Genomic DNA, 72,089 nt, shown 5'->3' on the forward strand with positions numbered 1-72,089 from the left:
TCTATGTACATAAATTAGAAAATGTGGAGGAAATGGACAAATTCATAGAAACACATAGCCTCCCTAGGCTCAATCAGGAAGAAAGAGAATCCCTGAACAGATCAATATCTATCCAGTACTGAAATTGAATCATCAATAAAAAGCCTTCCTAAAAAGAAAAGTCCTGGACCAGATGGTTTCACAACCAAATTCCACCAGACCTACAAAGAAGAACTGGTGCCTATTCTGTAGAAATTATTCTACAACATCAAGAAATAAGGAATCCTCCCCAATACATGTTTTATGAAGCCAATATCACCCTGATACCAAAGCCAGGAAAGGAGTCAACAAAAAAAGAAAATTACAGACCAATATCCCTTATAGAGATAGATACAAAAATTCTCAATAAAATCTTAGCAAATCAAAATCAGCTGCTCATCAAAAAAATAATCCATCACTACCAAGCAGGCTTCATCCCAGAGATGCAGGGACAGTTCAACATACACAAATCTATAAATGTAACTCACCACATAAACATAAGTAACAACAAAGACCATATGATCTTCTCAATAGATGCAGAAAAAGCATTTGACAAAATTCAGCACCCTTTTATGATGAGAACTCTTAATAAAATAGGCATAGACGGGACTTAACTCACAATGATAAAAGCTATACACGACAAACCTACAGCCAACATCATACTGAATGGAGAAAAATTGAAAGCCTTCCCAATTTGAACTGGAATCATACAAGGTTGCCCTCTATCACTGCTTTTATTCAACATAGTGCTCCTAGCCAGAACAATCAAACAACAGAAGGAAATCAATGGCATCCAAATGGGGGCAGAAGAGGTCAAACTACCACTCTTTGCTGACTATATGATCTGATATCTAGAAAACTTCAATGATTCTACCAAGAGACTACTGGAATTGATAAATAAGTTCAGCAAAGTCTCAGGTTACAAAATCAATGTACACAAATCAGTAGCATTCGTATATGCCAACAACAGTCAGAGAACCAAATCAAAGACTCAATACCTTTCACAATAGCAACAAAGAAAATAAAACACCTAGGAATATATTTAACTAAGGAGGTGGAAGACCTTTATAGGGAGAACTATGAAAGACTGAGGAATGAAACAACAGAGGATGTAAACAAATGGAGAATCATACCATGCTCATGGATTGGCAGAATCAACATTGTTAAAATGTCTATACTACCCAAAATGATCTATAGATTCAATGCAACCCCTATTAAAATACTAACATTATTTCTCGCAGATCTAGAAAAGTAATTCTACACTTTGTATGGAACCAGAAAAGACCCTATATAGCTGAAACAACCCTACACAAAAAGAACAAATTGAAAGGCATCAAATTACCAGACTTCAAGCTGTACTACAAGGATATAGTAACCAAAACAACATGGTACTAGCACAAGAACAGAGACATAGACCAATGGAACAGGACTGAGAACCCAGATATAAAACCATCCTCATATAGCCATCTAATCTTTGACAAAGCAAACAAAAACATACACTGGGGGAAAGAATCCTTATTCAATAAATGGTCCTGGGAAAACTCGATAGCCACATGTACAAGACTGACACAAGATCGGCACTTGTCACCTCTCAGAAAAATCAACTCACAATGGATAACAGACTTAAACCTAATGCATGAAACCATAAGAATTCTGCAAGAAAACATTAGAAAAAGTCTTAGAGACATCAGCCTAGAGAAAGAATTTATGAAGAAGCCCCCAAAAGCAATCCCAGCATCAACAACAATAAATAATTAGGACCTGATCAAATTAAAAAGCTTTTGCACAGCCAAAGAAACTATCTGTAGAGTGCACAGACAACCAGAATGGGAGAAAATATTTGCATGCTACACATCTGATAAAGGACTGATGACTACTAGGATCTATACAGAAGTCAGGAAAATCAGTAAGAAAAAAGTAAACAACCCCATTAAAAAGTGGGCAAAGGACATGAACAGAAACTTTTCAAAAAAAGAAAGACTAATGGCCAAGAAGCATGGAAAAATGCTCAACATTGCTAATCATCAGGAAAATTCAAATCAAAACCACAATGAAATATTACTTAACTCCAATGAGAATGCCTTTTGTCAAAAAGTCCCCAAACAACAAATGTTGGTGTAGATGTAGAGAGATAGGAACATTCCTACACTGCTGGTGGGACTGCAAACTAGCAAAACCTCTATGGAAAGTAGTATGGAGATACCTCAAAGAAGTAAAAGTAGAAGTACCATTTGATCTAGTAATCCCGTTACTGAGTATCTACCCAAAGGAAAAAAAGACATTCTATAAAAAAGACATCCGCACTCAAATGTTTATAGCAGCACAATTCACAATTACAAAAATGTGGAAATAACCCAAGTGTCCATCAATACATGAGTGCATTAATAAAATGTGGCATATGTATACCATGGAGTACTACTCAGTCATAAATAATAATGACGAACTGCCTATTGTATTATCCTGGATGGAGCTGGAGCCCACTCTACTAAGGGAAGTATCACAAGAATTGAAAAACAAGCACAACATGAATTCACCATTAAAAATTGGTACCAATTGATCGACACCAATGTGCAAATATGGGAAGTAACATTCATAGGGTGTCGGGGAGATGGGCGGGGGGGGAGGGAACAGGTAAATCCACACCTAATGGAGGCATGTTGTCTGAGGGATGGGCATGCTTCTTAGGTGGTGCAAGGGCAATTTATGTAACCAAAGTGTTTGTACCCCTGTAATACTCTAAAATTAAAGAAAAAAGAAAAAGAAAATCATTCCTTAGCATACCTAGCACTATTCAAATAAATTTGTACATTAAAAACTAGACTATGTTGAAAATTCTTGAAACTTAATAGATACAATATAAAACTAAATTTTCCCCTAAAATATTCTTTACATTTGTCAGTGTGATCACGACATAGGTGGTAATATCAGTAGCAAGCAAAAACCTACTATCTGAGATACGAACTACATAATTATTTTAAATTTAGAAAAATTATTCTCAAACTCTTAAAGATATTCAGATAAGTTTTTACAAATTAAAATATCAATGTTTAGATCACTCTCTTTGCTTACGTCAATAAATCATTCATATAATCTTGTTTTATTTTTTAAAAGGGCAATTTGTTTTGGTGAGGTTTTGATTATAGTAGATGAGAGTAGGTAAAATGAATGCCAAAGCAAAAAATTTCCATACCAAACTAATATGTATCCAAAAAAAAAGAGAGAAATACTAATCTTGAAAGTATAATTTTTTCTCCAAGCCTCTTCAGTTTTCTTTATAAACAATATTTTTCCAAATAAACATTTTCATCCTTAGTCCCTTATTTACTAAGATCTGTATTTCAATCCTCAGCTGTGCTATGTGAACCATGGAGTGCCTATTTAATGATAAGTTTGCTTTATAATCTAACCCTGAATGTTTTTAATACCAATTTTTAAATAATTACAGATAAATAGCATCTATCTTAAGAAATTCACCAAGATCATAAAAATTTGATTCCCAGCATATAGCACAGCAGCATCTTAGTGAAAAGCAGATTGATCATTTGTTAGCTTTGGATAACAAAAATTCTGTCTATGCAATACACAAGAATTTGCTATCGTGTTTAACAATGTCTCTCAAAAGTCTGATGAAGAGTATTGCCTCCGGAATTGGATGGTTTGAGTTCAGGTTATTTTACTTGTATGAAGACTTAGTTTTCTCACCTTTAAAACTGGCCTAATAGTTCCTACTTCATGGATATGGTGTGAGATTTCAAATGATATGTTTCATATACAGGGCAGCATACAGAGTAAAGTAAATGCTCAAATGTGTATGTTGACTGCTTCTTAAAAGCACGTATTCATATACATATATAAAAACAAAAATTAAGGCCAGGTGCAGCGGCTCATGCCTGTAATACTAGCACTCTGGGAGGCCGAGGCGGGCAGATCATTTGAGCTTAGGAGTTCGAGACCAGCCTGAGCAAGAATGAGGCCCTGTCTCTACTAAAAATAGAAAGAAATTAATTGGCCAACTAAAAATATATATAGAAAAAATTAGCCATGCAAGGTGGCACATTCCTGTAGTCCCAGCTACTCCAGAGGCTGAGGCAGGAGGATTGCTTGAGCCCAGGAGTTTGAGGTTGCTGTGAGCTAAGCTGACACCACAGCACTCTAGCCTGGGCAACAGAGCCAGACTCTGCCTCAAAAAAAAAAAAAAAAAAAAAAAAAAATTAAATTTTTAATTCAGAAAAAAAAACAAAGTAAAGTATAAAAATTTACAATGGAAAAAAGGATTACATCCAGTCAAGGGAAGCTTTCATGGAGGAAGGGGCCTGTGAAAAAATATTTTCAATTTACATTTATATCAAAATCAAAGAACTAATACTCCTTATATATAAGGAACTTGTAAAAAAAATGAGAGTAAAAAAATCAACAATCCAAAAGAAAATGGCAAAAGATATGAACTGTTTATAAATGAAGAAATGGAAACAGCCCTTAAACATAAAAAAGATGCTTACCCTGGCTCTTGATAAGGTAAGTGGAAGTCAAAATTACACTGAGATACTATTTCTTATAAATCAGATTGACAAAAATCCTTACGCTCGACAGTTCAGCATATTGTTTACAAGACTCTGAGGACATAGTTACTCTCATACATTGCTGGAGGGAATGCACAACAGTACAACCCCCATGGAAAGGAATTTAGCAACATCTATGGTGTGCATTATATTTCTATTGCACAGTACGGCTCTAGATCTAATCACCAGTTTACAGAAAACTGGGGGGACAGGGGACATGTTGAAGACACCCAAGGATTCAATCAGCCAGATCCAGCATGAGGAAAATTCCAACACACAAACGATTGATATTCCAAGATAGGTAGCATAAACAGGGAACTTGAACACAGACAAATTACTTAAGGATTCAAAGGAATTATCATTATCTCGTAGGTGTGCTAACACCATCTGGGATTTTTATTAAGTGTCTACGTGTTAGAGACACATACTGAATTATTTGTAGTTCAAATGACATGCAGTCTGAGATATGTTTTAATCCCCTTAAAAATAAAGTGTGGGGAGATAGATAAAATTAGAACAGCAAAATGTTGACCATTATTGAAACTAGGTGATTGGTAAACAGGGATTCATTATACTACTTTTTCTATTTCTATATATGTTTGAAATTTTTTACAACTAAGAGTGTTTTGAAAGAGCAATTACTTGAGATATAAAAGTATCATCTGGGGAGTGCCATGTCTCTGATGCTAAAAAAAACAGTGGGAGAGGAGGATTGAACATCATCCTCCAATAACACAGGAAGATCTAGGAAAAAGAACCATACTACAGAACAATCCAAGAAGAACCTCTGGGCTCATCAATTTTGAAGATAATTATCAGATAATTTAGTTTGAGTAAAAGCAATGAGTACAAAAGCAAAAGTCTGGAAGAAGTGATCAAGGGTAAAATGGAAAGATAGGTGGTAGATTCTCATGAGGCTTTCAGCCATCAAAAAAAAGAGAGAAACTTGATTTAGAATACAACTAAGTGTCATAATGATTAATAATTAACTACTATAGTAACTATCACTAAGTCAAATATTCTTTAAAGTCACTAAATCTTCAAAAATATATTAATATGAAAATGGCAGTAGTTTAGGAATCAGAAGATCCAAATTCTAATTGCAAACATTATCTGAGTTTAAAATTAGAACATATCTATTTTCTTCCTTTGGTAATGGGGGGGAAAAGTGGTTTTGGACATGCAAAATTACAGGAATATGACTTTGGATCATACTTCCCCCCAGGTACCTAAAAAGTAAAGAGCATCTGCATGAGAAAAGAGTCTGAAGAGTGCCGTGCAACACCCTGTTCCACCACTAGGCTCAGGACCTAGCAGTCATTTCTGTGTAGTTAGTGAGCACAGGGTCGAAGGGATCCCTCAAACCAGAAACAGAAACGTGCAAGCAGCCGCACACTGGAGAGTCCGTCTGCCTCTGCTTATGGCAAGGAAGCAATTTATTATCGTGGAGCTCCAAGGGAAGCTGGCATTGACTTGGTCCACATGTCTCCCGTTGTGAACTCTCTCCAGATGTCGGCTGGAACTGCTGAGCGTCAGCACAAAGTTAATCAAGCCTGAAACGTTCAGTGAATAAGCTTGAGGCAAGTTTCAGGGAAAAGGGCAAGGTGAGGACAGGGATTCCTGGGGTCCACACTCTAAACTGTAAGCTCTTCCATCTGACTCCAAATACCTTGAGAATAGGAAATATATCTTCACTGCATTTATTCAAGGAATATTTATTGAGACCCTAGTATGTGCTAGACTCCATGCGGGATGTGAGAAAGGTAAGAGTGAATGGTATTCCCCATAATAGCACCAACACTGGGAAGGGCATAAATTAAAAACAGTTTTGAATGGAAGAGGGCTTTACTTTCAGTTGAGGAGGACCAGCTGGGGTTGAGGAAAAGAGTCTCTATCAGTCAGCATGAAAATGCCTTTCTGACTAAGAAGCACATGATCTATTTGTCCACACCTTGGGAAAACCTAGGAAGCAGTTTCTAATAGAAAGCATTTACAGACAACCCAATTACAACTTATAAAGTAATAATGGAGAAAAGAAAAATTTAATAGAAAACTGAGAGAATGATGGACACATAAACACAAAGGAAAACTACTCGGCACAAAAGGATAATTGACTTTATCAAAACTTCCCATTATGAGTAGAAAACAACTTACACCGGGCTTGTCGAGAGATCTTGGGTAGGATATAGACTCTAGACGTAATTAAAACACAAATCTACTTCAGGCCAAAAGGAGAATTGCCAAATCTGATCTGCAACTAGACAGAATAAAGCATGGGTTGGAAAAATACAAATGCACTCCATTCTATGCTCTTGAAAATTTTAGGATGTTTCTTTGGCTTTTTAGGAAAATATGGTTTTTGAAAATTACAACTTTATTTTGGCTAAACTGTGAGAATAAATTGTTCTCACCTTGATCAAAAGAGCAAAAGCAACAGATGACGAGAGAGGCCTATGTCTTCTCCAAAGCAAAGCCCTGGAAGAGGACTAGCTCAGAATCTGCAAGAGTGGCAGAGCTTAGTTAAGCAGGTAGAAAATGGAAACCCAAAAGCTATAAAATAGGACTCTGCTTCCAAAGAATTTTATTTTCTTAGAAACTCACCCTATGATTATCTTGGGCAAGACACTCTTTCCGCTCCTGGATCTCCTGATTGATTCCACGGAGTGACTCCATCACAGGTACATAATTGCTTCCCGCTTCCCTAAGTTTTCACCTTATTTGGTGTGCTTGGCCTGACAACCAATACCGCAGCTGGACAGAAGAGGGCAGTGTGGAGCTTTTGGCTTGCACACTTTCAACCCCCGTTCAGTGTTAACAATTCTAAATATAAACATACAAGCGTGTATTCTCTCATCAAGAAATACAAAAGTAGAAAGAAGGTTGGCATTTAAAGAAGAGAATGATGGAGAGCAGCACTGCTGTGAAAAAAAAGAATTAAAACATTTGAAAGGAGTATAAATTTGGGGACGGTAGAGTTAAGTGACCAGTTCCCACAGTGTTCTGTCTCAATTAAACACGAGCTCATGCGCTTCTTTCCTGGACTTATGTCGATTTCATTTGTCCATCCTTTGTTTATTTCACGTCATGAGCTCCTTGTCATTTAATTAATGCTTTGAAATGAAACATGAAGCTTCCTTATCAATTCGTTTTGAAAAGATATTCTGACTTGCTAATCTCTCTCTTCCTTAACAGAAGATTTCTATAGCTTATATTACAAGGAATGACAGGGGCAATTATCATTAAAAACTGAGCAGAACAAAGCTATGGTAATGAGGAGTACTACAGTTCATTCGCCAAGACTCTCCTCGATAAAAGGATAAAATAAACGTAACTTTCTCTTTCTGATAAAAAGCAATTACAATTTGTAATGTGAAGAAAATAATAATTTAATAGAAAACTGAGCAAATGGTAGGCACAGAGAAATAGAAAGAAAAATAACTGCACAAAAGATAATTCACTTTATCAAAACTTCCCATTGTGAGTAGAAAACAACTTGCCAAAAATGTCAGGATGCACAGCAATATTTTTCCCAGAAAACATAATTTTCTCTCATTCGTATTCAGAAGGTGGCTAGCAGAATGATACAATGAAAAAGCTTTTCTTTAAAAGTGGCAAGCAAGGATAGTGTGAGAATACACACACACATACACAAACACAAACATACTCAGGTTTAGAGACTAGAATTTTAAGAAAAAGATTCATAATCCATAGGTTTACAGCTCTTCACTGTGTCAGTTCATTCCTGTGCTGTGGAGGCTTTGGAAAGGCGTGCAAAGTGTTTATAGGATGCATAAATGTGACCTTAAGTTTAATATTAGGTTTGAAGCGAGGGTTAAGAAGAAGTGTGCTTGTAAGAGAGCATAAAAAAGCAAGAATGAGAAAGGAAGAAAGGGAAGAGGAGTGCAGAGCTGAAGAAATAGAGAGGGAGAGGCAATCTGCCGTAAGAAACAGAACAATTACTTGGACATTCAGCTTTTGTTCTCCATTGCTAAAGGAGGAACACCTTTACAGGATTAACATTCTGAACGAGCAACCCATATCTGAGTGAGAGCAGCTTCATAATCTTCAAAGAGATCTGAGGGGACTCCAGCTGGCAGGACAGCGTCACAGTTCCAACACGATGCCAGGCACACTGGGACCGGCAGAAAGCACCTCTGTGGACTAGCGCCAGTTCAAGAATCTTTGGTAAAAAGTGCTCATCAAGGAAATTAAGCAAAAAACTGACAGCCTGGGCATTTAAGCTCCTGTTTGTAGCCCTGAGGCTCACTCTCAGAGTCTTAAATCACTCAGGGTGTTTCATCTTGAAATTGGGAAGGCACCGCCTACCTGCCAGGGACGCCAGGAAGACCCGGTGAGGATCACAAAGTGCTCTGGAGCTAAGCACCGGCATCCCGAGGTACCCAGGCTAGAGTCTGGTCTGCATGGCTGCCGCGGGCTCCACACTGCTCCCCCACAAAGCAGGCCTCTCTCAGGTGTCACTGACCGCATGAGAAAGCCTAGATATCAGGCTTTGTCTCCCATATTTAGGAGAAACTGCATCTTCTGACCATTGCCATGAAAATGCTGCCCAAATGAATACAAAGGTGTTCCTCCTTTAGCAATGGAGAACAAAAGCTGAATGTTGGGGTAATGGTTCTGTTTCTTACGTGCAGATTGCCTCTCCCTCTCTATTTCTTCAGCTCTCCACTCCTCTTCCCTTTCTTCCTTTCTCATTCTTGCTTTTTTATGTTCTCTTGCAAGCACACTTCTTCTTAACCCTCGCTTCTCAAACCTAATATTAAACTTAAGGTCACATTTATGCATTCTATAAACACATTGCACGTCTTTCCAAAGCCTCCACAGCACAGGAATGAACTGACACAGTGAAGAGCTGTAAACCTATGGATTATGAATATGCAATCATTTAGTTCAATCCATCACCAGATGTTTGAATCTCCTCTGTAACATGCTCAGCTGCCTCCAATGATGATACACCCACACTCCTAGCAGCCTGTTCCATTTTCAAAGTTTTCATTTGAAAGTTATTTTGTATAATGAACTAAAGCTGCCTCCCAATAGCTTTCATCCCTTATTTTAGTTCTGCACTTTGCAGTCACACAAATATCTAATCCTTCGCCTTCATTTCAGCTCTTTAAATATCTGATAGCAATTATCTGCCCCACCAAAACTCTACAAAGACTGAATTCTTCAAAGTGTTCTTGTTACCAGCATAAAGTTTATGTGGGCTCTTCAAAGCATGGCCCAGCTTTGACTGCTTTAGGAATGTTTTTAAAGGAATCAGGATCTTATTTCAGTATTAAGATATTCATCTAATTGTTTATTGGGGCACATTCAGATAGGAGAGGATAAGAGAAGTGCGCAGAAGTTTCTAGGCGAGCCCAGACAGTGGACAGGCAGAGACACGGATGTGCATCTCAGATACGAGACCAGCGGATTTGCTTGGCTTGAGCAGGCAGCGTACTCTGCTGGGTAATAAAATGCAGATTGGTGGGTAGAATTGGAATAGATGTCAAGGAGCATATAAAGCTCAAGAATGGTTTGAATCTAGTGAAATGAGCAAGAGAAGTTACAAACGTCAAATGTATGCAGTTTCCAATTACTTTAAAAGGAGTTTGGATACCATGAAAAGTTTGGCGGTTGTTTGTTTGGGCAAGTATTTAAGGAGTGTTTATGAAGCACCTACCATCTTGCATGCACTGTTGGGCACTGAAACCTCAGTGGTGAAGAAGACAGACAAGCTCCATTCCCCCATATAGCTTATATTTTAATGAAAGAGGCAGACAGGATCTGAAATGGGGTGAATGCGAACCTGGGGTGACACTCCACCGGACAACACAGAGAGCCAAAGGAGGGCAGCCCGGCTGCGGGGGAGCGGCAGCGCGCACGCCCGCCACGCCACCTGTTAGAGACTAAGACCCTCAACACCCCAACAACTTGTCCTACGCAAGGGCCTCGCCCTGGAAAATTCCCAGGACGAAAATAAGCACCCAACCCTCCAGCTATAGCTCCGAGAAGAATACATTCCTTGACGTGCTTGCTCCAGGGTGTGCTACCTGCACTTGTTTGCTCCAGGGTGTGCTACCTGCAATTGTTCCCGACCCCCCCCCCTTGAGGTTGAGTGATCAGTTACAAACAGCTTCGATGCCGATGCCGATAAGATGCTAATTGGGGCTGATTGACCCAAACCTGAGCCTCATCATCCCCCCACTCTATTTTTCTGTTCATACATCCTTGTTTCTGTATGATTATAAAACCAGCAGAAAATCTAAGTAAAGTAGACCTTGACAACTCTTTGCTTGGTCTCGTTTCTTTCTCTCGCCCATCTCTTTCAGGCACGGTCGCCCTTGACCCCCGCGAGTAACAGAAGGTCCCGAGGGCCGGGACAGCCACCTGCCCGGGCGGCGACCGCCCAGCCTCCTGCCCAGCGGCCGCAGGGCCCGGATGGCCGGGGATGGCCGGGGATGGCCGGGGACGGCCGGGGACTGCCGGGGACTGCCGGGGACTGACGGGGACTGCCGGGGATGGCCGGGGACTGCCCGGGATGGCCGGGGACGGCGGGGGACTGCCCGGGATAGCCGGGGACTGCCCGGGACGGCCGGGGACTGCCCGGGACGGCCGGGGACGGCCGGGGACGGCCGGGGATGGCCGGGGACTGACGGGGACTGCCCGGGATGGCCGGGGACTGACGGGGACTGCCCGGGATGGCCGGGGACTGCCGGGGACTGCCCGGGATGGCCGGGGACTGCCGGGGACTGCCGGGGACTGCCCGGGACGGCCCGCCCGCGTGCCCGGCCGCTGGGGTGCCGCCGAGCGGACACCGCGGAGACGGCCGTTCCACAGGCTGCGTGCGCCCGCCCTCTGCGGGCCGGTGCCCCGCGCAGGGCCAAGTGCGCCGTGCAGGGACCTTTCTTTTTTCCAGAAGGAGAGTTCCCGGTTCCGACCTCCGCGGTTCCTGCAGGCACGTGCCCCCCGCAGGCACGCGCCCCGTCCGCCCTCCGCACTGCGGATGGCCTGACCGCGGGTCTGCGTCAGTGCTGGGACCAGCACTGGGGACCATGAAGAGCAAGGAAAAGCACTGAAGAAACGCTGTGCTGTGCGTCGTGTGCTGGGAAACTTCCCTTCTGCACAGCTGAGGAACAAATCTGTGAACTCTTTAGCAAAAGCAGTGATATAAAGACAATTATTATGGGTCTGGATAAAAATGAAGAACACAGCAAGTGGATTCTGTTTCGTGGAATACGATTCAAAAGCAGATGCAGAAATGCCACGCGGTACACAGGTGGACCTCGTCTGGGTGATCGTTCGCAAAGACGGGGGGCGCTGCAAGAACCGCAGGCCGTAGGGACATGGCCATGGGGGCAGGAGCCAGGCGGGGGCCCGCTGCAAGGACCGCAGGCCGTAGGGACATGGCCATGCAGGCAGGAGCCAGGTGGGGATGTCCCTGCAAGGACCACGGGCCGTAGGGACATGGCCATCCGGGCAGGAGCCAGGCGGGGCCCGCTGCAAGGACCGCAGGCCTTAGGGACATGGCCATGGGGGCAGGAGCTAGGCGGGGGCGCCCCTGCAAGGACCACAGACCTTAGGGACATGGCCATGGGGGCAGGAGCCAGGTGGGGATGTCCCTGCAAGGACCGCAGGCCTAGGGACATGGCCATGGGGGCAGGAGCCAGGTGGGGATGTCCCTGCAAGGACCGCAGGCCTAGGGACATGGCCATGGGGGCAGGAGCCAGGCGGGGGCGCCCCTGCAAGGACCACAGACCTTAGGGACATGGCCATGGGGGCAGGAGCCAGGTGGGGACGTCCCTGCAAGGACCGCAGGCCGTAGGGACATGGCCATGGGGGCAGGAGCCAGGTGGGGATGTCCCTGCAAGGACCGCAGGCCATGGGGACATGGCCATGGGGGCAGGAGCCAGGTGGGGACGTCCCTGCAAGGACCGCAGGTCTAGGGACATGGCCATGGGGCGGCGCCAGGTGAGTTGGGCGAGCCCTGTATGCCGGAGAGCAGGCTACAGGGGACCCGCGCAGAGCCAGTGAGCCTAGAGCTCGTCAGCGAAAGCCCGCTCCCGTGGCCTGTTGAATTTGCTGAAGAACATTACCCAAGGCCTTCAAACCACTTTACCAGGCCTTGACCAGTATCTCTGCTGAGCTGGAAGCTTCTTCATGGTTTTCCTCTGGAAATTATTAAAGGACAGAATCCAAAAGAATGCCTTTAATTCTAGTCTTAGAATCTTGGCCATGTGTCAGGTCACCAGAATAATTTTCTGTTACCACGTCAAAAACTGTGTTCCTTGGCAACAGATTTGATCTATAATGTTGATTAAAACACTGCATTTCTTTTAGGAAGACTGGAAAAAATTAAAAATTTGTTTTACCATGTTTGAGTCTAAGTAGATTCATGATCTATATTGGGGCCTGGAATTATTTTTTTTTTTTAAGTTTACATGAGATAAAGTTTAATGAATGGAGTTTTGCTATGTTGTATAGCTTTGCTCTAAATTAGGACCAGGTGTTTCACAACTGAATTTGATTTCTATGGATTCTCATCTCTAAAGGAACACTTAGAAGTCAAGGAACTTTCCTATATATTAATAGTTGGTGCAACAGTAAGCCTTAGACAATCTCAGGGGCCCCCACGCTTCCATGCTTCCCATATCAGGAAAGTAGGTATAGGACATGAAGAATATTTACTAAACACATTTTTTCAAAAAACGTAAATGTTATACCTAAAGCTTTAAAGAAAAGTAAGGAGATATGGAGAACCTCATATATACTCTAAGAGTTGGGGGAGACATTGTCAATAGAAAATGGGACAAAATATCAGAGACACAAGTTAAAACACTGCATTGACATGGTGAAGGCTGCTGTCAGCACCACCTGATTTATTCTTCTCATTTCCCAAGTGATCTTGGGAATGGAGTGGGTTTTAAAGAGCTTGAAGATTGAGAGAATGCTTAGTAAAACATCACAGAACTTTCTCCAGGAGGTGTCTATTCTAGCCTATTCTCATATTGAAATCTGCTTTCTTTCCCAAATTGTGTTTACTGAGGTTCAAGCCTTAATAGTGAGCTGATAATCTCTACAGAGTGGGGAGTCTAGAGAATTTATTTGTAAGGCGAAAGGTGATTCACTCTAATGTTTTAAGCTATTGTTCATTTAAAGCTGTTAAGTGTAGTATAATTTTCCCTGATGTTCACAAATGTGAATCTTTTTTATTTAGCAGCAAAGTATCTTCTAACTTCCAGTAATTTGTGAAAGTTGGGACTGAAGTATCTCAGTGTGAACAAGTTTCATGTAATAGCAAATGTAAGTTTTCTCATTAAATTCAAGGTGGTTATCTGAATTTTTAAAAGAGCTATAACTAGTTGTAAGTGCTTAGAAAAAAATTATTTGCAAACATTTAATGAGGATACATTGTTCATTTTTAAAATTGCTTTTTACACTGCAGTTTGAACTAATGTGTTTTATATTCTTTTGTAGCAAAACAGAACCCAGATTTCCACATGCCACCTCAGCAGATAAAATAGACTTTAAATCAATAATTGTTTTAAAAAAAAGACAAAGATGGTCATTATATAATGATAAAGGGTGCAATTCAGGAAGAAGATATAACAACCATAAGTATACATGTACATAACACAGGAACTCCCAGATTCATAATACAAACTCTATTAGATCCAAGCAAAGAAATAAACAGCAGCATCATAATAACTAGGAACTCCAACACTCCACTGATCAAATGGGACACATAATTGAGGCAGAAAATCAACAGAGAAATACTAGACTGAAGTGGGACTCTACAATACATGGGACTGACATTTACAGAACATTCTACCCCAAAATTAAAAAATACAAATTCTTGTCATCAGTACATGGAATGTGTTCCAAGATAGATCATATGTGTGGCCACAAAACATGTCTCAGCAAATTCAGAAAAAAATTTAAATAATACCATGTATCTTCTCAGATCACAGTAGAATAAAACTAGAAATAATTCGAAGAAGAACTCTCAAATGTACATAAAGTCAAGGAAATTAAACAACCTGCTGCTGAATGATCCTTAGGTTAATATCATAAATAACTTTACAATTATCTATAAGGAAGAATCAAATCGTCCTGATGAGTGAAGCCTAGAATACTGCATGACTTACAAGTACTATACATCTTGCCGGAGCGCCAACATCACCACGTAGGGGCTCATAAAAGTATCTCAGCTAAACTGAGAAATAAAAGCAACCTTTCACATTAATTCTTTGTAGCATTCATGCCTAGGTCAGAAATCATTAAGATATCCCAGAATCTCTAATCTAGTGTTTTACTATGTTGTGCTCAAGAACGTACTCTCAGATGGACATGGATGGAAAGAAAATTAAGGGATTTTTTTTCTTCTTCCATAAATGTGTGAAGCATTTCATTTGTTCTATTTAAATGATAAACCTACTTATAGAAAAGGAAATCAATGTGACAGTGCAGTGGTAATGAACGACGAGAGTCCTGTGTGTCCTCAGTATGAGTCAACGGGGAGAGAAGGCTAGTTCACAATTATCACTATTGACACATTTTCCCTGTGTCATCTCAATACCTCCTTTTTTTTTTTACTAGTCTCAAAAAACAGCTCAAGAAGTGGCTATTTCGCTAAAAGATGCATTTTCTTCTTCTTGCCAAGAGTGTTAAAATAAACCCTATACTTTTAGCAGATAAATAATCATTCTAAGAGACAGAAAATACTCTTGACATTTTTACAATAACAGGCTATTAATATAATTCACTGTAGCTGAAGCATGCAGAATACATTCAGAATGCAGGCTGAATAAAGGTTACATGTATTTTGTGTTTCATTCTGTGTCAAACATAAGTATCTGTCGTGTCAAACCCTAGACCAGACTTAAGAACTCTCTTGGATATCTCTGATTGTCAGAGAAAGTGAGCAACTGGGAAAAGTTCCTCTTCTCCAGATAATTCCACATCAAGTCGACCTAGAAGTCAACACTGAAAGAAGAAAAAAATTACCATCATTCTCCAGGGAAATGTTTGCAAAGTGTCACCCTGTAGGCCCAGGCAACACAATTCCACAACATGAGAATAGCGTGGTAGAAGTGCTATCACATCAGCTCCCTGAGAACACGAGCCAAGAAGAGGAAGCCTCCTCTTTCTACAAAGACTTCATTGTTTTCCTGAGCAGCTGCTCACAGAAGAACATGAAGAAAGGGAAGAGCATATCTCTAAAAATACAGACCCTGTGCCATTCTTCTCAAACTCCCTCCTTAGAATTCTCAAGAAGTTGTGATCTCCAATTAAAATGAAACCAGATATTGTTTATATTAAAGAGCTTTCTAAAAATAAAAAGTATGAAGCAGAGATGGGGCTTTCCTACTAAAATATTTACAGATCAAAGAACTTGAAGGGAACCTGCTTTTGTTTTCAAAGGACCTCCTTTGCAGATTATCAAATCCTAAGTCCCGTTTATATGAATATACCTGTTTCTCAGTATAGTTGCACCCTCACTCCCTTCCTCTAAAGGATTTACAAAACATATTCATTTTCCAAAAAAAAATCTATACTTTACAAAAGGACGCACCATAGGTTTCTTTTAAAAACAAACTCCCTGAATAAGAGTTTATGCAAGGAAGGAGGAAAAATGGCGGAGTAAAGGTAACCCCCGGACTCCTGCTCCCAGAGGAGACACAGATCCTGGTCTCCTACACGCCAGTGGATCTCCCCACTACAAGGCCAGCATGGAGGATCCGCAGAGGTTCAGCGCGGGACTCTCTCAAAAAAGGAAAAACAAGGTGATAAGATCGCGTTCTCTGGAGACTGCAAAGCAAACAATAGGGCGTGTGGGAGGGCGCCAGGGTGGAGAGGGATCAGACCCACAGGAGAACTCCTTGCTTCCCCATTGACCTCCACACCCACCCAGCCAGGGACCTGTCTGAAGCTGGTGCGGCAGGAGAAGAGGGCGCTGGAGGGAGCCGTCCTTGCTGGAAAGCACCGTGAACTCCCCGGAGCCCCGCGCAGGAGGGCTCCAAGACGGGAGGAAACTGAACTGAGCTGACAGGGGAGGCAGTTAGATGTCTGGCCTCTGGTAACGAGCGGGGCCAGCCCTACAGAGCTGTTCACTAAGTCGGGGACTCTAAGCTGGAACTGCCTCGGGCGAATGAGACTGCACAGGGCGGGTCGGCAAGAGCGAGGGCTGTGGCTGAACAGGTGGGCAGGTGGCATAGAGGAGGCTACGGGGCGTCCTGATGACCCGGACCCCCAACCCAGCACCTGCTGCAACCTAGACAGTCGCCCCCAGTGCTGGTGCCCTGCGAGTGGGCGAGCGGTCGCCATTGAGGGGGTCCACAGCCCAGCCATCATGCAGTGTGGCAGGCAAGCCCACCTCCCCCGCCCAGCCTAGAGACTCTCCTGGAAAATTCCACCACTACACAATCTGCGATTGGCTCACCAGGCCTGGCTCGATCAACGAACTGCTGAGAGAACTAGCGCCAACCAGAGCCACAGCCACTGGGACACCTGGGCAGACTGGGGAGCTACTTCCTCCCCCTAGCCCGAATCTCTCCTGCCAAAAGTGGTAGGCTCCACCCCTGGAGTTGGGGTGACACAAGAAAACCCACTCTCCCCAAGATCTAGGGAGAACCCGCTAGGCCTGTGTAGTGCGTAAGCATGCAGTATAAAAGACTCTGCTTCCCAGAACAGCTTAGGTCACCCAGTTGAACAAAAAACTGGGGCTGGCTCTCCTCCCCGGTCAGGGGTAGGCTACACAAGCAACCCTTCCCATCAGAGGAAACTTCCAAGTGTGGTGGAAGAGCTCCCGCCCGCCCCCTGGCTGAGCAAGAAACTACAGAAGTCAGGACTCCTGAGCAAAATCAATTGATCCAGATGGGGATTTTACCCCAGGGTAAAATTTCTGGAAATTCAAAAATTCAAACCAAAAACACTCCCCCTAGGAGATACACCAGCTCCAAGAAATGGAGACTGAACAAACCCAAAACACTAAAATAACAGAAGAAGAATTCCAAAATTGGATTGTAAGAAAGCTCAGTGATATGCAAGAAAAAATGGATAACCAACACAAGGAAACTACAAAGAAAACACAGGAATTGGAACAAAGAGTCACTAAGGAAATTGAGATCTTGAAGAAGAATCAATCCTATACCCTGGAAATGAAGAATCTATTCAGGGAAATACAAACCACAGTGGAAAGATTCAAAAATAGGGTGGACCAAACAGAAGAAAGAATCTCATAGATTGAAGACAACACCTTCAGATCAAATAAGTTAATCACAGAGATAGAGCAGAAAAATAAGAGACATGAGCAAAACTTACAAGAATTGTGGGATTATATGAAGAAAAATAACCTGAAGATCCACTGGATTCCAGAGAAGGAGGAAGAAAAAACCCAAGGGTTGGATAAGCTAGTTGAAGAAATAATTGAAGAAAATTTCCCAGGTCTAATTAGTAACTTAGAATTAGAAATACAAGAGGCCAAAAGGACTCTGGGAGACACAATGCAAACAGGAAAACACCACGCCGTATAGTCATCAGACTGACCAAAATATCAATAAAAGAGACCATCCTACAAGCTGTAAGGTGAAAGAAGCAAGTTACATACAAAGGAAAACCAATGCGAATAATGACAGGTTTCTCAACTGAAACATTACAAGCAAGGAGAGACTGGGGCCCCATTCTCACTCTTTTGAAACAAAATAACGCCCACCCTAGAATCTTGTAGCCTGCAAAACTAACCTTTATATATGAAGGAGAAATTAAGACATTCTCAGATAAGCAAAGTATCAGGAAATTCACCAAGACAAGACCACCCCTACAAGAAGTACTCAAAACAGTGTTACACACGGAAGAGCATAATGAAAACTCATGAATATAAAAACAATCAAAACCTAAAGATTAAAGGCCAGATATTACAATGGCTCGAGAGAGAAATCAAAGCAACAACATCCAACCCAACAGAATGAACAGTAATCTGCATCACCTATCAGTTCTCTCAATAAATGTGAATGGCTTAAACTCCCCACTCAAGAGACATAGGCTGGCTGAATGAATAAGAAAATACAGGCCAAGTATAGGCTGTCTTCCGGAAACACATCTAACCTGCAAGGATGCATATAGACTAAAAGTAAAAGGGTGGAGATCAGTATTCCAGGCAAGTGGAAACCAAAAGAAGGCTGGCGTGGCAGTTCTAATTTCAGACGATTTAGTTTTTAAACCAACAAAAATAGTGAAAGACAAAGAGGGTCATTATATAATGGTGAAGGGCGCACTTCAACAAGAAGAGATAACAATTTTAAATATATATGCATCCAACTTAGGGGAATCCAGTTTCATAAAGCAAACCTTACTGGATCTAAGCAAATGGATTAATACCAACTCCATAATCACCAGAGATTTCTACACCCCACTAACGGCGCAAGACAGATCCTCCAAACAGAAAATTAATAAAGAAATAATGAACTTAAACAAAACTCTAGAACAATTGGGTCTGACTGACATCTACAGGACATTCTACCCAAAATCCACTGAATATACGTTCTTCTCATAAGCTCACGGGACATTCTCTAAGATTGACCATATCCTAGGACACAAAGTAAGATCAAGAAATTTAAAAAAATAGAAATCATACCATCTACCTTCTCAGATCACAGTGGAATAACAGTAGAAATCAACCCTAACAGAAACTCACATTTCTACACAAAACTGTGAAAATTAAACAACCTCCTACTAAATGATTACTTCATAAATTAAGAAATCAAGATGGAAATAAAAAAATTCTTTGAACAAAATGACAATGGAGAGACAAGTTATCAACTCCTCTGGGACACAGCTAAAGCAGTTCTGAGAGGAAAGTTTATTTCCATAAATGCTTATAACCAAAAGTCAAAAAGGTCACAAATCGAAAATCTAATGAAATGACTCAAAGAGCTGGAAAAAGAAGAACAGACCAACACCAAACCCAGCAGAAGAAGTGAAATCAACAAGATCAAATCAGAACCAAATGAAATTGACAAGAGGGAAGCTATACAGGAGATTAATAAAACAAAAAGTTGGTTCTTTGAAAAAATAAAAAAAATTGAAACGCCTTTGGCTAGGCTAACAAAAAGCAGAAAAGAGAAATCTCTAATAAGCTCGATCACTAATAAAAAAGGAGATATCAGAACTGATCCCAAGCAGATACAAGATATAATTTACGAATACTACAAAAACCTATATGCACACAAACTGGAAAATGTGGAGGAAATGGACAAATTTCTAGAAACACACAGCCTCCCTAGGCTCAACCAGGAAGAAATAGATTCCCTGAACAGACCAATCTCAACAGCTGAAATAGAAACAGCAATTAAAAATCTCCCTAAAAACAAAAGTCCCGGTCCAGATGGTTTCACACCCGAATTTTACCACACTTACAAAGAAGAACTAGTACCTATCTTGCATAAACTATTCCACAACATCGAGAAGAACAGAAACCTCCCCAACACCTTTTATGAAGCAAATATTACTCTGATACCAAACCAGGAAAGGATGCAACAAAAAAAGAAAACTACAGACCAATATCCCTAATGAATAGGTGCAAAAAATTTCAACAAAATCTTAGCTAACCAAATCTAGATGCTTATCAAAAAAATAATCCATCACGACCAAGTGGGCTTCATCCCAGGGATGCAGGGATGGTTCAACATACGTAAATCTATAAATGTAATTCACCACATAAACAGAAGCAAAAACAAAGACCACATGATTCTTTCAATAGATGCAGAAAAAGCTTTTGACAAAATTCAGCACCCTTTCATGATACGAACACTTAATAAAATAGGCATAGAAGGGACAAACCTAAAATGATACAAGCTATATATGACAGACCCATAGCCAACATCATATTGAATGGGGAAAAATTGAAAGCATTCTCACTTAGAACTGGAACCAGGCAACGCTCTCCATTTCTATTCAACATAGTGCTGGAAGTCCTGGCTACAGCAATCAGACAGGAAAGTGGAATTAAAGGTATCCAAATAGGGGCAGAAGAGATCAAACTTTCACTGTTTGCTGATGATAGGATATTATATCTAGAAAACCCTAAAGATTCAACCAAGAAACTCCTGGAACTGATAAATGAATTTAGTAAAGTCTCAGGATACAAAATCAATACACAGAAATCAGAGGCATTCATATACGCCAACAACAATCTAATTGAGAACCAAATCAAAGGCTCAATTCCCTTCACAATAGCAACAAAGAAAATAAAGTACCTAGGTATATACTTAACCAAGGACATAAAAGACCTCTACAATGGAGATCTATGAAACACTGAGGAAGAAAATAGCAGAGGATGTAAACACATGGAAATCCACACCATGCTCATGGGTTGGCAGACTCAACATCATTAAAATGTCTATACTACCCAAACTGATCTACAGATTCAATGCAATACCTATTAAAATCCCATCAGCATTCTTCACAGATATAGAAAAAATAATTTTATGTTTCGTTTGGAACCAGAGAAAATCTGGCATATCAAAAGCAATTCTAGGCAATAAAAACAAAATGGGTGGTATTAATATGCTAGATATCAAACTATACTACAAAGCTGTAATAATTAAATCAATATGGTATTGGCACAAAAATAGAAATATTGACCAGTGGAACAGATCTGAGAATCCTGATATAAAACCATCCTCATATAGCCATCTAATCTTTGATGAAGCAGACAAAAACATACACTGGGGAAAAAAAACCCTTTTCAATAAATGATGCTGGGAAAACTGGATAGTCACTTGTAGAAAGCTAAAGAAGGATCCACACATTTCACCTTTTACAAAAATCAACTTATGCTGGATAACAGACTTAAACCTAAGGTATGAAACTATTAGAATTCTAGAGGAAAATGTTGGAAACACTCTCCCAGACATCGGCCTAGGCAAAGAATTTATGAAGAAGTCCGCAATCACGGTAGCAACAACAATAAATAAATGGGACATGATCAAACTAAAAAGCTTCTGCACAGCCAAAGAAATAGTCATGAAAGTAAACAGACAACCTACAGGATGGGAGAATATTTTTGCATCCTACACATATGATAAGGGGCTGATAACTAGAATCTACTTAGAACTCACGAAAAACAGCAAGTGAAAATCAAACAACCCTATCAAGAAGTGGGCAAAGGACATGAACAGAAACTTTTCTAAAGAAGACAGAATAATGGCCAACAAACATATGAAAAAAATGTTCAACATCTCTAATCATCAGGGAAATGCAAATCAAAACTGCAATGAGATATCACTTATCTCCAGTGAGAATGGCCTTTTTTATTAACAAGACCCAAAACAATAAATGTTGGCGTGGATGTGGAGAATAGGAGTCCCTACATTGCTGGTGGGACTGCAAACTACTTCAACCTCTGTGGAAAGCAATATGGAGATACCTTAAAGTGATACAAGTGCATCTACCATTTGATCCAGCAATCCCATTGCTGGGCATCTATCCAAAAGATCCAATGACACTCTACAAAAAGGACACATGCACTTGAATGTTCATACCAGCACAATTCATAATTGCAAGGCTGTGGAAACAACCCAGGGGCCCATTAATCCATGAGTGGATTAATAAAATGTGCTATATGTATACCATGGAGTACTATTCAGCTCTAAGAAACAATGGTGATATAGCACATCTTGTCTTTTCCTAGTTAGAGCTGGAACCCATACTGCTAAGTGTAGTATCCCAAGAATGGAAAAACAAGCACCACATATACTCACCAGCAAACTGGTATTAACTGAGCCGCACCTAAGTGGACACATAGGAACTACAGTAACTGGGTATTGGGCAGGTGGGAGGGGGAGGGACAGGTATATACATATATAAGGAGTGAGACCTGCACTGTCTGGGGGATGGTCACGCTGGAAGCTCAGACTTGTGGGGGGAAAGGGCATTATTTTAAACCTTAAAATTTGTAACCCCATAATATGCTGAAATAAAAAAATAAAATATAAACCAACTCCCTGCTGTGTTTAAATGAGTCAAATTTACAAAAATGTGAATCAGCCACAATTCTTCAGAAATACATCTGCTGCCTAAAACAAGGCACACCTACTAAAAGCTGCAGGTCTGAAAATTAGTTTCCAGGAAATATATATTTCAGGCTCTTCAGTAAAATAAAACAGCCCTTACACTTAATAAACAGTGGCTTATATTTATTAATGTGGCATAAAGTAAGACAACTGTGGAAATCTTTAGTTGTCCTTCTCGGCACACTGGCTGCTCCCCCTGTGCACACCCATAATCTACCTTTTTAATCGACCCTAGAATACGGACAAGGAAGACTTTCCTTTGACTCAAAACTTCTGGCCCCGGCAACAGGCCCTGCACTCAGCCCGCCGCGCCACCAGGGTGCGCTCTCCGTGTGGCAGCCCGCCCGCCGCGCCCGCCGCCCCTCTGTCCCGCCGGCTCCCTCTGCTGTGGCCTCGGCGGAGCTTCCTGGACGCCCCTTCGGACCGGGTCAGTTCTCTCTTGCACTCTCTGCCCCTGTCCTTCTCCTCCATGGCATTTGTTCAGTTTATGTCTAAACAACTGAGATCATTTGATAAATCTGCCCGTCCCCGGCTTCACGAGACAGATTATTTCTGTTTCGCTCATTACCTTACCCCGTTGCATGGTGCGTGCACAGCACATGGAAGGCTGAAAAATGCACACTGAATTGATGTGAGCCCTGCTCTCTCTTCAATTTTCTTCATTATTTTTTTATCCTTAACTTTATCAGTAAAACTTTATTTTTAAAAACCCTACATTTTATCAAGAATTCTTCTCCAAAGAGCCCTGCCCTGTTGTTTGCACCATTCCTTTTTGCCCTCTTTTCAATCTCGTTCCACATCTAGAGCTCTACTAGAACCAGTCTTCTCAAGGTTTGCAAAAATCTTCTCTTAATGGGCAAATTCAGTGACGGCCTCAAGTTTCATCCCCTGTAAAGTCCCGTCCTCCCCTGCCCACCAGTCTGTCTTCTCCCCACCCGTCATCTTCTTGACTCTTTCTCTTTCCCTCCTCCCTGTCGCCTTGGCAGTTCCTAAAGGTCATCACCCTCCTTCCTTCCCTTTCCAGCTCTTCCTTCTGACCTCTCTATCTCTGGTAATGACACCATCATTCTCCCAGTCCCCAGGTTTGAAACTCGTCACTCCCAGAAATTCATTTAATCGGTGCCATGAGTTCCTTCCAGGGAAGACCCCGACGGCCAAATTTCAGCCCACATTCTCCTTAACATCACTCCTGGACCATCCCAACTTGCCTTCTCACTAGCGGGTCCTACGAGCACAGGAACTTTTTCAAACATGGCCCAATCACATCACTTCCATGTTAAACAACAAACAAAACCTTTTCCTGCCTTCCCATTGCCTCAAAGTTGACACAAAAGTATTATACATCATTCTCAACGACATCAACATTGTCTCCTGGAAAAACCGAATGATTCTCATTATTTCCTAAATACATCTGGTAGTTTTCTGCTTCACATGCAAACTCACACCTACTTCTTCCCTTTCACCCTGGACTAACTAAATTTTATCCATATTTCCAAATACATTACAAAGCCTTCTCCTCCGTGAAAGTTTTGCTGATTTCCCAAATGACTGTAATCTCTCACTCGTTAACCTCCCATAAGCCTTTGTATTTGCTTGGTTTCATAATTATTTGTGCTCCAGAGATACCTTTCTCTAAATCATACTGTCTGTAAGAATAAGAATTACATCTTATCTGCTTGGGAAACTTAAGCACAGTGTTTTGAAATCCCAAATTATACTGGAAATCCTCCCTTAAAGGATCATTTTGCTCCTAGCAAAATGAGTTTCCAAGTGATTGGTTTTAAGAAGTTATTTGAACAGGGTTCTTAATTGTAAATCAATTATTTTGGAGAAATGATTTAAACTGTCAATTGGCATAAATTGAATTTTCAAGGGTATTTATTTCAATGACTTATAAAAGTGTATGCTTTTGAGGTGAGGTGATAATTAATAATGCAAACAGGCTAGAAGGATTTAAAGTCTTGAAGGTTTAGTACTATACAGATTAAATGTTAAATGCATTAAAAAAAATACCAGGCACATCTATCCTAATTTATAAACTATTAGCCAAACAATAATGCTGCCCTAAAAAAAGCTTCTTTATCACAACAGAAAGGGACAGTCGTCACTTGGGCCCTGACTGTCTGTTACTGAAGGACTACCACCAGTGGGCAGCTGAGGGCTCCCACGCTGGCACGGGTGAGCCCATGACTCATTAGGCCTTCTCTCTCATTTCTTCTCCCCCAGCTGCACTGATGAAAGGGTGTGCTGTGAATTGGGCTAAAACTTTTTTCATTCTTGAGGATCATTGTTTGGAATTGTTGGTTGCAAGAAATAAGAGATAAATGTGTTTGAATGTCTTCTTTTCATTATATAAACTATTACTGATCTGTTACATGGTACCCAGGAGCAAGATCATGGGATTTAATCAAGAGAAATTATAATTATGCCTTGAGTGTCCTCTTTACAAGGAAAGCTAAAACACTTGCATATAGTAAAAATAAATGTTTCTTGAATCTTAATTTATAAACCTTTTGAAAACATCAGCAAATTAAAATTTAATAATATCATAAAGGTGGTAGAAATGTATGGAGGTTCCAAAAAATGAGATTGGATTATGGCAAGATTTAGCCATAGGTTGTTTCAGTATTGTTTAAAACAAAGACTATTTTGGAAACAAAATAGATATCCAACAGTAAGGGATTCACTGAGTAAATCATAGTATATCCATTGTATATCCGTACAATGAAATGTGTTTGGAGATATATTTCTTAACCAAAAAAGTTGTATAAAAATAGGAGTAAAAGAGTGTTGTTACTCATCATGTGTTTTAGATGTAGTATATATACATATAATAATAATATTCTGTAAGAGAACGCATTGAAAATGTAATAATAATTGTCACTGGGGGTGGCATAAATCTGCGTTCCCCAACCCCTGGCCCGTGGGCCGGGCCGGCCCCTGGGTCGTTAGGCGCCGGGCTGCGCGGCAGGAGGTGCGCGGCAGCGAGAGGGCAAAGCCCACCTTCCCCCGCCCGGTGCGAGGAAAAACTGTCTTCCATGAGACCGGTCCCTGATGCCAGAAAGGTCGGGGACCACAGGAATAGATTATATATTTTATCCTCCTTTTGCCTTATATAAATTGCCTATATATTTAATCTTTCTGTAGGGAGCATGTAATTTTTTAATGTTGTCTTTATTAAAAGGAAATAATGGGACCAGTGCTCTTTAAAAGAAGAAATAAAAAAAGGACAAATAGACATTTGTAAAATAAAGACTAATTAAAATTACAACTGCAAGGCTTTCTGGAGTAGAAAATCTAATCATATTTCAAAGGAAATGTTATCCTTAACTTTATGTAAATAATTTTTTTTAAACTCCTACACACCAGAGTTTTTAGTACGACATTTCAATGGAAAATCAAAGTGCAAAGAGTCAAATAGTCATAAAAGAGTAGAAGGGAAAAACAAAGGGGGTTACCTCTGGAAAGAAAAACAAAGAACAGTTCAGCTTAATAAATGAGTACAATTCTCAAGTAAACATTTCCCAAGAAAACTCATTCTTTATTAGGAAGAGCAAAGTCTTCTCTTGGTAAGTGAAGAAAGGCTGTAGTACACCTCACATACCCAACGGGACTAGAACATTCTTGAACACCAAACCAAAAAAAAATTTTAAGAAAAGAAAACTTAAAGTTTTCAATTTCTGACAAACTATTCCCTATATAATTTAAGTTCTCAGACTTGATAAACATCAGCTTTTGTTGTGCCTCAGTTTCCTGTGATACTGACTGTTGCCTTTAAATTATTAACTTTAAGGCATGGACAGGAACACTGTCCTAATCATTTTCCTAAATCTGTTCATTCTCTAGGCGGCATTCAAGATTCCATATCTATGCTTATAGCGGTAACAATACTGGAACAATAACAATAGCCTGGAGTGCAGCATTTAATGTCGCCTGCCTTCAGAAGATGGCTTGGGTTGCCTGACACAGACCTTGGGTTCTCTTCCAGTTTCAATGGCCCTGTTGCCTGGGGTGTTGCTGGTGAGCTGCTCAGTCCACCAGGATACAGAGCTGGGACACACGTTCTGTTTTCCACTGTAGAGTCAGTCACTAGCTCTCCACCCAACAAAACCAGTCAGGTATTTTGGGTGTTCACTGAAGCCAGCTGGCTTTCACTGCTTTGACATTCTCTAAATGTGAGCGCTTTGTAGTGATTCACAGACGCAGGCATCACTGTCTCTTAGAGGCACAGTGACTCTAGAAGTCTGTCTACCTAAGAAATCCAGAAACTGTCCCTATGGAGTGCTCAAGCCCTTGCTTTCCTCTCCTTGGTTTGGTGGTTCTCAAACTTTAGTGCACATCACAGGCCCCTGAGAAGCTGTTAAAAACCCGTCTGCCTGGGCCCCTCACAGCCTGCTGCAGCAGACAGCTGAGCTGACCTGGCGAGTAGTCTTCTCTTGCTGGTGGAGTAGGAAAGCATGAAGGACTGTGGTAAGCCTCTCAAAGGTCAAGAAAGCCCCAGGCCGCTGCTAGTTTCTGAGATTCCAAGTGCACTAAAAAATGAGATCTGAAAACAAGTCTCAAAAGTGGTGAGCTATTTTAAAAATTTATATTTGACAAACTAGTATCTAAAAATATATGCACACATAATTATGCTACTCACATGGAAAGTTCAGAGTTTAAAATATTCATTCAAAATGCACTACAGGCTATATAGTCTATTAAGGGGCCAAAAGTTTAAAAGTGCATGATGAATATGTTCTTGGATTCTCTTAGTGTGCTCCTAGGCCTGTAAGTGTAACCTAAATTGGAGATAATATCAAAAGTCAAATTTTGAGGTCCTTCAGGAATGAGAGTGAGAACAAGGCTAACTCCCCTCTACCCCCCCCCACACACACACACATAGGCCTGCATTTGGAGATAATGAATGTAAAATACCTATCCTGGTACCGAGAACATGATAGATGCTGGTTCTAATTATAATTAGTTTCTACTCACTCCCCACAATGCTATGAGGCAAATATGTAAATGAAGTAGCTCACAGTCAAAACTCCTGTGTTCACACTTAAAAGTCCCAAGGAAATTTCTTCATCCATCAACTGCTAATAACCATTATTTTGTTAAATGTGAATTTATTACACCACTTGTTTAATGCCTGTTTATAGTTTGTTCCTTGTTTTTACAAGCGTCACTCCAAGAGTGAAATTCTAGAGCAGGAATTCTCAACCTTGTATTATGAATTCCCTAAAGAGATGTGAAGGCCATAAAATTTGATGCAAATGTTGTATGCCTGTGTGTGCATATTCCTTTTCCTTAGGAAGGTATCAAAAGCATCTATAATGTTTTTAAATAGATTCATGACCCCCCAACATTAAGATCTTCAATGCAGACTCTTGGGGTGTGCTCACACTCTCCACAAGCGGCACACACAGTGCAGCATCTAAGTCCTAAAATCCCAAAGTGCTTGATGGTAAAGCACAAGCCAAGGGGTGATCAAAAAGGCTTTGCACTTCCAGGTCCACTTGGTCTCTGTATTAGTTTCCTAGGGCTGCTGTAACAAATACCTCAAACTGGTTGGCTGCAAACAACAGAAATTTGGCTCTCAGAGTCCTGGAGGGCAGAAGTCTGAAATTAGCGTACCAGCGGGCCATGCTCCCTCTGAACCTCCAGGGGAGATTCTGGTGGACTCCGGCATTCCTTGTCTTGTGGAAGCAAAACTAATCTCTGCCTCTGTCTTCACATGGTACCTTCCTATGTATCTCTCTGTCCAAATTTTGCTCTTCTTATGAGCATCCTGGTCATATTAAACTAGGGGTTGTTAAGGAAGTTAATTGGGAGGCCATTAGGCTGAGATAGCTCCAGCACCTTGAGTTCCTACCTAAGCAAACAGAAACACAATCCAGTGTAAACAGTAAAATAAGCTTAAGCATTCAAACTGCCAACTAACCTCTACTAGGAACTTTAAGGCTACTGTTCCACTTTAACCAACCAAATATTGTTCTTGTCTTGCTTCCACGTGCACCTTATAAAAGTGTTCCCCTCCTGCCCCTGCGATAGAGCCCAAGCCACTTGTGGTTTGGCACTGACCAATTCATGAATCACTGTCTACTCAAATAAACTCTTTAAAATTTTAATGTGCCTGAGTTTGTCTTCTAACAGGGCCCACCCTACTCCAGTATAACCTCGTCTTCACTAATTGCACCTGTGATGAGGCTACTTTCAAGTAAGGGCGTATCCTGAGGCACTGGGGACAGGACCTCACACGAGCCATCCTGGGACAGGCTCTATTCTTCCATCTGGTTTGCTCGTAAAAAGGAAGGACTCTCACTGAGACTGTCTCCATCCTCCATCCACGCTGCTGCTTTAATCCTCGCAAACCTCACCTTTACCAGTGAGAAAATTGAGGCTCAGATAAATCAGGTCATTTGTTTGGTGGTAGGAACTAATAAAACACCAAGTTTGAATATGAACATGAGTTTCTCTGACCCCACATTCACATGTAGTGCCATTCACATGTAGTTTTTGATGATATGAATGCAACATACAAAGGCAAATCTCAGGGGAACTGTGCTCTCTAGATAAGACTGTACTGCATGTTGGAATATGTTTTGGGAATACATAAAATATAATGACATGCACAAATTAAGTTAAGCACTTTATCATCTGGATGAGAGAATCACAAGTAGAGCAACACTAAAGTAAAGAGGCTAACCTTAAGACTTGACTTTAAAATATACTTAAAGTAATATTTTAAAGTCCTATAAGGAGTATACTTATTTTATTCTGAATCTAAGAGATAGCATTTTTTCAAGTTCTGTTTTCTGATTTTTGGTTATTGTGGTGTTTTTCATGAGAAAATTTGATTCTAAAGAAACATATAAACACTATGCCATGATTTGTCCCTGAAAAAATATATAAATATATACATATCTATATTATTTATCAAGAGATTTATCATGAATCTAAAAATAAAATGCTTAGAAAAGACTCTTTTAAACATAATCAACAGTACTAACTTATAACACAACAAATAAAATGTTAAATAGCTAAGCTTTCAAAAAACTCAACAAGTATTGGGAAATTCTTAAATACCTACTCTTAAAAAAAACATTTGATTTTTTTTACTGAAAAACGGCATCCCACATTGGAAGTCACAAAGTCCTGAGCTTCTCATTTTCTGCACAAGGCACACAACAACAATAGAATTGGCATCATCAACAGGGTCCATAAAATGCCAAAATTGAAGGATTTTAATAGGCGAGCATTTTACCTCATTATGTTTTATACATAATACTATCTTATTTCAAAGCTTACAGAAGCTGATCCTTCCTAATTCATAAAAGCAGCCGTGTGGAACAGTAGAAAGACAGGGTGGGGATGGGACGTGAGCAAGGAAGTGGAGAAGAGCAAGGGAGGGAAGAGGAGGCACAGCATGGAGCCAGGACTGCGGGTCTGCACAGCCCCAGAGCTAAAACTCTTTCAGACCTTCAGATGCTCAGATCTGCCCTGGGTGGATCATGAAGGGAAGCGCCAGCATGTCAGGTTGCTCAATTACATTGAACATGAGCGTTAGTTCAAGTCTGTTGGGCCACAAGAGGTACAACCCACCCAAATTATCCTGTGCTCATGCTTATTTTTATAAAGAGTAAGAAAAGTGTTTTTAATTAATGTTGATGATAGCAAGCATATCCACTTTGAATAGAACTAAAAGAACAATATGTTTTATCTGCAATGTGCATACGAATTTTTTATGGCTGTGTGTTCATTTCATGGGATATTTATGGTAGAAGCAATGTGGTGCTGAAGAGAAGGCATTAACCGGGGAATGAAGAGCCCCAGGATCCAGGCGAGGCCTGCCACTGCCCATGTGCCAGCTTGACTGGTCTTTTAGCCCTCTGAGCTTGATCTTTCCAATTCATGTTTTTCTTCCAACTCCTGTGTTTATATTGTTCAGAACATTTCACTATTTTAAAATAACTTGTGCTGCTGTAAACAATTGAGTGCAGATGTTTTTATTATAGGATGTCTTTTTTTCCTTTGGAATTGCTGGATCAAATAGTAGGTCTACTTCTAGTTCTTTCAGGTATCTCCATATTACTCTCCACAGAGGCTGAACTAGTTTGCAGTCCCACCAGCAGTGTAGGAGTGTTCCTATCTCTCCACATCCATGCCAGCATTTGTTGTTTGGGGACTTTTTGATAAAGGCCATTCTCACTAGAGATAAGTGATATCTCATTGTGGTTTTGATTTGCATTTCCCTGATGATTAGAGATGTTGAGCATTTTTTCATGTTTGTTGGTGATTATCTTTTTTTGAAAAGTTTCTGTTCATGTCCTTTGCCCACTTTTTAATCAGGTTGTTTGATTTTTTTTCTTACTGATTTTCCTGAGTTCTATATAGATTCTGGTTATCAGCCCTTTATCAGATGTATAGCATGAAAATATTTTCTCAAGCAGTTACCTGACTTTAATCAAACACAGTGAATTCATAGATTCAATTGAAACAGAATATATAATTTCCTGTGTCTTAAAAAACAAATTCTCCTTTCAAATCACTATCAGATTATCATAACTGTAGGCAAAAAGAGAAAATAAAATATTAGCACAAATTAATCTTTATTTTAAAAATGCTGTTTAGTCACTCTGGCATCATGATCAAAGAACCAGACTGGTTTTACTACTAAAAAGTCATCAAATTTCAGAAATTCCATGTCTGCTATACTTAAATATCTCCTCACTGAAATAGAGAAATGGTATATAATTTAGAATCAATTGTATGTATGACCAGTGTGCAATAAATATTGCTTTGAATTAGATGTGATTTAATTTGCCATGACTTTCCCATTCCCCAGAAACCCAGGAGGAGCCTGGCTGTTAAGATGAACTGAAGCATGTAGTTATTTTGTTAACCATTAATGGCCATATTCTACCAAAATTTAATTTCCACAGATGCCAACCACAAAATTTTGGTTGCCTCCTGAATGGTAGCAGTAGTCTGATCCAGTAATGAACATTGCACCTCACCCTCAGCTATAAACAATCACACAGAGTATAACCCTTAAGTAAGTGGATCCCTTAGGCAAGTGGATCAAAACCCACTAACAGGATAATGGCACAAAGAAAACGACTCACAGATTTTGTTAACATCGTCAGATTACCAAGAACATTTAAGGTTATCTCCAAAGGCAATGAAAGTAAAACAATCAATTTCCATAATCCCCTTTCCCTCAACCCCAATTCAACTTTAAATTCAACCTGTAAAACTGATCAAAATATAGTCATATCTGATAACAAGGAAATTATAATAGTTAGCATTTATATCATGCTTTTATGTGTTGGATAATTGACATGAAAAAAATAATACACAATAATCAAGTGGGATTTATCCCTGGGATGCAAGATGGTTCACCATGTGCAAATCAATAGATGTGATCCATTCCATCAATAGAATGAAGGACAAAAACCATATGATCCTCTCAATAGATGGATAAAAAGCATTTGATAAAATTCAGTATCCCTTAATGATAAAGTCTCAACAAACTAGGCATAAAAGGAATGTACCTCAACACATTAAAGGTTATATGTGACAAACTCACAGCTAGCATCATACTGAATGGGGAAAAGCTGAAAGTTTTTCCTCTAAAAACTAGAACAAGGGTGTCCACTGTCACCACTCTTATTCAACATAGTACTGGAAATCCTAGGCAGAGCAACCAGGCAAGAGAAATAAATAAAAGCCATCAAATCAGAAAAGAGTAAGTCAAATTGTCTCTCTCTGCAGATGACATATGATCTTATATGTAGAAAAACCTAAAGACTCTACCAAAAATGTCTTATAACTGAAAAATGAATTCACTAAGGTTTAAAGATACAAAAATCAACATACAAAAATCAGTAGCATTTCTATACACTAATGACAAATTAGCTGAAAAAGAAATCAAGATGGCAATCCATTTACAATGGCTACCAACACACACACACACACACACACATACACACACACACACACACACACACACTGCTACCTAGGAATAAATTTAACCAAGAAAGTGAAAGACTTATGCAAGGAAAACTATAAAACACTGATGAAATAAATTTAAGAGGACACAAACAAATGAAAAGACATCACATGCTCATGGATAAGAATTAATATTGTTAAAATGGCCATCCTGGGGGGAGGATTAAGATGGCGGACGAGAAACACTGCCAGACAAAGTGTCTCTGCAAAAAAGACAGATTCTAGCAGAAATTAGAAAAAAGAAGCAAGAAGACGAGCATACAGCGGACAAGGGCCAGAAGGAGGAGTACCTGAGATGCCGGGAGACTCCACGGGAGGAGGCTGCGGAGGAGAACTGGAAGCTGAGACCACCAGAGCAGCCCGGAGACCAGCGGGAAGGGTAGGTGGATTTGCCGTTTCCCCTCCCCTGCATCTGGGACTGCTGGTGGGCTCCCCAGCGGGTGGAGAGACCTGTGGACACCAGCCCAGAGACAGCCACTGCCAGCTAGCGGTGAGCCTGTAGTGGACGCGGCACCAGGCTCCAAACTCTCTCCCGGCACCTCCGTGTGCACAGACCCGAGCCACGAGGCAGGCACCATATTACCTCCTCCTCCCCTCCGCCGACCCTACCCGCGGCTGCCCAGAGAGACAATACAGCCACGAGCCGGAGGCATCTCCAGGGAACGGGACTTTCCCTTTGGGGGCCCTACACCTGACTCAGGGGAACTCAGACTGTGAGCTCCCTACCCGCCAGCCCTCCCAGGTGCTGCTGGCATGGTGATCCCAGGAGAATGGGGCAGACCCTGAGGCTGAGAGACATAGACCCAGCTTGGGCTCCCTGTGGGTGAATTGGGACTGGCACTCCTCTCCCTGGTGGGGATACAGTTTGAACTCTGGGACCCAGAGGTCAGACCTACAGACCAGATCCCGTGCACCAAGGTCTCCCATTGCCCGGGGCACAGAAGGGATATACGCCAACAGCCTACTGAGGTGTGTGTGCCTTGAGGGGCAGATCAGCATCCTAGAGGGCAACCCTCCTCCCAAAAGAAGGCCGTACGCCCAGCCCAGGTGGCGTTCCTGTGCAGGGAACCTCCCCACCGGCATCACAGTTTGGGGAGGCCTGGTGGCTTGTGGTCTGGTCTGCTGGCAGAGGCCCAGGAGTAGCTGCGGAGTTGGGGAGGGTGGAAAGAAGCGAGGCCCGCTCCAGACTTCGGGTCTCAGACAGCCCCACTCCCACACGCAGACTTTCTGGCTGAGCGGGGCCATTCCAGCACCTCCCTGACAACTTTCCCTGGACAGAGAACAGAACTTTGACTCCTGCTAACGACATTGGTGGTGTCTGAGGGCAGGCTTACCCAACCGAGGTCTGCCCACACTTTCTCCTAGACTAGCCCTCACTGAGGGGGAGAAAAGGACACACCTGGAAGTCCCAGGGCCCGCCGACCACCTGAGGCACTAGATTGCATCCCTACAGGAACAAGAGCTGAAAACAGGACACAAAAACAACAGCGTAGCCTGTTCCACCAAGCAAGCACCACCTACTGACAGGTAGGGCATCCTGCACAGCCTTTTCATGGCACCTACTGGCTCATTATACAGGGAGTGGTCAAATCTCACCCAGAGACACCACCTACCAGCTCAGAAACTAAACAAGGCATGTGAATACCCAAACAAACCTAAAGGAAAGAAACAACAGCTGATCGACATGGGAAGAACTCAGCGAAGGAACTCCGGAAATATGAAGAACCAAACGGAAAACACACCCCCAAAGAAGACCACCAGCCCCCTAGAAACGGACACCAACCCAAATCAGGCAACCAAAATGACAGAAGAGGAATTCCGTATGTGGATCATAAGAACACTTACCAACCTGCAAGAACAACTCAATAACCAACACAAAGAAACCACAAAAAGCCTCCAGGACCTAGAACAGAAGTTCAGTAAAGAAATAGACACAATGAAGAAAAGTTTAACCGAACTCCTGGAAATGAAGAATCAATTCAGGGAACTACAAAATACAGTGGAAAGTCTCAAGAACAGGGAATATCAAACAGAAGAAAGAATCTCAGAGATTGAAGATAACACCCTCCAACTAAATAAAACCGCCACAGAGATAGAGCAGAGAAACAAGAGAAAAGAACAAAGCCTACAAGAGCTGTGGGATTATGTGAAGAAACCTAATGTTAGGGTCATATGGTTACCAGAGGGGGAGGAAGACAACACTCAAGGGTTGAACAAGCTATTTGAATATATAATAGAGGAAAATGTCCCAGGCCTTGCTCAAAATCTCGATATACAAGTTTAAGAAGCTCAGAGGACCCCTGGAAGATTCAATGCAAACAAGAAGACGTCACGACATGCAGTCATCAGACTTACCAAAATATCAACTAAAGAGGCCCTTCTAAGACCTGTAAGTCGAAAGAAGCAAGTGACATACAAGGGAAAGCCAATTCGAATAACACCAGACTTCTCTAATGAGACTTTACAAGCAAGGAGAGATTGGGGCCCCATTCTCACTCTTCTGAAACAAAACAATGCCCAGCCTAGAATCTTATTCCCTGTAAAACTAAGCTTCATATATGAAAAATAAATAAAGACATTCTCAGATAAGCAAAGTCTCAGAGAATTCACCAAGACAAGACCAGCGCTACAAGAAGTACTCAAAACAGTGTTATGCACGGAACACCATGATATAAACTCATGAATATAAAAACAACCAAAAGCCAAAGATTAAAGGCCAGATAATACAATGGCTCAAGAGAGAAATCAAAGCAACAACATCCAACCCAACAAATAATGAACAATAATATACCTTACCTATCAGTTCTCTCAATAAATGTGAATGGCTTAAACTCTCCACTCAAGAGACATAGGCTGGCTGAATGAATAAGAAAATACAGGCCAAGTATCTGCTGTCTTCAGGAAACACATCTAACCTGCAAGGATGCATATAGACTAAAAGTAAAAGGGTGGAGATTAGTATGCCAGGCAAGTGGAAGCCAAAAGAAGGCTGGCTTGGCAGTTCTAATTTCAGACGATTTAGTTTTTAAACCAAAAAAAGTAGTGAAAGACAAAGAGGGTCATTATATAATGGTGAAGGGCACACTTCAACAAGAAGAGATAACAATGTTAAGTATATATCCACCCAACTTAGGTGCACCCAGTTTCATAAAGCAAACCTTACTGATCTAAGCAAATGGATTAATAGCAACTCCATAATCACCGGAGATTTCAACACCCCACTGACGGCTCAAGACAGATCCTCCAAACAGAAAATTAATAAAGAAATAATGGACCTGGAGAAAAATGGCGGAGTAGGGGTGCCCTCCTGGCTCTCTGCTCCCAGAGCAAAAAGTGAAGAAAGCAGATAGCCACACTTGAGCGAACTGCACTTCCACGAGACCAGCTTTGCAAGCCTGCAGACATCCACCAGGAAACCGAGGGATAAGACCATTTACAGCATAAAGCAAAGGTGAACTGATCATTCTTCCGCAAAACTCAGGGATTCGGAGGCACACATCAGGGAGGGAGCAAGGTGAGGTTTAAGCCGCTGCTGGCGGGCAGTGGCACCAGCCCTACCCGGTGCTGAGAAACACCCCCTCCCACACCGAGCTCCACTTCCACGTAGGCCAGGAGGTGCCTGAAGTTGGTGAGAAGTGGCAGTGCGGGACTAAGCCATGTGGAGAGGAGACTAGAGCAGGGAACGCGCTGAGTTCGCCAGAGCACACAACGGCCGCGGTTTAAGGTGGGGGAGGGTCTGCGCGCAGCAACCGCTCTCCGAGCATCAGGATCCAGAGCCCACTCAGGCATCTCCCTGCAGAACACTCCCAGGTCAAGGGTAAGGGGAGTTTACACAGAAGGAGGCTTTGACTTTGGATATGGAGGAGGTTTGGGATAGCACTGAGAGGTCAGAGTGCGCAAAGTTAGACTCCTCGATCCATTAGGACCCCCCTCCCTCTGCCCCTCCGGCACCGCTCCTGCCCCCGCATTCCGGCGCTGACTCGACATTCTGGCGCTGACTTGGGCTCGGGGTTTGGAGAGGAGGCGCAGAGAGAGTGCTGGTATGCGCTGCTGCTCTACCAATTTGATATTGAACCGTCACTTGCTGCACAAGCGGCACTGACTCTGTGCTCAGAGAGTGGACCCTGCCAGGACGGGGCAGTGCTACAAGGGAGATTGCCTTTGGTGGATTTAAGGCAGAGAAACTTTGCCTTCCACACTCTCCTGCGACCCGGAGCCCCGCCCTGGGCTCCAAAGTCTCTGTCCCAGCCTTGGGGGCGGAGCTGAGATAGGAACTGTTCTCATTCCTACCGCTTATCTCCACCTGGGTAATTAAAGAGATAAAAGGCAGGGATAGGTGGGTCCCATTGACTGCCTGCCTGCCTGCTTTTGGTCAGTCTCTCCCTGCACAGGTCTCCTGCGCGCTGTGCCCAGAGTGTGGAGCCCTCCTGGGCAGAGCTGGGCCTTGCAGGAGGCAGCCTTTAGTGATTATAAGGCAGAGATATTTTACGACCCCCCACATCCGGGGATTTGGGGCTAGGCCTTTGGCTCCAAAGTTTGTATCCCCGCCTTGGGGGCGGAGCCGAGATAGAAACTGCTCCCGTTCCTGCCGCTTATCTCCACCTGTGGATTAAAGAGACAGAACACGGGGCCTGGTGGATTTGGCTTCAGGACAATCTCTCACTGCACAGGTCAACCGGGCTCTGTGTCCAGAGTGCAGAGCCAGCCTGGACAGGGCCTACCACTGAGGGAAGCTGCCCTTAGCGGCTATAAGGCAGAGAGACTTTATGTCTACCACCGTCCCATGTCTTGTGGCTGAGCCTTCGGCTCCGAAGTCTCTGCCCCTGCCTAGGGGGCGGAGCTGTGATAGGAACTGATCTCATCCCTGCCGCTTATCTCCACCTGGGTAATTAAAGAGACAAAAGGCAGGGATAGGTGGGTCCCATTGACTACCTGCCTGCCTCTGGTCAGTCTCTCCCTGCACAGGTCTCCTGCGCTCTGTGTCCAGAGTGCGGAGCCCACCTGGGCAGGGCTGAGCCTCGTGGGAGAGAGACTGCCCTTAGTGGCTATAAGGCAGAGAGACTTTACGTCCACCACGCTCCAGTGTCTTGTGGCTGAGCATTTGGCTCCAAAGTCTCTGTCCCCACCTTGGGGGCAGAGCTGAGATAGGAACTGTTCCCATTCCTACCGCTTATCCCCACCTGTGCAATTAAAGGGACAGAAGACGGGATTCCGTGGGATTGGCTATGGGCCTGCCGGCTTCAGGCCAGTCTCTATCTGCACAGGTCTTCTGCATTCGGTGTCCAGGCCCTGGAGTTTGCCTGGGCAGGGCCGAGCCTAGTAGGAAGTAGCCTTTGGTGAATACAAGTCAGAGAGATGTTACGACCCACACACTCTGGTGATTTGGGGCTGGGCCTTCGGTTCCAAAGTGTCTAGGCCTGCCTTGGAGGTGGAGCTGAGATAGGAACTGCTCCCGTTCCTGCCATCTATCTCCACCTGTGTAATTAAGGAGACAGAAGACGGGAGGCCGCCAGAGCAGCCCGGAGACCAGCAGGAAGGGTAGGGTAACTGGCTGTTTCCCCTCCACTACATCTCGGACTGCTGGCTCCCCAGCGGGTAGAGAGACCTGCAGACACCACCCCAGCGACAGCTGCCGCGAGAGAGCAACCCCACCTACTGGCTCAGAAACTAAACAAGACGTGTGAATTCCCAAACAAAAACCTAAAGGAAAGAAACAACAACTGAGCAACATGGGAAGAAATCAGCGAAGGAACTCCGGAAATATGAAGAAACAAACGGAAAACACACCCCCAAAGAGGAGCACCAGCCCCTTAGAAACAGACAACAACCAAAACCTGGCAACTAAAATGACAGAAGAGGAATTTCAAATGTGGATCATAAGAACACTCACTGACCTGCAACAACAACTCAATAACCAGCACAAAGAAACCACAAAAAGCCTCCAGGATATGGAACAAAGGTTGACTAAAGAGATTGACACAGTGAAGAAAACTTTAACCGAAGTCCTGGAGATGAAGAATCAACTCAGGGAATTACAAAATACTGTGGAAAGTCTCAAGAACAGGGTAGATCAAACAGAAGAAAGAATCTCAGAGATTGAAGATAACACCTTCCAATTAAATAAATCAGTCACAGAGATAGAGCAGAGAAACAAGAGAAAAGAGCAAAGCCTACAAGAGCTGTGGGATTATGTGAAAAAACCTAACGTGAGGGTCATAGGGTTAGGAGAAGGGGAAGAAGAAAACACTCTAGGGCTGGATAAGCTTTTTGAAGATATAATAGAGGAAAAATTCCCAGGCCTTGCTCAAAATCTCGATACACAAGTTCAAGAAACCCAGAGGACCCCTGGGAGATTCAATGCAAACAGGAAGACGTAACTTCATGCAGTCATCAGACTGACCAAAATATCAACTAAAGAGGCCCTTCTAAGAGCTGTAAGAAGAAAGAAGCAAGTAACCTACAAGGGAAAGCCAATACGAATAACACCAGACTTCTCTAATGAGACTTTACAAGCAAGGAGAGACTGGGGTCCCACTCTCACTCTTCTGAAACAAAACAATTCCCAGCCTAGAATCTTATTCCCAGCAAAACTAAGCTTCATATATGAAGGAGAAATAAAGACATTCCCAGACAAGCAAAGCCTCAGAGAATTCACCAAGACAAGACCAGCCCTACAAGAAGTACTCAAAACAGTGTTACACACGGAACACCATAATAGAAACTCACGAATATAAAAAAAAAAAAACCAACACCCAAAGATTAAAGGCCAGATATCTCTATGGATCAAGAGAGAATCAAAGCAACAACATCCAACCCAACAGAATGAAAAGTATCTACCTTACCTATCAGTTCTCTCAGTAAACGTGAATGGCTTAAACTCTCCACTCAAGAGACATAGGCTGGGCAGGGCGCGGTGGCTCACGCCTGTAATCCTAGCACGCTGGGAGGCCGAGGTGGGCGGATTGCTCGAGCTCAGGAGTTCGAAACCAGCCTGAGCAAGAGCGAGACCCCGTCTCTACTAAAGATAGAAAGAAATTAATTGACCAACTAAAAGTATATATACAAAAAATTAGCCGGGTATGGTGGCACATGCCTGTAGTCCCAGCTACTTGAGAGGCTGAGGCAAGAGGATCGCTTGAGCCCAGGAGTTTGAGGTTGCTGTGAGGTAGGCTGATGCCACGGCACTCACTCTATCCAGGGCAACAAAAGTGAGACTCTGTCTCAAAAAAAAAAAAAAAAAGACATAGGCTGGCTGAATGGATAAGAAAATACAGGCCAAGTATATGCTCTCTTCAGGAAACACATCTAACCTGCAAGGATGCATATAGACTAAAAGTAAAAGGGTGGAGATCAGTATTCCAGGCAAGTGGAAGCCAAAAGAAGACTGGCATGGCAGTTCTAATTTCAGACGATTTAGTTTTTAAACCAACAAAAGTTGTGAAAGACAAAGAGGGTCATTATATAATGGTGAAGGGCACAGTTCAACAAGAAAACATAACAATTTTGAATATATATGCACCCAACTTAGGTGCACCCAGTTTCATAAAGCAAACCTTACTGGATCTAAGCAAATGGATTAATAGCAACTCCATAATCACCGGAGATTTCAACACCCCACTGACAGCTCAAGACAGATCCTCCAAACAGAAAATTAATAAAGAAATAATGGACTTAAACAAAACTCTAGAACAATTGGGTCTGACTGACATTTACAAGACATTCTACCCAAAATCCACTGAATATACGTTCTTCTCCTCAGCTCATGGGACATTCTCTAAGATTGACCATATCCTAGGACACAAAGTAAACCTCAAGAAATTTTTAAAAAATAGAAATCATACCATGTATCTTCTCAGATCACAGTGGAATAAAACTAGAAACAACCCTAACAACCCTAGAAACTCACATTTCTACACAAAAACGTGGAAATTAAACAACCTCCTGCTAAATGATTACTTCATAAATGAATAAATCAAGATGGAAATAAAAAAATTCTATGAAGAAAATGACAATGGAGAGACAAGTTATCAAGTCCTCTGGGACACAGCTAAAGCAGTTCTGAGAGGAAAGTTTATCTCCATAAATTCCTATAACCAAAAGTCAAAAAGATCACAAATAGACAATCTAACGAAACGACTCAAAGAGCTGGAAAAAGAACAGACCAACCCCAAACCCATCAGAAGAAGTGAAATCAACAAGATCAAATCAGAACTAAACGAAATTGAAAACAGGGAAGCTATTCAGGAGATTAGTAAAACAAAAAGTTGGTTCTGGCCGGGCGCTGTGGCTCACGCCTGTAATCCTAGCTCTTGGGAGGCCGAGGCGGGCGGATTGCTCAAGGCCAGGAGTTCAAAACCAGCCTGAGCAAGAGCGAGACCCCGTCTCTACTATAAATAGAAAGAAATTAATTGGCCAACTGATATATATATAAAAAATTAGCCGGGCATGGTGGCGCATGCCTGTAGTCCCAGCTACTCAGGAGGCTGAGGCAGAAGGATCACTCAAGCCCAGGAGTTTGAGGTTGCTGTGAGCTAGGCTGACGCCACGGCACTCACTCTAGCCTGGACAACAAAGTGAGACTCTGTCTCAAAAAAAAAAAAAAAAAAAAAAAAAGTTGGTTCTTTGAAAAAATAAACAAAATTGACACGCCATTGGCTAAGCTAACGAAAAGCAGAAAAGAGAAATCTCTAATAAGCTCCATCAGCAACAAAAAAGAAGATATCACAACTGACCCAAAGAGATACAAGATATAATTTATGAATACTACAAAAATCTTTATTTACACAAACTGGAAAATGTGGAGGAAATTGAGAAATTTCTAGAAACACACAGCCTCCCTAGGCTCAACCAGGAAGAAATAGATTTCCTGAACAGACCAATCTCAACAGCTGAAATAGAAACAGCATTAAAAATCTCCCTAAAAACAAAAGTCCGGGTATAAATGGTTTCACACCTGAATTTTACCAAAATTACTAAGAAGATCTGGTGCCTATCTTGCAGAAATTATTCCACAACATCGAGAAGATGGAAACCTCCCCAACAACTTTTATGAAGCGAATATTACTCTGATACCAAAACCAGGAAAGGATGCAACAAAAAAAGAAAACTACAGAACAATATCCCTAATGAATATAGATGTAAAAATTTTCAACAAAATCTTAGCTAACCGAATCCAGACACTTATCAAAAAAATAATCCACCACGACCAAGTGGGCTTCATCCCAGGGATGCAGGCATGGTTCAACATACGTAAATCTATAAATGCAATTCACCACATAAACAGAAGCAAAAACAAAGACCACATGATTCTTTCAATAGATGCAGAAAAAGTTTTTGACAAAATTCAACACCCTTTCATGATGCAAACACTTAAGAAAATAGGCATAGAAGGGACATACCTAAAAATGATACAAGCCATATATGACAGACCCATAGCCAACATCATACTGAATGGGGAAAAATTGAAATCATTCCCATTTAGAACTGGAACCAGACAAGGCTGCTCACTATCTCCACTTCTGTTCAACATAGTGCTGGAAATCTTGGCTACAGCAATCAGACAGGAAAATGGAATCAAAGGTATCCAAATAGGGGCAGAAGAGATCAAACTTTCACTGTTTGCTGATGATATGATATTATATCTAGAAAACCCCAAAGATTCAACCAAGAAACTCCTGGAACTGATCAATGAATTTAGTAAAGTCTCAGGATACAAAATCAATACACAGAAATCAGAGGCATTCATATACGCCAACAACAATCTAATTGAGAACCAAATCAAAGACTCAATTCCCTTCACAATAGCAACAAAGAAATTAAAGTACCTAGGAATATACTTAACCATGGAGGTGAAAGACCTCTACAGGGAGAACTATGAAACACTGAGGAATGAAATAGCAGAGGATGTAAACAGATGGAAATCCATGCCATCCTCATGGGTCGGCAGACTCAACATCATTAAAATGTCTATACTACCCAAACTGATCTACAGATTCAATGCAATACCTATTAAAATCCTGTCAGCATTCTTCACAGATATAAAAAAATAATTTTACGCCTCGTATGGAACCAAAGAAGATCCCTAATATCAAAAGCAATTCTAGGCAATAAAAACAAAATGGGAGACATTAATATGCCAGATATCAAACTATACTACAAAGCTGTAATAATTAAATCAATATGGTATTGGCAAAAAATAGAAATATTGACCAGTGGAACAGATCTGAGAATCCTGATATAAAACCATCCTCATATAGCCATCTAATGTTTGACCAAGCAGACAAAAACATATGCTCGGGAAAAGAATCCCTTTTCAATAAATGGTGCTGGGAAAACTGGATAGCCATCTGTAGAAGGCTGAAACAGGACCCACACCTTTCACCTCTCACAAAAACCAACTGAGGCTGGATAACAGACTTAAACCTAAGGTATGAAACTATTAGAATTCTAGAGGAAAAAGTTGGAAACACTCTCCTAGACATCGGCCTAGGCAAAGAGTTTATGAAGAAGACCCCAAAGGCAATCACAGCAGCAACAAAAATAAATAAATGGGACATGATCAAACTACAAAGCTTCTGCACAGCCAAAGAAATAGTCATGAAAGTAAACAGACAACCTACAGAATGGGAGAAAATTTTTGCATCCTACGCATCCGATAAGGGACTGATAACTAGAATATACTTAGAACTCACGAAAATCAGCAAGAAAACATCAAATAACCCTATTAAAAAGGGCAAAGGACTTGAACAGAAATTTTCTAAAGAAGACAGAAGAATGGCCAACAAACATATGAAAAAATGCTCAACATCTCTAATCATCAGGGAAATGCAAATCAAAACCACAATGAGATATCACTTAACTCCAGTGAGAATGGCCTTTATCAAAAAGTCTCCAAACAATAAATGCTGGCATGGATGCGGAGAGAGAGGAACACTCCTACACTGCTGGTGGGACTGCAAACTAGTTCAACCTCTGTGGAAAGCTATATGGAAATACGTTAAAGCAATACAGGTGAATCTACCATTTGATCCAGCAATCCCATTGCTGGGCATCTACCCAAAAGATCCAATGACACTCTACAAAAAAGACAGCTGCACCCGAATGTTTATAGCAGCACAATTCATAATTGCAAGGCTGTGGAAACAGCCCAAGTGCCCATCAATCCAAGAATGGATTAATAAAATGTGGTATATGTATACCATGGAGTACTATTCAGCTCTAAGAAACAACAGTGATATAGCACATCTTATATTTTCCTGGTTAGAGCTGGAACCCATACTATTAAGTGAAGTTTCCCAAGAATGGAAAAATAAGCACCACATATACTCACCAGCAAATTGGTATTAACTGAGCAGCACCTAAGTGGACACATAGGTACTACAGTAATAGGGTATTGGGCAGGTGGGACAGGGGAGGGGGGCAGGTATATACATATATAATGAGTGAGATGTGCACCATCTGGGGGATGGTCATGCTGGAGACTCAGACTTGTGGGGGGAGGAGGGGAATAAGCATATATTGAAACCTTAAAATATGTACCCCCATAATATGCCCAAATAAAAAGAAAGAAAAGAAAATGAATGGGGAAAAAATAAATATAAATAAAAATTTAAAAGATAAAAAAAAAAATGGCCATCCTGCCCACAGCGATCTATAGATTCAGTGCAATCCCTATCAAAATACCAATGACATTCTTTGCAGACATGGAATAAATAATCCTAAAAATTGCATGGAACCATAAAAGACCCTGAACAGCCAAAGCCATCTTGACTAAAAAGAACAAAACTGGAGGCATCACACTACCTGACTTCAAAATATATTATAAGACTATAGTAATCAAACCAGCATGGTATTGGTATAAAAACAGACACAGACAAATGGAGCAGAATAGTAAATGCAAAATTAAATTCACTTATTTGTGGCCAATTGATTTTTGACAATGCTACCAAGAACATTTATTGGGGATAGGACAGTCTCTTTGATAAATGGTGCTGGGAAAACTGGATATCCATATGTAGGAGAATAAAACTAATTTCTTCTCTCTCACCTTATAAAAATAACAACTCAAAATACATTAAAAAGGTTAAGGTTAAGACCAGAAGCTGTGAAACTACTGGAAGAAAACATAGAGGAAATGCTTCAGGTCATTGGTCTGGGAGAAAATTTTATGGCTAAGACTTCATAAGGATAGACAACAAAAACAAATATAGACAAATGGGATTGTATCAGACTAAAAAGCTTGTGCATATGAAAGGGAACACTCACCAGAGTAAAAAGTCAACCTGTAAAATTTGCAAACTATTCATCCATTAAGGGACTAATATCCAGAACATACAAGAAACTCCAACAACTCAACACAAATAAAACAAATAATCCCATTAAAAAGTGGGCAATGGAACTGAATACATATTTCTCAAGAGAAGATATATGAATTGTCAAGAGATATATGAAAAAATGTTCAACATCACTGATCAGAGAAATGCAAATCAAAACCACAATGAATATCACCTTGCCCAATAGAATGGCTATTATCAAAAAGACAAAAAATAACAAGTGCTGGTGAGAATGTGGAGAAAAGCAAACTTTTATATGTTGTTGGTGGGAGTGTAAATTATTATAGCCATTATGGAAAACTGTATGGAAGTTTCTCTAAAAACTGAAAATAGAATGATCATACAATCCAGTAATCCCACTACTGAGTATTTACCCAAAGTAAAGGAAATTAGGAGATCAAAGGAATACCTGCACCCCCATGTTTGCACTATTCACAATCATCAAAAGTTGAAATCAATATGTGTCCATCAGCGGATGAATGGATAAGGAAAATTTGCTGTATACACATAATGGAAATAGTGTTTGGCCATAAAAAAATGATGAAATCTTGTCATTTGCAGCAACATGGATGAAATTGCAGGTCATTATATTAAGTGAAATAAGCCAGGTATAAAAAGACAAATATCCCATGTTGTCACTCATATGTGGGAGCTAAAAGAGTAGATCTTATGGAGGTAGAGAGTAGAATGATATTTGTCAGAGGAAGGGAAGAGGGGGAATGAAGAGACGTTAATTAATAAGATACAAACATACAGTTAAAAGGAATAAGTTCTAGTGTTTGATAGCACAGTAGGTTAGATATAGTTAAAAATTTCATATAGCTAGAAGATTTGAAATGTTTCCAACAAAAAGAAATAATAAGTATCTGAGGTGATAGATACCCCAAATACTCTGAGTTGATTATTACTCATTATATACATAAAATGTCACATGTACTTCATAAATATGTGAAATTTTATGCATCAATTTAAAAAAATTTTATATAATGACTGTCTTTGTCTTTCTTTGCTGTTATTGGTTTAAAATCAATTTTATATGATATGAGAATGGCTACATCTAATTTCTTTTGGTTTCCATTGCATGGAATATTTTTTCCTATCCCTTTACCTTGAGTCTGTAAGAGTCCTTGTGGGTTCGATGTGTTTCCTAGAGACAGCAGATACTTGGCTCATATTTTGTTTATCCATTCAGCCAGCCTATGTCTCTTGAGTGGAGAATTCAAACCATTTACATTGACCCAATAGAATTAACATGTGAAATGCTGTTCCGTTAGTCCTGTTGGTTAGTACCTTATTGTTTTGTTTTACCTCTTGTATTGTTGTTTTATTTGAGCTCTGAACTTAAGCTTTTGGGTGATTTCATGCTAGAGGATGACCATGATGTCACTCCATGTATAATGTAGTTCCAAGTATGTCTTGCAGGGCAGGTTTGGTCTTGATAAATTCCCTCAGTATTTGCTTGTCTGGAAAAGTCTTTATTTCTCCTTCATTTATGAAACTTAGTTTTTCAAGATACAAAATTCTAGATTGCTCTGTTTAAGAAGAATGAAGATGGGGCCCCAATCCCTTATGACTTATAAGGTCTCAGTTGAGAAGTCTGCAGTTAGCTTGATGGGTTTTCCTTTGTAAATTACTTGATTTTTTTTTTTCACCTTACTGCTTGCAGGAGTTCCTCCTTCATTTTGACTTTGGCCAGTCTGATGACTACGTCTCTTGGTGATTGCCTCTTTGCAATAAATCTCGCAGAAGTTTGTTGAGTTTCTTGTACCTAGATGTCTAAATCTCTAACAAGACCAGAAACATTTTCCTCAATTATTCCCTCAAATAGGTTTTCCAACCCTTGTGAATTTTCTTCCTTACCCTCTGGCATGCATGTGAATCTTATATGTGGGTGTTTTACATAATCTCATATTTCTTGTAGGCTTTGTTCATTCCTCTTAATTCTCTGTTTATTGTTTATTCAAAAGAGCTGTCTTTAAGCACTGAGGTTCTCTCTTCTCCCTGGTCTAGTCTATTCTTAAAACTTTCCACTGTATTTTGTATTTCCTTAAATAAATTTTTCATTTCCAGAAGTCCTATCTGCTTTTTCTTTAATATGTAAATCTCTTTATTGAATTTTTCATTCATTTCCTAAATTGTTTTTCCAGTTTCTTTGAGTGGATCTTCCATTTTCTCTTGGATTTCATTGAGCTTCCTTGTAATTCATATTTGGACTTCTTTATCTGTCATTCAATATTTTCATTTTGGTTAGTGTCCATTGCTAGAGGGCTGGTGTTCCCTCTTGGGGGAGATCTTTCATTCTGATTTTTCATACTTTCAGATTTCTTACATTGAGTCCTTCTCATCTGGAGCAGTTGTTGCTTCTTAATCTTGGATTTTCTTTTGTTTAGATGGCTTAGATGGGTCTTCCTCCCCACCACCATCACCCCTTCCTCCCCACCACCATCACTCTTCCTCCCCACCATCATATGAATGAATATGGGGGTATTCACAGCATATGTTGCGTAAGATCTTTAGCTTGGTTTGTGGGTGCTTTGATGGTGATCTAGGTTCCAGACAGTTGCCTTAGTAATGGATATCCTTAGTGTGATGGTTTTCTCAGTTGCTAGTTGTTTGTATGCTGTAGCATTGGTGAGCTACGTGTATGGGCAGATTCTCTATCTCTTCGATGAGAAAGCACCAAGGCCGGTAAAATCTTTTCTATATCCCCAGCCCTGTGGTCTCCTTAGCAGTGTGAATTGTAATGGCATGCCCAGTTTAATCACTAAAACAGTAGGCAACCCTGTATGACTGAGTCAGTAAATGTTGAAAAGGGCTGTGCAAATTGACCTCCGAGTCAGTAGGTAGCATTTGCCAGAAGGAACAGGCTGTCATTTTGTTTTTGCACTTAACTCTAGTCCCTCAGGAGGAGCACTAGAATGCTCCAGGTGGTGGGTGGGGCCCTGGAACTTCCAGGTTAGTCTTTATTCTCTGCTTCAGCAGATATAATACCTTTAATACTAAGCCCCTAGATTTCAGGTTGATTAGCAATTTGCTATAAAACTTCAGCACTCCAAAGGAAGCCTAGAAATTTTAGACCTGCAGGTGACAGAAGTAAATGTCCTTATAATTACAATCTGCCCTCCACATGTGGTTTCTGACTCCTCAAACTTCTTACCACCTAACAGAACTTCTAAACACTGGGTCTTGCATTGCCTGTTAATGTGAAGTTATGGAACTCAAACCCACCTAGCTCTAGGGACTATGATTGTTACATCACCCCTCCATTTAAATCACTGTAGCAGAAAAAATGCTGAGGCCAATGATTAAGCCCTCGAACTATTAACTTTATAATCTGGCTGCTAAATCCTTCTAACTGCACTGATCTTCAAAACAGGAACATCCTTACTTCCAGCTGAGCTATCATCCCAGGCCATTTCCCTTTCTAAATTGCTGCTACATTTTCTTCCACATGTCTGTCTATACAGGATCAGCTCATAGTAAATCTATTTGCAATATAGGAGACATCCCACAGATGATAAATTTTACCCATATCAAGCAATAACTGTCAATCATAGCTGCTCTATTATCCTCGTACTGGCTACATAACATAAATTAGGACATTTACTAGTGTTCTTATAGTTTGTGTTCTTCAGATAGTTTGTTATTTTAATTATGGTTATTCTTGGGATAGATATGGAGAAAGAATGTGTATGAGCAGTTTCTCAACTTCTTTCATGAAGACATCTACCTATTATATTCTTGAAAAAAATTATTCGAATGTTTGGAGCTTGCTATTGGAAAAGAATCTATTCTAAAAGAAGCTCATATTTAATGCTTTCAAAGGCAGTTGTCTTATGTCCAAGAAAAGAAGGCATTTTCTGGCAAACAAACCCTGTTAAAAGAAAAGATGCTTCTATTTTTCTCTAATTTCTTCTAATCAAAAAATTACAATAGGGAAGAAAGGTAAGTTCAAGTTTCACTCAGAGTCAGCATGAAAAGCTATATATTTTTCAATCTTCCTTTAAATCTTCAAAACTGTTGAACTCCATCCACTCTATAAGGCTGTTTTTATCATCTTCCCACAGGTCTGCAAACAAAGTCTCATAGATTGGAGATGTATATTAGACATATTAATAGAAATAGAGTAATTTTACATTAATTTTAAGGTAAAGCATCTTTTGGTATCTTTTTCTTTTCTGAGACAGAGTCTCACTCTTTGCCCAGGCTAGAGTGCCGTGGCGTCAGCCTAGCTCACGGCAACCTCAAACTCCTGGGCTCAAGCGATCCTTCTGCCTCAGCCTCCTGAGTAGCTGGGACTACAGGCCCATGCCACCACCATGCCCGGCTAATTTTTTCTATATATATTAGTTGGCCAATTAATTTCTTTCTATTTTTAGTAGAGACGGGGTCTTGCTCTTGCTCAGGCTGGTTTTGAACTCCTGACCTTGAGCGATCCCCCTGCCTCGGCCTCCCACAGTGCTAGGATTACAGGCGGCCTTGGTGTCTTAATATGTGGACAAAATCAATTTTTTTCCAAGTCAGTACATCTACCCATTAGCATGTCTGAACTGCAAACACAAGTCAGGCGCCTCCGCTGGCATGGCCCAGCTTTTCCTGCCGTAGCTTTCACAGTGAGAAAATACTGAATTGGATAAAATGTATATTTCAAAGAGAAGGATTTATGTCCAACAATTCCTCACAAATGTGTTTTCTAAATCAGAAGAGGAGTTTGGGTTCTTCGAGTATGGCCCACTCTTTTCTTTAAATTATCATAAAGGAAATATAAGCAAAGGTAGGAACAGAGAAGGAATAGTCATTGTGCCAGAAAAGATGACCCACTTACACTGGGTAAGTTTTCACCTGGAATAAAAAACAAAAGAAAAAACAATTACAGGAGCAGGTCCAGAGTGGTAAGGACGCGCACGCTGTATGTTTCCAGAACGTAACAGTGACACCCACTCCCACAGACATACGCTCAAGTGATCAGCCCTCTAACACAGGCACTGAAACCGCTTTCCACGCCATGCAAGGGACCCAGCGCTCACTTGGGGTCCCGCCGTTATTCTGGGAGCATCTCCACCGGGTGTCCAAAGAATGGGCAACCTAAATTTAGATGATGCTCAGCGCAGGCTCCTAAATTACTTCTGGGCAGTCTGTAAATGAGATCACCTAGAACAAGAAAAACAAAGTTCTGACTCACATAAAGACTGCCAGCCAGGCCGGGCGCGGTGGCTCACGCCTGTAATCCTAGCACTCTGGGAGGCCGAGGCGGGCGGATTGCTCGAGGTCAGGAGTTCAAAACCAGCCTGAGCAAGAGTGAGACCCGTCTCTACTACAAATAGAAAGAAATTAATTGGCCAACTAATATATATAGAAAAAATTAGCCAGACATGGTGGCGCATGCCTGTAGTCCCAGCTACTCGGGAGGCTGAGGCAGCAGGATCACTTGAACCCAGGAGTTTGAGGTTGCTATGAGAGAGGCTGACGCCATGGCACTCTAGCCCAGGCAACAGAGTGAGGCTCTGTCTCAAAAAAATAAATAAATAAGTAAATAAAAAAGCCTGCCAGCCAAAAGTGGTCTTCTTAGACCCTGGTTAGCGTTCAGCCCTGGAACCAAGCCCATCCCTCACTGTGGTCTCTGCCTCGGTGCTCCTGGTGTCATTCCCCTGCCGCCAGCCCTGGGCCCAGGCCCTCAGCCTCCTCCTTCCTCCTTCTGTGGCACCACCAGCCTCCCATCTGCACCTCTTTATCCAGTCCCACGAAAAGTCTTCTTCTCTCATTTCCTTGTGTGATAGCCTAACTGTTCCAGAAAAGTTTCAAATACCATAAAATAATGTTCAAATCCTAAGCAACAAAGAAGTGGCCCTGTCTGTGGACGGCTGGGCGCTGCGCGGGTGGGGACATTGCATGGCTCTGTCTTGAGGAGACACAACTGTATGGCTCTTCTCCCCTAAACCCTCGCTTTGGAATTTTTGTTTTTGTCTTTTCTCAATTAATATCATATTAATTGATAAATCATAATGGTATATATTTATGGGATAAACACCCTCTTGGACTCTTCCTTAAAGAAAGAGTCCTACAGAAAGGAAAAAAATTTCTATGGCCAAACTCCATCCAACATTCATTCACACTCTGCTATAGAAAGTAGGGTTCCCCACACGTGCACCCAATGTGTGCAGCAGCGGAATCAGCGTTTTGTGTACGCAATTCCAACATTTTGCTCCTCCTCACAGCAACACAGTGATGGAAAATGGTGAGGTGGCAGCAAAATAAAGAGAGAAAAATGGGCGAAAAAAGAGAAAAGTTTCCACACTATTGAACTCCAGATGGTGCATCCACAGCACAAGACGCAGAAGATGAAAAGGCCGCTGTTGTGCAGGAAAGCGGCGGGAACAGGAGCGGAAAGGAACCGGGGAGCGCTTCTGTGTGAGTGGAGGGAAGGAAGCAGCTTTTCTCTTTGAAACGGCGGATGAAGGTTAAGCCCTTGGGGAACTCTGACTGATGATTCTCTTTCATGAACCAGCACATCTTAAGCACATTTCCCTTGAGAAGTGGCATCACCATTTCATTTCATGTTCAAGGTCACAAAAATGCTCCAAAAATAAGCTTGAGCCAGGAGCAAAGGGAAAGAAGCAAAAAGCAGCTTTGACAACAAAATGATTATGTGAACAGGTAGGTTGCGCAGCGGCTCAGGGCTCTTATCTCGACAGGTCGGTCATGTAGCCCCTGCGGACGTGGCCTTTGAGTCTCTCCTCTCCTAATGACTCAGCCTATTTCCAACGATGCTCACTCATGGGAAGAGAGATGACAGAGGGCATGCACAGTAATCAGAGAAATTAGTTGTGGAAGATCACATAATACCCTTCCTAATACAAAAGGACACAGTTCAAAGGAAAACTGAGAGTCTGGTGTTTCTTCAGGGTCACTGCCAGAGGCCCGGGACCAGCATGTCATAGTGAACCTGGAGTGTCTAGAGGTGCAGCAGAAATGGCCCGCACATTAACTGTACCAGGTGCTCACGCCAAATTTGAGGGCTTCTTTGATGTATTTACTTCTCAGTCTTTATTCCAACACCAAGCCCTGTTCTTTCTTTTCCTAAAGCTTCGTTGATAACTGTCTCTACCCCTTTACTCCATTTCCATCTAGACTGCAGTTCCCTGGCGTCTCCACTGCTGCCCGCAGCAGCTCCCCAGATAGACTCCTAGCCTCTAGTAACTTCCAAACGCCAGTCCAGTCCACATGCCTCGGCCAGATTCATTCTTCTAAACCACCATTTATAAAATAACTTGTTCCATTGACTATTCTTCTGGCTGTTTAATCAAACTGTCCTCTCCATTAGTTCTTTCCCACTAATACAAAAACATGCTTTGGTTTCTCTTTATTCTAATGTAGTCATAATAGGAACAGCCACTCTCTTAGGCATATTGTCCCCGCCAGCTGCCACTGTACTCGCCTGTCCTCCACACCGTTGATTGGAGAGCAGGGTCCCACTGGGCACCGTCGTTTCCTCAGCTCGCGCCCGCTCTTCAGCCTATTTCGCCCTGTCTTACCACCGCTGCCCAGCTCCCCAGGGGCTCCGCCCAGCGGCACCCTCTGCATCCTTCTATCTGTCAAAGCCGACAGGAGATTCCATCCTCCCTTCGTGGGATCTCAGTGCAGCTTTTAACACAGACAGTCAAGCTCTCCTATAAGCTCCCTACTGCTGGCTTTTGAGAGTACAGTCTTGACTCCTTCTCCCCTTAAATCTTTGTCTTCTGCTTTCGTTACTGGCTTCCCTCCTCCTCCTACCTCTCAAACTTTAATGTTCACCAGATCCGACCTTGGCTCTTCCTTTTATTTTACCCAGTGCCCAACCCAATACTGTCCTTGCACATAGGAGCCCCTAATAAATGCAGGCCACCCCTACTGCTTACAGAATAAGATCAACCTCCTCAGCCTAGCACTGAAAGCCTCTGCCTCCCTGTCGTATCTCCCCCTATCTTCTCCAACACGAACCTTCCCCATGAGCCCCACCACTTGCCCCACTGTCCCCATTCTGGATTCTGGCACTTTGCTCAAGTAGTTTCTTCTTCCTGATACACTCTTAACCCCATACTCCACCTTTATGCCCACACAAAGCATACCCATCCTCTATGGTGTGGTTCAAATTCTCTCCCTTTTCAAAGGTATGCCTGCCTGGCCACTCAAAATACAGCCATTTTGCCCTCCTTAGATATCCCATATTTCCTGTAACCCATTTGGATGCATACTTCTATGGTAGCTCACCTGTTTGTGGGGGGATCTGGAAGGGTGTCTGTGTACAAAGTGGGCGGGGGTTTGGGGACATGGAGGAGTGCAACTGTGTGCATGCACGGGAGCCTAAGCTGAGGTTCTCTATGGACAGCGAACTGTTCAACTGCTATGGACCTCTCCTATTGTCAAATACAGCAGGAGATTTCTACGTAGAGATCAATAAATATTTGGTAGAAACTGACCTTCAACTGCCAATCTTTATGTACTTCATCCTAAAGGTATTAGAACTCTCACAAATTGCTGCATATTTCCCCAAACGAACCTTTGAGTGTGCCACGAGTGTGCCATGTGCAGCATGAGGTTCCCTGAGGAATTGGGAAAGACAATCGTCCAATGACCTCCTCTCAAAAACTAACCCAGCAACAGATGAAAGGATAGGAAAAATGCAGTCTCTACAAGCAATGAAATATTTTTTCAATCATAAAATGGAAGGAAATTTTTATATATACTACAATATGAACAAACCTTGAAAACATTATGCTTAGTGAAATAAGCCAGACAAGACGGACAAACATCGTGTTATTCTATTTACATGAATTCCCTAGAAAAGGCAAATTCATGGAGACAGAAAGTAGGATAGATGTTCCCAGGGGCTGGAGGGAGAGGGTAAGGGGGACTTATTATTCAATGGGTATGGGGGTTTGGGGGGAATAATGAAAAAGTTTGGGGATAGACACAGTGGTTATGGTTACACAACATTGCGAATGCACTTACTGCCACTGAAATGTATATTCATGAATGGCTAAATGACAAATGTTATGTATATTTCACCACAGGTAAAAATGAATGAATGAATGAAAGTCAGCCAGGCCCTCTGATGAGCAGACCATGGAAAAGGCAAGAAGCCCTGCTTGCCGGGCAACCCACCTCATATGCTCCCCTGAGGACGTGCACTCCCAGGTTACCCAAGCTAGCTGAGAAGCAAAAGGTCTCACACTGGCTCTTAGCGCAGCAGCACTTTGTCTGGCACCTCCATCAGTAGGCAATTCCTTCAGAAAACAAAATGTACCAGACCTACAAAATGCACTGCAGCATCTCTGCAGCTAAGCCGCTCTGCAGGGAGAAGAGGCTGAGTATCAGGGAACATTCTCTTTAGTAGTGTGCCATATTAAGCAAGAAAATTCCACGCTCAGAGCTTCAGCTTACCCACAGTAAAGTGGCAGTAACATTAATAACACCTGCCCTTGGCGTGGTGGTTTTGATTTCAAATAACTTAGTTTTTACATCAACAAAAGTAATAAAAGACAAAGAGGATCACTATATAATGGTGAAGGGTACAGTTCAACAAGAAGACATAACAATTCTAAATATGTATGCATCCAACTTAGGTGCACCCAAGTTCATAGAGCAAACTCTACTTGATCTAAACAAATGGATAACAACAACACCATAATAGCCAGAGACTTTAACACCCCGCTGACAGCACAGGACAGATCCTCCAAACAGAAAATTCACCAAAAAAATTAACAAAGAAATAATAAACTTAAACAGAACTCTAGAACAAATGGGGCTGACTGCCATTTACAGGACATTCTACCCCAAAACCACTGAATATACATTCTTCTCATCAGCCCATGGGACATTCTCTAAGATTGACCAATCCTAGGGCATAACGCATGTCTCAAAAAATTTTAAAAAACAGAAATTATACCGTGTGTCTTTTCAGATTACAGTGAAATAAAAGTAGAAATCAACCCTAACTGGGTTGAAAAATTGAAAGCATTCCCACTTAGAACTGGAACAAGAAAAGGTTGCCCACTATCTCCACTTCTATTCAACATAGTGCTGGAAGTCCATGCTATAGCAATCAGACAAGAGAGTGGAATTAAGGGCATCCAAATGGGAGCAATGCTCACTCTTTGCTGATGATATGATATTATACCTAGAAAACCCTAAGGATTCAACCAAGAGACTCCTTGAATTGATAAATGAATTCAGTAAAGTCTCAGAATACAAAATCAATACACACAAATCACAGGCATTCATATATGCCAATAACAGTCAAAGTGAAAACCAAATCAAAGACTCAATTCCCTTCAAATTAGCAACAAAGAAAATAAAGTACCTAGGAATATATTTAACTAAGGAGGTGAAAGACCTTTACAGGGAAAACTATGAAACACTGAAGAAGGAAATAGCAGAGGATGTAAATAGGTGGAAGACCATACCATGCTCGTGGGTCTGCAGAATCAACATTGTTAAAATGTCTATACTACCCAAAGTGGTCTACAGAGTCAATGCAATCCCTACTAAAATACCATCATCATTTTTCACAAATATAGGAAATATAATTTTACGCTTCATATGGAAGCAGAGAAAACCCCATGTACCAAAAGCAATCCTAGGCAATAAAAACAAAATGGGAGGGATCAATGTACCAAACTTCAAACTATACTACAAGGCTACAGTAATCAAAACAGCTTGGATAATGAATGAGATGTGCAATGTTTGGGGGATGGTCATGCTTGAAGCTCTGACTCGAGGAGGGAAAGGGGGCATGGGCAATATATGTAACCTTAACATTTGTACCCCCATAATATGCTGAAATAAATAAATAAAACAAAAAAACAGCTTGGGACTGGCACAAGAACAGGGATGTTGACCAGTGGAACAGAACAGAGAACCTAGATATAAAACCATCCTCATATAGCCATCTTATTTTTGACAAAGCAGACAAAAACATACACTGGGGAAAAGAATTCTTATTCAATAAATGGTGCTGGGAAAACTGGATAGCCACATGTAGAAGACTGAAACAGGATCCACACCTTTCACCTCTCACAAAAATCAACTCATGCTGGGTAACAGACTTGAACCTTAGGTGTGAAACTATTAGAATTCTAGAGAAAAACATTGGAAATACTCTTCTAGACATTGGCCTAGGCAAAGAATTTATGAAGAAGACCCCAAAGGTAATCACAGCATCAACAAATATAAATAAATGGGACCTGATCAAATTAAAAAGCTTCTGCACAGCCAAAGAAATTGTCAAGAGAGCAAACAGACAACCCACAGAATGGGAGAAAATTTTCGCAAGCTACACATCCAATAAAGGGCTGATAACTAGAATATTTTTAGAACTCAGGAAAATAAGCAAGGAAAACTCAAACAACCCTATCAAAAAATGGGCAAAGGACATAAACAGAAACTTCTCAAAAGAAGACAGAATAATGGCCAACAAACATATGAAAAAAATGTTCAACATCTCTAATCATCAGGGAAATGCAAATCAAAACTGCAGTGAGATATCACTTATCTCCAGTGAGAATGGCCTTTTTTATTAACAAGTCCCAAAACAATAAATGTTGGCGTGGATGTGGAGAATAGGAGTCCCTCCATTGCTGGTGGGACTGCAAACTACTTCAACCTCTGTGGAAAGCAATATGGAGATACCTTAAAGCGATACAAGTGGATCTACCATTTGATCCAGCAATCCCATTACTGGGCATCTACCCAAAAGAACAAAAGTCACTCTATGAAAAAGACACCTGCACTCGAATGTTTATAGCAGCACAATTCACAATTGCAAAGATGTGGAAATAACTGTGGAATAATTGTGGAATATGTGGAATAATTGTGCCCATCAATTCATGAGTGGATTAATAAAATGTGGTATATCTATACCATGGATACATATATGTGGTATATGTATACCATACTATTCAGCTATAAGAAACAACGTTGATATAGCACCTCTTATATTTTCCTGGATAGAGCTGGAACCCATCCTATTAAGTGAAGTATCCCAAGAATGGAAAAATAAGCACCACATGTACTCACCAGCAAATTGGTATTAACTGATCAACACCTATGTGGACATATAGGAATAACATTTATTGGTGGTTGGGCAGGTGGGGCGGAGGGGATGGGTACATACATACATAATGAGTGCGATGTGCACCAACTGGGGGATGGACACGCTTGAAGCGCTGACTTGAGGGGGTAGGGGGAGCAAGGGCAATATACATAACTTTAACATTTGTACCCCCATAATATGCTGAAAAAATAAATAAATAAATAAAAATAACACCTGCCTTGCAGGATTATTATGCTATCATGTAGCTCCAAAGACATATGATATATAAAACACTTGTGATGCTGTCTGACACAGAGTTGATCCTCAACAAGGTAGCTGTCATTATTATTTTAATATGATGTTTATTTCACCAGCAGTAATGGAGTTCAAAGAGTTATCCTTTCAAACATCATCAAGAAAATTGAAACATCTTCTCATTACTGAATCCCTAAGAATGAGGAACTGTAAATCTACCAGAGACTTGACAGTAGTACATCAAAAGGAACATACAGCAAACTACTGGCTGGCTTTGGCAGTCACAGAAGGTGACAAAGGAATGGACCTAGACAGAAAAGATTCAGGACAGTTGGACCCGTAGACTCATTGAGTAATGGACTTTCCTAGCCCCTCAAGGATGTACCTGTCTCAGCATTTCTGAAACGCAGAATAGCTATGCTACCCTAGTTGGTGATACCACAACTAAATCTAAATTAACATACCTGAAAATGCCACCAAACAGGAGGCAGCAACGTTGATGGTGCACTTGAGACTCGGCTCTTAGGTGATCTGAGCCATTTCCTCCTGCAAGGGGGACAGTCTCTATCCTTTCCATACATTTGCTAGCTCAGGAGTGTGTGCAAGATCAAGTACAGCTAATGATGGAAATTAGAGATTAGAGAATTATTTAGTCAGCAGGCCCAGTGCAATATTCAAGAAAAGGACTTCAATAATTGGATCTTTAAAATGAAGACTGTAAAACAGAAAAAGTAGACATTGATATTTCTCCATACTGACCACTTACAGAGGAAAGTAAAGCAAACCACACATTCTCAAGCAACAGTCGATCTTAAAATTTGGAGGCGAAAAGTCCAGAAGATTTTTCAGCTTTGTGAGGGAAGGGCTCCAGACTGTCCTTGCTCTCATCTTGTGCAATTCACTCACTCTGTGTCTGTACCAGGCTCCGAGATGAGCCCAACAAACAGAAAAATAAGATCCTCAGGCCCTGGGGGTAAAACACTTGCATATGAAGGAACAGTGGGAAAGAATCATTTTTTGAAGGCTCCAAGAAACAATGGAGAAGTAAAAGTTATCAACTAGAGCAAAAACACTCTCCATAAAGATGTTGCCTAAGGTTTTTTATTGTGTCTTTTGCTGTTACTGATTTCCACACACCATCAATTATGTAATTACATCTGGAAGTCTCTGGGTAGATCATTCCAGCAGCTTAAATGCTGTCTAGACCCTGAAAATATTTGAGGAGGAAAGGTGATCAAATCTTTCAAAACAGATACATATATTTTCTTTATATCTTTGATAGAATCTAGTTCACTATTTCATAAGACACTCAACTTATATTTAGTAGTATAGTAACTTTCATATAATCAATGATGGGGAAAGGGATAAGATATAATAAAGAATATTAAATATATATTAGGTTGTATAGTTACTATTTTTATTACTTATTATCTGTACATATGTGTATACATATATACATACACATATACATACTAGCAGTGAATACTGATCCCCTATGAGCCAAGCATTTCCAAATTCTTTGTGTGTATTAACTTATTTAATCCTCATAACTCACCATGAGGTAGGTACTATTAGCATCCATATTGTACAGATGAGGAAGTTGAAACAACAAAAGTTTAGAAACTTGTGCAACATTCCCTATACAGCCCATTTGGAAGATTCCAGAATCCATGTTCTCAACCAACAATGGACACATACAAAGCACATTTACTCACAGATGTAGTGCTTTGACATGGGCATTTTCATGTCTAAATTAAGCACTGAGCAAGCCTTTCATTATTCAAATAACTGCAACAATTTTTCCAACAATTGAAAAAAAATTGTTCCAAACTAAAAGTAGTCTGGAAAATCTAGAGCAAGATAATCCACTGAGATTTGAATGTGTTGTATTAAAGATTTTTTTTCCTCTTGTCTTTAATGCTGTTCAGAGATTTCATGAGCTGTGAAAACTCAAGGGAACAAGCCAAAGTATCCCTGCAGAAATTCTGAATACCACTAAAATGAGCTGTCAAACATAAATCAGTATCTAGCTATTTTCCAACCTATTTATAAAAGTGCAGCTGTGAAATACATCTAAAATACAAATCTGAGTACATTTATCTGAAGATGGTACTTTTCGCAATAACCTTTTCAAACAAACAAATGCCATCTGTCAAAAGCAAAATAATTGCATTGTGTCAAAATGCTGGGAGTGGAGTGTTTAAGTTCCCCGTGTAGCTGGCAAGACAGTGGAATTTCACCTGGTATCAGCTTCATTCCCGCTACCCCGGGGCTTAATGCTACTACCAGCCCAGATCTGGTTTTTACTGAAAGAAAAAGAAATGTGTCAGAACCAGAGAACATTTCTGGATTTCCAGTGAATACTCTCAAAAGTTCTAAGATTTCACATTCAAGATGAATGCAGACACCCAAGATGACCCTAGCATACATTCCATATCATTTTCTGAATCAGTTTTCTTTTCCAAAAGTATTAACCTCTTGTCTTGGAAATTAGACAAATGCCACATGTTTCCACTGGCCCTTTCTATATTCATTCTCAGTAACTGTACATTAGTTTGATTAAACAGAATCAACCAGGAGAAATCACAAAAAGAAGTTTCAGCCTCTTTGAAGCTCAAGATTAATAGAAAAGTAAATTATGCCAGAATCATATGAGGTTCTGAGCAATTGCAGATATTGATGTTATTTCATTTGGTAACAATTTTTGATCATTGATTCATTGTCATTTCCATCCAACTGGAAAACTCCAGGCATTTTGTTTAATTATAGCCAACAGCTTGATGCATATAGTAGAAAGATCTGATCACCGATTATTAAAATTCATAGTTCTTAAGTGAAAATTTAGGATAATCTAAAATAAAAATAGATCTGAACTGCTTTTAAGGGGAAAAAATGTCCCATTGTGTTCTAATTTTTAAGTACAGAGAAATTGTTTGAATTCTCTACCCCAAAGAAAGCATAGCATTTGAGAATAGCAGCATTGCAAGTTCTGCTCAGTTAATAAAGTTAAACGAAGTGTTGACTTCAAGCAGTAAAATAGGACTGCATTTTACATATTTATGTGAGGAATCAAAGTGGAAAATACTCTTCTAAGAAAAGACAAATGATTGGTAAAGATAACTACTAATTTTAGCATTGTGCTATATTCTAGAGCCTTAAAAAATCCATTATTTTCTGTTATAAGCAAAACAAAAGAAAGATCAAAAGGCTACTATTGAACACAACTCTATTCTGTGGGATATGGATTTATGCTACTGTAGATTTTCAAAATCCACTTTGTAGAAAGGAGTTAAAGTGCAATTCGTGGGCTTTTGGGTACTCTGGCTTCATGCAAACTGTGTGCAGAATAGGAAGTCCAGATGGTTCCGCAAACACCTGTCTGTAATCAGCACTGCTAGCTACTGTCAACTAAGTCATTCTGTCTAGTACACTGAGTGTATTACTTTGTGTATTACTTCTAACATTAACAGCAAGCTTTTCAGGTTATGAAACTAAGACAAAGAATTTTATACACTTGCTCCAGAGCCACATGACGCTGAAGACTGTTGGCAGGCCCAGAAGCTAGATTTTTCTGACTGTGATGCTGACACCTTTTTTCTGTGTCGTAGGCCCCCAAGTGTTCCCCAACAGCGGCCTCCCTCATGCAAATCACTCATATAGTTTACACCTCTGTTTTTAAAAGCCACAAAAGAGTGTGAGCTAAATTATATTATAGCTAAGCTAAAATTCCTGGAAAAATAACAAAGTCAGTAAAACTAATAACTTCAAAGAACTATGCAAAAGAAACCAAAGTATTCTCCCAATTGCTTCCCCTTACCACTACAACTGACTAGCACACTAAAATTCGAACTATTCTAGTACTAATTTCATTTACTTTAGGTTCTGTTTCTTAGTTTAACTGGGAATTTCCAGGAAAAGAAGAATCTATGAAAGAGGTGAGATTATTTTCTAAAAGTGATAGACGTTCTCCTCCATGAACACAGCATACCAATCGCTTGACTTATTTAAATGATTTATTCACTTTAAAAAAATGCATGTGCCTTGGGAGGCAGAGAATGCATTTGGTGGATCTATGCAGCAATGTGAAATAGGTATGTTTAGAGAGATGAGAGTATACAGATATATAAATAGGGTGATTTTTAAAAATGTACAATTTGAAATTTTAATAATGGAAAGTTTTTAATATTAATGTTCAATCTTATTCAATATCTTCTCTCAAGAAAGTATAATTGATCCTCTTTGTAAAATATAAACATGGTTTTTATGTTGTTACTTTGAGATGTCAGGAAATTTTTCCCTAAATTATGACAATTTTGTTTTCTTTCATCATACCTTCATCCCGGGTGATTTTATTTCAAATGGTTAATGATTCATCCATGATGTCTTTTTAAGAAAATGTATAAGCAGACTTAGATGAATTACTTGGCTACCTTCTAAAATACCCACTCCTATCCGACCTTTTTTTTTTTTTTTACAAGACCTATATAAACCTTCTTCCTAATCAAAACCATACACTTTGAATAAATTTAGGATTGTGTTCACAGATGCAGTTCATGAAATCACTCAGCACCAAATGGAGAATGTTTTCAGTGGCTTGGAAAATCAAAATGAACAATGCATCACTAAAGACAGTGGTTGTGCTGAAGTCTAGATATTTGAATTGCACAGTGTTGAAAACTCTGCAAAATAGGTTTGCATAAAATGTGTACAGTTTGCTTCTTTCTTATGTTATTAAATTTTAAAATTTCATTGAGAATTTATAAACATCCTATATTTTTAAAACCCTAAACACATTAAAGAGTCTCATTCATATGAATGAATGAGACTCTTTAACTCCAGAGGTTTCAATTTCACAGCTGTGATGTTAACCATGAAATAGGGCCACCTCCAAGGGTGAAACATGGTACCAGACTTACAACTGATGCACTTGCCATTTAGGGGGGAACAAAATGCTCGATAAATGGAAACTATTTTTATATTTTATGATATCATGGGTTTCCAATCAACTTCATCACTTTTTATTACCTTTTAAAATAATAACATTCTCATAATTTGCATTAGGGTTGACACTATCTTAGAGTAACAATTAGTCCATACAAGGGGGTCAAGATTAGGAAGAGCAAATCCTAGCCAGGTAACACTAAATAACTAAATTCATATAGCTATAAAAACACCTATGCAACATACCATGAACTGTTCAGATTACTTTACGTTTATTATTTCCTGTAATGCCAACAAGACCCCTGAAAGGCAATATTCTTATCCTTATTTACTTTTGAGGAAACTGTCTTAATGCAATGAAATAACAGCATGCAGCTCTTAAGTGGCAGAGCCAGAATTTGGGTCCAGTTCTCTCTCAATGTGAAGCCTTTTTGCTATGCTCTATTGCTTCTCAAAAATGACCTAAGGTGCATCTCATCAAGTCCGTAGCCATTTTTTCACTGTATGCTTAAATTTGAGGAATTCAGTAGAATTTTACCAAATCTTCAACATTAACTAGCTTAGGGATTAGAATTTAAACACAGGCTATAAGGGAAAATTGCAATTTAACTTAAAACCATAAATATCATAGAGAAATAAAAGTCTGTTCATATACTAAACTGAAATCTAGCCCATTCTACTAAGTGAAGTATCCCAAGAATGGAAACACAAGCACCACGTGTACCCACCAGCAAATTGGTATTAACTGATCAACACCTCAGTGCATCTACAGTAAAAACATTCATCAGGTGTCAGGCAGGTGTTAGGGGAGGGAAGGGGATGGGTGTGTTCACACCTAATGGGTGCAGTGGGCACCGTCTGGGGGATGGACGTGCTTGAAGCGCCAACTCAGGTGGGGCAAAGGCAATATATGTGACCTAAACATTGTACCCTCATAATATGCTGAAATAAAAAATGTTTTTTAAATCTTAAGAAATGAAATCTAGGCCTTGCTTGCTAGAGAAAAAACATACATTTTCCACATGTTATCCAGGAGTCAACAAAACACATATTTCGTAGTCTCTCGGGTAGTATTAACCTCAGACGCAGTGTAGGTTTTGACTCTAAGAATGTGACATGCCGAGGTGAATATGTGAAAAGACACAGAACTCACATGGGCCAAGCCACCTTTCATTCACAGCTGTCTCCAAAGCATGACCACCCCTGCACCTGCCCTCAAGGAGCGGCTGGCCGCACTGGCGCCAGCAGGAGGGTGGCACTCCAGCGTCGCCCCTGGAGAGCTCTGAGGGCGGCCAGCCACAGCGGTCACCCGACCCACAGCCTGCACCCCGTCTCCGCGCCCCGTGCTGGCATCTCTCTTCTCCTTTAGGACTAGCTATAAAATATGAGGGGGTCCAGCACAAAATGAAAACACGGGGCTCCTTGTTCAAAGTTAGTAAGAATTCAAGAGAGCGATGGCAGAGCGCTGCACCAGGCCGGGGCCTTCCAAGCACGGGCCCTCGGTGCCCGCACAGGCCCGCGCCCGCGGACGCCGGCCTGGTCTCGCGAGACGCGTTCCTGCGAGCGCATGCGGCGCCTGCTGGGGGCGTGACTTCCGCTTCCTCTCAACATTGCTTTTGATGTTCCCTTCGTGGTTTTGAACTGGATGATGTTGTTGGCAGGGATGGGCCCCTAAGGACAGGCTCGGTCCTCTCGGAGCCCTGCCCCGGGCTCGGCCTTCGGCAGGCCGGGCGAGCCTGCCCCGCAGCGCGGGCAGCGGCACGGGGCTGGAAGCTGGCGGTCCGCTGGGACTCTGAGCGGGGACTTTTAAACGGAGCCCTTGAATATAAAGTGGCATTTTTTAAGGTCCAACCTAACTCAGCACAGAGATGATTCACAAATATGCCTTTCGGTCACTTGTTTTCTCAAAACCAAACACATTTATAACAAAAGCGATCAGTGCAATACGGCTGCCGGTTCTCTTTCCTTGGTGAGTTCAAAACATGCCCCAGCGTGTGCTCCGGCTGCTCGGCCCTCTTCTGTGTCTCAGAGGCCCCAGCCGCAGAGCCCATGGCCGTGCGCCATCCCGCGCCGGACAGGACGCGTCACCGTCCAGGCTGACACCGAGGGAATCTACCGAGGAAGGAACCACTCGTCAGAGAAAGGTTATGCAGAAAAGCCCCTGCCAGAAAACTCACTGTCTCCTTCTCTCTCTCTCCCTCATTTGAAATTCATGAAGATGAAGTGCAGCTTTTGTTTCCCATCAGTGAGATGAGCCTTAATACACTCTTGCCAAAAGCAAGCTAACACAGAATAATTGTTTTTCATCTAAATTGCATGTCCAACCTGCTTAGTCTTCAAAGAACATGGATGCTACAGCTTTGATACCCAACTGCAGAATGACAAAGGAGAGGGCACAAGGCGCGTGGGCATGATGAGAATTTTTAATCACCACCTATCTGTCAGCAAGCCCTGGAGCTCTGGGGCAGTGGGAGAGGGGAGAAAAGAGCAGAGGATTTGTAAGGTAGATAAGGTTCCATATTTCATTCAAGACCAACTCTTTCTTTTAAAAGGGTAAAAAAAAGTGATTTAGAGGGAATTAAGATTCCCCAAGGTGTTTTTAATCTCTTTTCACTCCAGGCCCAGGTGCCTCGTGTAGCACATAAAAGCGTTTCAAAAATGAAAGTAAATGCCTAGAACACAGAAAAGAGATATCCATCTACACAAAGCATCTGCCTTTGTTTAAGAAAAAAGTGGTTTCAGCTTTATGAACTTCACATCCAGACATTTATAATTTGATGTTATAGTTCTTATAGACTTTTGCTCTATGAACACTACATCCAGTACATAGAAAGAGACAAAAATCATCAATATTTAATATTTTTTTATATATCAATCCTCCTTTACGTCAATAAGTGAATTTGTTTAATTGCACATAACTGCAGTGTTTGCGAGGAAGTCTATGTGATGTGAATAAAAACCACCCAAAGAAATGGGATGATCAAACCTGCTCCCAATACTACCTCTCACAGGTAGAGATGCTACCAACAAGCTGTGTGGATTTTGTCATTGATTCCCTGGGTCTCATTGTATAACCAGGTGCTGAGACAAAAGATTTGGTTCTGTTTATTGTGTTTGTTCCAGTTAATTGAATTCTTCTTGCCTGGTTTAAACTTCTATTTTCTAATTATATTCGTAAGCTCTATGGAGACTGCAGCGCTACTATACCTTTGCTTGCACTTAGAAAACGTTGCCGCAAACTAAATTACCTCCATGGCTGTCAGTAAATTGCGCTACTGTCCTGTATCACCTGCACATTGGAAATGCGTGACCCCAGGCAGCCCAGTAATAAAAAGTATTTCCCAGCATGTTGCCAAATAAGAGAAGGAAGACAAGCAAGTCCACGGGCGGAGCAAGAGCAGAGGAAGGTGCTGGGTCGGAGCCGCGGGTGTCACTGTTGGCTCCACAGCTAGAGGGGCTGTGCCGCTAAGGCCGCGTCACCTGCACCCCTGGGCTCTCAGTGTTACCTGTAAATTGAGTCTTGAACCATCTCTAAGGTTACTCTTTTTACGCTGAAAGTCCATAATTCTAATTTCTGTGTCTTCCTTTCTTAATAGAGAGTTAATTTCAGTTTTGGAACAGGACAGCTTTTTCCAAAGTGAAAATTTTGACCAAAAAACAACTTCGTTAACTATGGTTTTCACACGAAGGAGATACCCTGCCATCATTAAGATGCTGTTAAACACCAACCGCGCCAACCTTGCTTAAAGGCTTTGAACATAAAATGCCGGTTTACAATGCTCGTACGGCACATGCATACTCGTATAGATACAAACACAGCTTGAATGTAGCTGTTTGCTTGAGACTCATGGCCTGGCCTATTATAACACATTTAGAAATGTAACAGAGCTTTCTGTGAAACCACGCCATGACTTGAAACTTTATACTGCACCCATCAAGGCCCAGGTATTTCTCAAATATCCAACTCAGTTTATATATAAGCCAGGAAGTTAAAACTCTTGGTCGTAGTTTTCAAAAAAAGCAATCTAAGCAAATAACAGAATTTACTGATTTATGTAACCTAAATGTTCAAGAGTATCACTAGCTTCAGGCATGGCTTGATCCAGCTACTTCATGTTGCCAGGGCTTGGTCTTTCTCGGTCCATCTCTGGACTCTGTTTCCTCAAATGTTTGCTGAATCCTTGTTGTATGTGGAAGCGAAGATGGCCCCCTGGCACCTCTAGGCTTAACTAGAGACCAGGCAGGAAAAGGTTATATGCCAACTGTACTATAACCTCAGTATCATAGTTTATTCTTCTATATCTTTAACTAGAGTAAGTGAAGCCAGTTGATGTCATGCAGTGATTAGAGAGCCAAGCTAGAAATTTATAAAGGAGGCAATATCCCCATGGCAACTTATGGGGAGAGTCTCCATTTGATCTCTATTGAAATAAACTAGTTCATTTTAATACCAAGCTGTCTTTGGCCTACAATGATATTTTTAATGAATATAGCCAAAAAATGTCTTTACTTTACCTCAGTTTGCAGAAAAACAAATGATATGTATTAAATACTAGAGGTCTATAAGTAGAATGAAAAGAAAATATTTGGAAGTCCAGGATTCTAGTTCTGACCTTAGCAATTTGAAAAGTCATTTAAACTCTCAGTTTCATCACCAATGAGTTTCATCATCAAAAATGAGAGTACTGACTGCTGTCTAAGGCTTGTTTCCTGTTCTGAAAGGCTATGAATCCATGGAGTGCTGTTTTGATAACATTTTTTTCCTCAACAAGGGAAACCTACCACTAAGCACTCTGAGAAACACTGACCACTAAATAGGTCAGAAACATTCTGCAAGAGAGGAAAGCATTCACAAGTTTTGCAGAAGGTAAGTAGATAGGCCAATGGCCCATTACGGTGGACACTCTGGCTTTCATGGGAAAACAAGTAAGCACACAGAATGCAGTCAACCCAGATTCAGTACGATCTGAGCGCCCACGTATTGATCTTCTGTCTGACTGGGTCACGGGAGTGCTGCTGTACATTAAGTAGGGAAAAGACTGAAAATTACATTCATTCGAATGGCGAAATCAATATTTAACAATGCAGTTAGTGGTAGCTGACCTTAAATGCACCTTAATAAAACAAAGGTGATTCAAGCCAGCCTCCGGCATATGCCATTCAGGAACATGAATTAATGCAGAACAGATACGTTAGAGACCTCTGCTAATGCAGACGCCTCTGCAGCTTGGTCCCACTGCAAGGAGAAGGTCGAAGCCGCTCTCTTACAACAGGCAACTCGAGTTTTATTCATGTGATGTTGTGTCTTCATTTATCACCTCTCGCTATCTCAAGAATTGGACAGCCTTGATCTCAGCACATTTACAAGTAGGAAAAGGATTTCTACATCTATTTCCCTGGAAAATTATTAATATTTAGTGATTAGGAAGTGATAGCTTTGTAACCTTGAACACTTTCTTTGTGAGTAAACATAGCGTAGCTGTTACCAATTTTTACTCTAGAAACTCTGTCTTACTATAACATGATTTGCATATATTTGCATAGAGACATATCAGTTTGTACTCCCCTTGCATTAAAGATAATTGAAATAAGGTATATTATATTAAAGAGAAAGAAAAAAAGAAAAAAGGAATAGAGGCAATCTCTTCAAGATGTCAGAGAACCATCTCAGATGCTATGAGCTATCAGACTCACAGATGCGAGACTTTTTAAAATTGCCTTGTTGCCCATAAAATACCTTAAGCTGTACAGAATTTTAGTTATCACTCCTAAGGACTTGGTGATAACTCTAAGGAAAAGGTCAATCTAAGAATCTATTTTAATACTACTTAAAGCAGCAGGAGGCTCTGTGGAATTCCCAAAGTAACCCAGGAGAGTTTGCCTGATTTTATGACCTAAAGAAGCCTGTGCCAGTGGTGCCATTTCCCTTGCGTCCTGGTTTGGCTACAAGGACAAATGTGTGATAATTAGAAACCTCTCCTGAGACACCTCCCTTTGATTTGTCGTCTGGTGATGGCCACAGTTCCTCTGCAGCCTTGCTTCTCTCGCGTCTGTCTGCCGGTTACCATGGCAATGTGGCTCAATGCATCCTCTGAGCTAAATCAGCATTCGGCCGCACCCAAGCTGCCGGCAGTAGGACTTCTCTGAGAATGGGGCAGCAAGTTTCCAGGCTGAATATAAAATATGATCATACACTTCAAGGGGGGGAAGGACATTCCACAAAACACGATCACAGTTTCTTTGTCATCAAGGACCTGGGACAAATATCTAATCTCCCACGAGGCCAGCCACAAGAGCTGTGGGCAGGGAGGGGACTGGCAATACATGTCAGGCTCTCCAGCTAATGCTGAGACAGGGCGAGAAGTGGCTTATGACGGGAAGACAGCCACGCTGCACCTCAGCCCCTGGGAATCCCCTCTGCTGAGGGCACCGCGTCCTCGACATACCCTCCCCTCACACAGCCTCGGTGTCGACATATTCACTGCACGTAAGAATGGCCGTAGACTAGTCATGAGGGAGCGTAGACATCGGAGTGTAGAATGAATTCGCACCTCCAGAATGGCATTCCAGGAAAGCAAAAAGTAGTAGTATTTATTTTATAGTCATGCTGGGATAGGCAAAGGAAATAGAAAATTGATCTTTGGTCTGATTAATCATGTCTCCTGGGGCCATGATATTCCACTTGTCAATCCAACTCCAACATGTCCACAAAACTATTGAGTCCGGGTTCTTTGTGTTTTGAGAAATTAAATTTATTATGTTTTACAATTATTTTAGGATGTTATATGTCATACCTACAAATACGTGCATACATAGTGAATTAAAGATTAATGATTAACTAAACACTCATGTTTATCATATTCTTTAGGAAGCAGAATATTATATAAATATCTTTAAAGCCCAAAAACTTCCTTGGTCTCATTCCCCTCCCCCGCTGAGGTGATCTTTACATTGAGTTTTCATGTTTATTGTTCCTTGCTTATTTTCAAAGTTTTACCACATAGGTCTGTGTTTCTAAACAACAAATTTTAGCCACACCAACCAAGAAAAAAAACCCAGAAAATACAGGTTACCAATACATCAGGTGTAAGGGGTATCACCATGCACTCCACAGATGTTCAGAGGACATTAAGGGAATGCTGTGAACAAATTTACACCCAGACGTTTGAAAATGTAGATGACATGATCCAATTCTTTGAAAGATACAAACTACAAAAACTCATTAAAGAAGAAATAGATAATCTAAATTACCTTGTATCAAATAAATTGCATCCTTAATTTAAAACCTTCAGATAAAGAAAACTTCAGATCTGGACAGTTTCAATGGCAAATTCTACCGTACTTACAAAGAAGAAATAGTAACAATCCTTCTAGAAAATAAGAGAAGGGACCCCTTTCCAATTCATGCTATGGAGCCTGCATTACCCTGATATCAAACCCAAAGATAGTATAAGAAAACAACAAGTCATGCACATCTCATGAATATAGATGGAAAAGTCCTTAACAAAACATTAGTAAATCAAATCTAAGTATACACAGAATGGATAACACATCCTGAGCAATTGAGGTTTATACTACGGATGCAAGGCTGAATCAACATTTTTTTAAAAATCAACACATATTAACTACATAAATCTACCATATTAACAATAAAGAAAAAAACAAACGATTATTATCAATAGATGCAAGAAAAGCATTTGATAAACTCAACATTCATTCATATTAAAATCTCTCATAAAGTAGGAATAGAAAGGAACTTGCTAAACTTAATAAAGGTCATATACAAAAAAGCCAACATCATTCTTACCGGTGGAGTATTGAATGCTTTATCCCTAAGATCAAGAACAAGGAAGGATGTACCCTCTCACCACTTCTATTTAATATTGTACTGGAAGTCCTAATTGTTACAACTGGCAAGAAAAATATACCCTATTTATATATTGGATTAGTATATTGAAAAATATACCCTATTTATATATTGGATTAGTATATTGAAAAATATACCCTATTTATATATTGGATTAGTATATTGAAAAATATACCCTATTTATATATTGGATGAGACAATATTCTTAAGATTTTTAATCATCCCCAAATTGATTTATAGATTTAATACAATCTCAATAAAAATCCCAATGGGAACTTGTATGTATCAATAAGCTGATTTTAAAATTTATTTGGAAAGACACAAAACTAAAATAGCCAAATAAATTTTGAAAAAAAAGAACAAAGATAGAGGACTCGCGCTAGCTGATTTTAAGATTTACTACAAAAAATAAAATACTAAGAGTATCATTGATCTTATCCTGCTCCCCTTCCACCCATGGAAGTTAAGCTTTACAATGATCTTTTGTGTGTATTGTCCCTTGCTTTTCTTAAGTGACTTACCACATATGTATTATCTCTAAACAATATATTACTTATGTTTTTAAGCTTTGAATAAATAGAACAAGCTACATTGGAGAAAAGGTTTCGTATAATATTGAAATTAAGTTATTGGCTGGGTGTGATGGCTCATGCCTGTAATCCTAGCACTCTGGGAGGCCGAGGCTAGTGGATGACTTAAGCTCAGGATTTCAAGACCAGCCTGAGCAAGAGCGAGACCCTGTCTCTACTAAAAATAGAAACAAATTAATTGGCCAACTAAAGACATATAGAAAAAAATTAGCTGGGCATGGTGGCACATGCCTGTAGTCCCAGCTACTTGGAAGGCTGAGGCAGGAGGATCGCTTTAGCCCAGGAGTTTGAGGTTGCTGTGAGCTAGGCTGATGCCACAGCACTCTAGTGCAGGCAACAGAGTAGGACTCTGTCTCACAAAAAAAAAAAAAGAAAGAAAAGAAAAGAAAAGAAATTATTATTAATCCAAACTAGAATGTTTAAGTTAAGATGGTAATTGTATGCTAGAAAATCTCTATCACAAAAGAAGGTAGTAGTGGAGGGCAAGAGGAACAAAAAAACAGAAGGCATGTAGACAACAAGTCAAAAAATGGTAGATATAAATCATTCCTTATCAGTAATTACACTAAATGTAAATTTATTAAATACACCAATTAGAAGGTAAAAATTGAAAGAATATATTTTTAGCAAAAAAATAAAATCTAGCTACTTGCTATCTACAGGAAACATACTTTAGATTCAAAATCTTCAATAACTTGAAAGTAAAAAAATGGGAAAAAATATACCATACAAACACTAATCAAAAGAGGGCGAGAGTGGATATACTAATATCAGACAAAATGGACTTTGAGACAAAAATTGTTAAGAGACAAATAAGAATTTTTATATTAATAAAAGGGTCAATGTATCAAGATATCAAGATATCAAGAAGAGATAACAATTATAATGCATATGTACAGAACAGAGGCCAAAAATACATAAAGCAAAAACTAATGGAATTGAGGGAAGAAAACAATAATTCAACAATAATAGTTGAAGATTTCAAGACCCTTTTTAAATAATAGAACAAGCAGGGAGGAGTTGAATAAGAATAGATGTCTGAAACAACACTGTAAACCAACTAAGCTTAACAGACATCTATAAAACATTCCACCTAACAATAGTAGAATACATTCTTCTCTAGTGCACATGATAAACCATATGTTAGGTTATAATACAAACCTCAATAAATTTAAAAAGATTAAAATCATACAAAATATATTCTCCAACCACAACAAAATAAAATTAGAGTAACAGAAGGAAATTTGGGAAATGCACAAATAAGTGAAAATTAAACAATATACCCATAATCAATCAACAAAAAGGAAATCACAGGAGAAATCAGAAAATTCTTTGAGATGAATAAAAATAAGAACACAGCATATTAAAATGTATAGGCTATAGCTAA

This window comes from Microcebus murinus, chromosome 11, assembly GCF_040939455.1.
Source record: "Microcebus murinus isolate Inina chromosome 11, M.murinus_Inina_mat1.0, whole genome shotgun sequence".
Lineage (NCBI taxonomy): Eukaryota > Metazoa > Chordata > Mammalia > Primates > Cheirogaleidae > Microcebus > Microcebus murinus.